The sequence below is a fragment of the Amblyraja radiata genome, chromosome 1 (assembly GCF_010909765.2).
Source record: "Amblyraja radiata isolate CabotCenter1 chromosome 1, sAmbRad1.1.pri, whole genome shotgun sequence".
Lineage (NCBI taxonomy): Eukaryota > Metazoa > Chordata > Chondrichthyes > Rajiformes > Rajidae > Amblyraja > Amblyraja radiata.
Window position 1 is genome coordinate 131,141,623 of NC_045956.1, and position 72,089 is coordinate 131,213,711.

General features: G+C 44.1%; 1 protein-coding gene across 1 annotated transcript; it reads left to right on the forward strand.

The window, feature by feature from the left end:
* Positions 1-7,649: 7,649 nt before the first annotated feature.
* On the forward strand, positions 7,650-52,064 carry emb (embigin). The gene is made up of 8 exons (XM_033030977.1): positions 7,650-7,727; positions 20,950-21,127; positions 35,773-35,861; positions 38,115-38,245; positions 41,923-42,193; positions 48,613-48,637; positions 48,725-48,793; positions 51,113-52,064. The coding sequence occupies exons 2-7, from the start codon at positions 20,982-20,984 to the stop codon at positions 48,780-48,782; spliced, it is 720 nt and encodes a 239-aa protein (XP_032886868.1). The 5' UTR covers positions 7,650-7,727; positions 20,950-20,981; the 3' UTR covers positions 48,783-48,793; positions 51,113-52,064.
* Positions 52,065-72,089: the final 20,025 nt, after the last annotated feature.

Below are 72,089 nucleotides of genomic sequence, written 5' to 3' on the forward strand. Positions count from 1 at the left end.
GATAGACTGTGAGTCCTTAGAATCGGGAATATGCTTCCTGTAGCCGTGGTAGAGTAAGAATGCATTGTGACCTTCAAGACGGAATAGGTATTCATTACCATAAGAATGTAGAGTCTGATCGGCTGACCCATCTACCTGCCATATATAATGTATGAGTAATGGTCGTGCACACAGTGTGTCTGTAAGATGACTCGATGCCACCATCTTTGCTGTATTTGGGACTCAGGCTGAATTCTTCTGTCCTAAGCTCAACTCTAAGATGTTGCTTACAAGATTTATAGGCCTCGGCACAATAAATCTTTGCAGACAATTAGTGTTCAGTCTGGACTAAGTTTCAGGGACAAGCTGTTTAAACATGCATTGAGCTCAGCAGTCCATATTGTAGCAGATGCTGAAGCCTGACATTACTCTCTCAATTTTTATTTGAAAGAAGTTGAAACTAGAAGTGCTGGTACTTTAAGTGCAACATACTCCTTCATTCACCCTCCTTACTCACTTGCTAACTTTGAAGTGTAAATTTTATATTTACATTTTAAGGGATAAATTTATAGTAAATACTAGACTAAGTGGGACCCGTTGGGTCCCATGTTCACACGGGAGGGCTGGTCCCCCGACGCAATATTCCACCTCTCCACCAATTCCAATATTGGTGGCCAGTGGTGGGCTTTCTGGAGTGCTGGTATGGGTCCTTGGGGTGGCAGCTCAGTCCCTCAAGCCTGATCTGCTGGCAGCTCACTCATGGCTGGTGAGCTGGCAGTTGACTCATGACTATTCCTTGAAATTCCATTTCAAACAGGGTGCAAGTCCACCAAATTCAAATCCATGTTCCTACCATTTCAAGCAGGGTTCAAGGCCACCAAATTCAAGTGCAGTTTCTTACCACTATGAGCAGGGTGCAAGGCCACCGAATTCAAGTGCAGTTTCATACCACTTCAAGCTGGATTCAAGGCCACCAAATACAAGTGCAGTTTCATACCACTTTCAGCAGGGTGCAAGGCCACCAAATACAAGTGCAGTTTCATACCACTTTCAGCAGGGTGCAAGGCCACCAAATTTAGTGCAGTTTTATTCCACTTCAAGCAGGGTCCAAGGCCACCAAATTCAAATGCAGCTTCATACCATTTCATGCAGGGTGAAACCACCATAAAACCACACAAAACACCAAATTCAAAGTTCAGTAGACATTCAGTGTGTTCAGTTGATTCACAGCTCAGACAGAGTCATGACCTCTCCCTCCCCCATCATGCAGAGACTGAGCCACACCCATACTTCCGGTTTTATAACCCCTCCCCCTCCCACCAGAAAAGGTGTGGCTTTCAGGGCGTGATTGACAGGAGAGAGATTCTCAACATTTTTTAAACACTAATAACACTTTTATTTTTCATTGATTGGAAGAATTCTCTGCACCTGCTCAGCGGAGGGGGGACTGAGTAAGATGGCCAAAAATCACAGCCGTAAGTGTAGCATTTTATCTAAAATCAATATACAGTGCAAATAGGAAGTAAGTGCATTTGCATTAGTGCCTTTTAACTTCAAGCCAAAGCACCCAAGCCGCCATTTGCAGTAAGTAGTGCCTTTCAACCTCAAGCCAAAGCACCCAAGCCACCATTTGCAGTAAGAAGTGCCTTTCAACTTCAAGCCAAATCACCCGCCACCATTTGCAGTAAATAGTGCCTTTCAACTTCAAGCCAAAGCACCCAAGCCACCATGTGCAGTAAGTAGTGCCTTTCAACTTCAAGCAAAACACCCAAGCCACCATTTGCAGTTAGTGCCTTTCAACTTCAAGCCAAAGCTCCCAAGCCACCATTTGCAGTAAGTAGTGCCTTTCAACTTCAAGCCAAAACACTCAAAACAACCATTTTCAGGCAGTGCCTTTTTACTTTAAAAAAAACATATTTTCATTTTCAAACCACATTAAGGGTACTCACAGTTGTGTAGACATTTGTTCAGTGTCATTCGGAGCTCAGAGAGACATGACCCTTGGCTTCATCCATCTTGTAGAGAGTGAGTGAGGCACACCACTTCCTGGTTTTATAGTCCCTCCCCCTCCCTCCAGCAGGTGCAGCAGAGAGAATGGTGATTGTTTTAAACTTCAAGCCTAAGCTCCCAAGCCACCATTTGCAGTAAGTAGTGCATTTTGAACTTTAAACCAAAGCTCCCAAGCCACCATTTGCAGTAAATAGTGCATTTCAACTTCAAGCCAAAGCACCCAAGCCACCATTTGCAGTAAGTAGTGCCTTTCAACGTCATGCCACCATTTGCAGTAAGTAGTGCCTTTCAACTTAAAGCCAAAGCATCCAAACAACCATTTGCAGGCAGTGCCTTTTTACTTCAAATAAACCATATTTTCATTTTCAAACCACATTAAGGGTACTCACAGTTGTGTAGACATTTGTTCAGTGTTATTCAGAGCTGAGAGATGTGACCCTTGGCTTCATCCATCTTGCAGAGAGTGAGTGAGGCACACCACTTCCTGGTTTTATAGTCCCTCCCCCTCCCTCCAGCAGGGGCAGCAGAGAGAATGGTGATTTAAAAAAAAACATTAATATCTCTCTAATTTGTCATCGATGGGAAAAATCCTCCACACCCGTAAGGTGGAGGGGGGCTCTGGGCGAGGTGGCCAAAAATGATGGCCGTAGGTGGCGGCGTTCTGTCGGAAATCGCAGCACAGTAGGCCAAAAGCGGTCAAGATCAGAGATTTAGTAATATAGATTATTTTCCTACTGGCTTTTAAGTTGAATTGAAAGTGCAATCATTGTTTTCGCACGAACAAGAATCAGTGAATAGAATATCAGCATAGCAAAAATGTACATAATTTAAATCAAGCAGTAACTCATATGTAAATTCTAGATGTTCATTAAGTCTTAATCTAAAAAGTGATCTTTTGTGGTGGAACTGCCTCCTCTTTTAAAGATTGGCTCGTTGGAACCTCCATAAATAATCTGAAGAGTATCTCATTGGAATGTCACCCTTGATGATAAATCTATTAATTTTCCTGATTAATAATCAGCATTGATAGTACATGTTGAAAGTTCTGCCTATTCTTCATTAACCTCCTCTTTTAAACCCCTTAACTGGGATATCTCTTATCTCAAAGATAGACACAAAAAGCTGAATTACTTATGAAAAGGTACATGGAACAAATTAATGAAAGATCGAAGATAGCAACGATGATCAAGGAAAGGTGGAGCCCACAATGGTCCATTGTTGGCGGTGGGGAAGGTGATATGTACCTTTTCATATCTTTTGGTTCCCTCTTCCCGACCCTCAGTCTGAAGAAGGACCTCGAACCGAAATGTCACCTATTCCTTTTCTCCAGAGATGCTGCCTGACCCGTTGAGTTACTGCAGCTTTTTGTGTCTATATTTGGTGTAAACCAGCATTTGCAGTTTCCTCTTACACATCTCATCTCAGTCTGAAGAAGGCTATCAACCCGAAACGTCACCTATCCATGTTCTCTAGATATTCTGCCTAATGTATTGAGTTACTCCAGCAGTTTGTGTCCTTTTATCTCTTACGCTCATTGCATCAGATTGAAACGCAAACCATGATATTTTTTTGCTACCCCATTTTCTGTACATCCTTCCTAGATTCCTCTCTTCTTACTTACGCATCTTACTTATTCTGTTCAAATAAGAAAACAAAATTGGGAAATATGCAAGTCATACGACTGCCTATGGCATACTATTTAATTCAGTCAAGATTAGCCGCTGGATCCTTAGTCTTTTACTACAGAAATAAATGTCCAGCTTTACTTTATTGGACATAGACCATACCATAAATGATATTAAGTGCTGGAGTAGCACAGTGGTCAGGCAGCCTCTCTGGAGAACGGATAGGTGACGTTTCGGATTAAAACCCTTCTGACTGATTGTAGGGGAGGGAAGAGAAAGCTGGAAAGGGGGAGAGGCGAAACAAAGTGTGGCAGATAATGGGTCGACACAGGCAAGGGGGATCTTTTGGCAGGTAAATGGTTGGAACAAAGGTTAGAGAAAAGAAGAATAGGTTTGAGGCATGTGTGAAGAGTTGCGGATTGTGAAACCAAACAGAGGAAAGTGTCAGGGGGAGTGGAGGAGAGAAGTAGCTGAGAGTCCATGTGGGGTACAGGGGAGAGGGAAGAAAAGAGGGGGGGTTTAGTCAGAGGTTGCCTAAAAATGGAGAATTCAATGTTCATACCATTGGGTTGTAAGCTACTCAAGTGCAATATGAAGTGCTGTTCCTCCAATTTGCATGTGGCCTCACTCTGGCAATGGTGGAGGCCCTGGACACAAAGGTCAGTGTGGGGATAGGACATTGGGAGTTAAAATGGTTAGATCCAGTAGGCCTTGGCAGACCAAGCATGTGTTCAGCTAAACAATCGGCAAGTCTACGCTTGGTCTCACCGATGTACAGGAGGCAACATGGGAAACACTGGATGCAGTAGATGAGGTAAGAGGAGGTGCACATGAACCCCTGTCTCATCTTGAACAATTGCTGAGGTCCCTGGATGGAGGCGAGGGAGGAGGTATAGGGACTCGTGTTGCATCTCCTGTGGTTGCAGGGGAAAGTACCTGTGAAAGGGGTGGTTTGGGGTGGGAAAGGACGAGGGAACCCCTAGGAGTAGCAGAGGAGCAGTCTCTGCGGAAGATGGAATGGGATGGATATGGAAAGATATGATGTGGTTGGGATCACATTGGAGGCGACGGAAATATCGGAGTATGACGTGGTGGATGTGAAGGGTGAAGGGTTGAATGTGGGGTGAAAGGTGAGGACCAGGGGAACTCTATCCTTGGTCTGTATGGGTGAAGGGGAAGCAAGTGCAGAACTATGGCACACATAGGAGACACAAGTGAGGGATCCATCTATGGCAAAAGGGGGGAAACAACTTTTACCAAAAAAGGTTCCTGGTTTTGTTTCAATTTCCAGCATCTGAAGTTATTTATTGGTTTTCATGGCTTAGTTTAGATTTTAAGGTTCCCTTTGCTGTTAACCATTGCTCGGAGAGTTGAACAACTGTCCACGTCCTGCTTAAAGGGTACTTACAAAAAATGATATACATTTAACATATTTGCACACAACTGATTATTTCACATCTTCGGTTCAGATAAGTTTCACCCATAAAGCACATTGTGTGAGTGTCACTGTATGGCCCAAGAGCTGGCTGTGAAAATTGTAGTTGAGGAATGGGCAGTGGTTAGCATTCAATATATGTAAAGAATTGCAAAAAAATGTTTACTAATCCAAAACAGGACATTGGCCAATCTAATGAATGACTCCAGGAAGTGTGGTGGAGGAAATTACCCATTATTATATTACCAGCATTAATGGTGCCCAAATGGAAAATGGTGAAAGCTTCAAGTTCCTTGGTATAAATACTACCAACTATCTGCAGTGGACCAACCACAATGATGTGAAAGCCAAGAAGGCACAGCAATGCCTCTACTTCCTTAGAAGACTGGGAAAATTGGCGCCGACCTGTAGGGGGTATGGCTGCCTAGCCTGCAGCTGTCTGTTTTTCATTTATTTTTTCTTATTTTTAGTTAGTTTAGTGTTTTGTTTTTAAGGAGTTCTAGCTTTTTTATGTGTGGGGAGGGAGGGGTGGGGGGGGAAGGGGGAAACTAATTTTCAGGGTCCCTACCTGGTCGGAGATGCAGCTTTTCTCCGGGCTGCACTTTCGACCCGTCCTCGCGGCCTACCAGCGGGCCTGGAGCGGCATTTCCTGAGAGGACCGCCCGGAGCCTCAGCATCGGCATCGGCGGCATCGGCTGCGGAGCTGTGGGTCCGAGGAGCGACGGGGCCGTCCGGAGCCTCGGCATCGGCGGCGGCATCGGCGGCGGCGGAGCTGCGGGTCTGAGGACGGCGGTGCAGCGCTGGAGCGCCATTGCGGGGCGGGCGGTGCCTTGCCTGGGACGCCGCGCTGGAACTCCGGTGAGCTGGGACCGGCGTGAAAAACATCGCGGAGCTGCGGGCGGCGGCGCTGAAACTTTACATCGGGAGCCTGGGATCTCGCGACGAGATCGCCAGTTGAGCTCCATTCGGCGCGGCCTTGTCGGCTCCGGAAGCCACGGTCTCGAGTAGGGAGGCGGCCGTTCCAGGGTTCCCAGGCCGCTGGGAGGGCTCTCCCGACGCCGGAACATCATCACCCGGCGAGGACGGCCTGGAACATCGGGCCTCCGTAGAGGCAACTGTGGAGGCCTCAATAGGCCCGACTATGGGTGGACATTGGGGATGGGACTGGACTTTGTGCCTTCCCCCATAATGGGAACCATTGTGGGGGGATGTTTTTTATGTTAAAGCTATTTATTATTGTTATGTTTGTATTCCTTTTTTAATGTGCTGAATTGGTAAAAAGAATTTCACTACATCTAGGTGTATGTGACAATAAATCAACCTTTGAACCTTTGAACCTTTGAAAATTCCAATGACATTTGCAAACTTATATGGGTGCACTTTAGAGAACATATTGCGTTGTTGCATCACAGCTTGGCTTGGGAACAGCTTTGCCCAAATTGCAGAGAGTTGTAGATGTAGCCCAGTCCATTACACAGACAGACTCCCCACATTGGCTTCATCTAGACTTCATGCTGCCTCAAAAAAGAAGGTTGAAAGCACGCATTACCAGACTCAGGAACAGCTTCCGCCCCTCTATTATCATGCTTCTGAATGTTCCTTCCATAAGCTAGGGTACTGTCCGATTCACTGCAACCCCACACTTTGCAGACATTGGACTTTGTCTCCAGAATTGGTACATACAATGGTGATAACTGTATTTTGAATATTGTTTCTTCCTCTTTGCTATAACTATTGTACTGAAGTTTGACTTAATTGATAAAACTGAACACAATACTTCAAATGCGGCATCACTAATGTCTTCTACATCCATAGCATAACAAAACCCCAACTTCTATATCAATACCCTGACTGATGTCACGCCAATGTACCAAACACCCTCTTGACCAGCATATCTACCTGTGATGCCACTTTCACAGAATATATACCTGAACTCCTAGACTCCTTTGCTCTACAATACCCCTCAGGATCCTATCATTCACTGATCACACTAATCTCTATCTGCATTAACCATTATCACTATCTGTGACACCACCCACTTTAGTGTCATCTGCAAACTTATTAATTGTGCCTTGTACATTCTCATTCAAATCATTGATATAAACCACAAACAACACTGAGCGCATCACTGATGCCTGAGGCACACCACTAGTCACAGGACTCCAGTCCAAAAAACAACTTTCCACCATCACCCTCTGCTTCCTTCCATGAAGCCAATACTTTATCCAGTCAACTAGCTCTTCCTGTGATCTAACGTTCCAGAGCAGCCTACAATACAAAATATTATTAAATGCCTTGCTGGTCCATTTAGACAATGTCTATAGCTTTGTGCTCTTCAACATTTTTGGTTACTTCAAAATCTCAGTCAAATTTGTAAGACACGATCTTCCACGTATAAACACATGCTGACTATTCCTTATCAGCCCGGCTATCCAAACGCATATATATCTTATTCCTCATAATTTTTTTCAGTAACTTACAGATGTTAGGCTCACTGGTCTACAGTTTCCAGACTTTTCCTTTGTTTTGATATTTTCTACCGGATCATAATACCAGGATCAGTTTATTGAATATTAAATGTTTTACCTTTCCAGGTAATTCTCATCACGCAACCCCAGCACCAGTGTCTAGGGGTGATGAAGACCGTTTATCTGTGGTGGAGATTTTTCTTCTTTTAGGTAATTTCAACATCTTATTTCTTTCACAATGTAATACATACTGTTCAAGCGTGTTTTATTTTGATTTACTTTGTAATACATGGGTTGTCATTACTATGAGCATGAGCTTCTTCAGCTGAATATAGATTCTCAAAATGCCATGTGTATTTTTAAAATATATATCTTCTGGAATCTGATAAGGTTTTGCAACACTTCACAATTCCATAATATGTTCCGTATTTGATGCTACATGTTCTTTTTGAAAGGTCCATTGTAGATCAGTGTCACTCATGTTATGAGTCATACAGTGGCTCCGCCCATTGGTTTAACAGAAAGCCTTTTTACCTTTCTTCCCCAGTCTTGAGTTATGTGTTAAGATGAAGTTACCTATGCTGTATTGCTAATAAAAGTCTTTGGATCTTAATCACTGTATTTGAGTTAATTCCAACATGAAGTCAGAAGTGGGATGATTCCAGCAGAATCTGCCAGAATGAACTCTTGGCATCTAGTACTGTGAATACAGTCGCTTCAGCCAGCCACGCTGCATTCTCGTCCACAGTGCGCATGGGATATTGAGGTCATTTAATGGCTGTGTTTAAGTCCTTGGGATTGATACAAATCCGTATTTCGTCCTTATTCTTCTTTGTTGCCACAACCATGGTCGAGCCCCAATCCGAGGGGACAGCGATGGGGGGCAATTACTCCTAAAGACACCATTCTGTTGAGTTCAGTTTGAACATAGTCCTGCATAGCATGGGGAATCTTGTGTGCTGGATGGACAACTGGAAGTACCTCAGGTTTAATCGTAATTGTGTACTTAACAGGCAACCTACCCAGCTTGTCATCAAACAGAGGTTTGTATTGTGTCAGGATTTGTTGAGTAAAGTCACAGGTTGTAGACAGATGACAAACCGAAGCACTGAAAGAGACAAGCCCCAGGTCGTGACAAGCCTTGACACCCAGCAGGGATGGTACATTCTCACGAACGACATAGAAATTTAGGTTGTGGACACGTGAGTTAAGACAGCAGTGTAACTCAACAGGACCGATAGGGTGCACTGGACCTCCTGCAAATGGGAGAATGGAGGCAGCCATAGGAGTTTTTTAATTCAGATAAACACTTAACGTTACATCGCGCTCCAGTATCAACTTTCAGAAAAAAATTCTTGCCATTAACTAGCAAAGCGACCTTGAGATCTTGATGTTTATGAGGTAAATCCGGCAGGGACTGAACATCCAAATCAAAATCTTTGTTAGCAGCCTGCAAATTCATGGGAGCTGGTTGAGGTGTCCCAAGAGCAGGTTCTCATGGTCGAGTGAATTGACAGATTGTCTTGTTTGAACTCTGTTGCTACGCGAGCAGCAGTATTTGAAGAAGTGGTTATTTTTCTTACAGAAATGACAAAATATTCCATAAACAGGGCAACGGTCATGAGCTGCAACATGCAAACCCCCACAGTTAAAACAATTGCCTATGAGCTTAACGATAGAGCTGTCGGGCACTTGAGGAGAACGGCGAGAGGTTTGATAAAATGTGCCGGCAACATTAATATCATGAGCAGAGTGGGGGCCATGTCCCAAAACTTTTGCATGAGCATCAGCCATTTCAGCACTGTGCCAGCAGTTTTCAGCAGTCTCTAGAGTAAGTTCAGTATTGCGCAGTAATTTGTCCCGTAATTTATCATTGTGGACACCATAAACCAGACGGTCACGGACAAAACTGTCACATAAATCACCAAAAGCGCACCGACTGACAATGTGTTTCAAAGCACTAACATACGTTTCAACAGATTCGCCATTTCTCTGGCTTCATGACAAAAATAAGTGTCTCTCCATAACTAAATTAGTTTGTAACTCACATAACTGTTGGAATTTGTGTAGCAAGCAGTCTGGGTCCCGGATAGATTCAGCGGGAGCAATCTGGACACCAGCCTGGTCAAACCTAGCTGGTTCATAATGAAATCTTCTGGCATGCCGAGCAGCTTCTGTGCCAGGTAGGTAAAGGAGAATTGAGGCACGAACACCTGGAGCAGCAGCCGGGTGAGTCGCGTCTATGTAAATGGTGAAATCTTCTTCAAATACACAGCCATTAAATTACCTCACTATCCCTTGTGCACTGTGGATGAGATTGCAGCGGGGCTGATATTTCTCTGAAGTTCGGAATAAATAACCAGTGCCATCAACGAGCTACCAGCACCCACAGACGTGCTCAGTCTGCAGAGATTCCTTGGCATGGCTAACTACCTGAGTAAATTTATTCCGAACTTCAGTGAAATATCAGCCCCGCTGCCTTCCCGTGGTCTACCGTGGCAACTGACATATTTGAGTGGCATGGCAAGCAGTACCTGGTACTTGTTGACTCGTATTCCGGCTGGTTTGACATCGATTTTCTTAGCAGCCCCACTTCTAACGGGGTAGTTCTAAAACTCGCTCGCCATTTTGCAGACCACGGAGCTCCAGAAGTGGCGGCGCTGTTGAACGGCTGTCGCTCGCCTGCAGTCCGTCTGTCTTTACTTTTTTTTGTTTTTTTGTCTTGTTTTAGTTGGGGGGGGGGGGGCTGAAACATGGTTTCTGTCTCTCTCTTCGGGGGAATGCGACTCTTCTGTCCTATCCCTCCTTCTCTGCCTCCGTCTGCGCTGAGGCCTAATGGCGGAGCTGGCGGCCTCCAACTGTGACCGACCTCGAGGCTCCAGAGGCAGAGCCAGCCAGGACTCACCAACGGGAGGCTGGACGAATTCGGAGCTGTGGCGGCGTTCCGGCGCTCCGGTGGCAGCGACACGACTCGGAGCAGGGACGGTGCTCCGGTGAGGGCTGCCCGGCTCGGGGCTGGGACGGTGCTCCAGTGAGGGCGGCCCGGCTCAGTGCTGAGATGGCGCTCCGGTGAGGGCTGCCCGACTCGGGGCTGGGACGGTGCTCCGGTGGTGACGGCCCGGCTCAGAGACGGTTCTCCGGTGGCTGAGGCGGCGTTCCGGCGGCGGCGACCTGAATCCGGGGCTCGGCCGCGGGCCAGTGGACGACATCGTCGGGAGCTTGCATGTCACAGGTTGGGGCCTGTTTTCCGGAGCTCCCGCGGCAACAGTTGCGTCCGCTGGACTGGGGGGCGGCATCTTCGACCACCCCGGGCCACGGAGCTGAACCGGCCCGTTTGCGGTGCTCGGTTGAGCCGCGGGACTGTCTACCATCGCCCGGTGGGGTAACAACATATCGTCTCAGCGCAGAGGGAGAATGAGGAGGGAAGAGACAGTAACTTTAAGACTTTTGCCTCCATCACAGTGAGGAGGTGCCTGGTGAACTCACTGTGGTGGATGTTGATTTGTGTTTATTGTGTGTTTTGTTGTTTATTATTATATGTATGGCTGCAGGCAACGACATTTCGTTCAGACCAAAAGGTCTGAATGACAAATAAAGGATCTAATCTAATCTAATCTAATCTAATCCTTGCATACTGCTATCTGATAATGGCAGTCAGTTTACCAGCCAGAATTCAATGTGTTTGCTGCACTCTGGGGTGTTTGCCATATTACCAACAGCCCTGAATATCCACAGTCGAATGGACTGGCTGAACAGGCTGTCAAAAGAGTCAAACAGCTCATGGAACTGCCTCTGAGCCATGCTCATATTTGGTCAGTGCTGATGGCGGCACATACAGACGTAACAGACAATATATACTGCCTTTGAATGTGCTGGCTCTACCTCCGTATTATCCGGACCGTACAAGTGTACTTCCATCCACATCCAGCGGCATCTGTCCACCTGTACCAGCAAAACAACCACCTTCTGAAACGGCTACTCTGCCGATGGCAACGCCTCCTCTGCCTTGCCAAAGTTCCCTGTTTCACCACCGGGAATGCTGTTTCAATCTCTGCCACCAGTCATACCACTGACTGTTTGGTTTATATCGCACACATGCTGGTCCTGTTTGCAAGCCCACCGTGAAGCACCCGGGCTATATTTGACTTTCCATATCAATTGCTATGCTTGCCTTATTTAGTCAATGGTTTTGTACTGACATTTAATTCCTTAAAAGGGAGGATGTAGATCAGTGTCACTCATGTTATGATTCATACTGTGGCTCCGCCCACTAGTTTAATAGAAAGCCTTCTTTCCCTTTCTTCCCCAGTCTTGAGTTATGTGTTAAGATGAAGTTACCTATGCTGTACTGCCAATAAAAGTCTTTGAATCTTAATCACTGTAGATGAGTTAATTCCAACACATTCCTACAATTTTTAAGCATGGATTAAGCAGCCAACAGTAACTGTAGATGTCAACACAATCTGGACTCCAGAAACAAATCCAAATATGCTGGGAACATCACAGCTGTTGTAGACAACTCATCATATGTAAAAGCCTGGAAGTAATTTGGAGAGACCTCTGGACATCGCAATGCAGAACTCTATGGGAAGTGTAATACAGCGGACATGAGCTGGACTGTCATCATATCATTTGTACTGGTGTTAAAATTGCGTTGGTGAATTGGAGGTAAGTATGCTTACTCTATTCATCTGAAAGCAATCCAGGTTTGAGCATCTACTCACGTGCTTATAAATTGAATGACATGTTTCCTTCAGCCAGTGTTAATATTTTGTCAATTAGATTCAGTGTATGTAGAATTTGGTACTTGTTCCTGTTAATATATATGAATGTTACTGGAAGCCTGGAGTGTCTAAAGTGTAATTCATGTGTCCATCATATCAACTGCAGCTTCTATAGGATCTGTGGCCATTAGGAACTCAGTAGGCCAGACAGCATCTGAGGGGGCAGAGGAAAGGTGACGTTGCAGTCAATAATATACAATAACTTAAGAACGACCAGTTAAACATGAAGCTGCTACTTTGCTTCTAAAATCCTTCCCAGATTTAATATAGGATACACGAAGACTAACATTACATGTAATGTGAACTATCCATACCTAAGTCTCACACTATCCCACTGATGGATTCTTAGTGTATTATTATGGAATAAATATTAGTCTTTGAAGAGAGTCCTGTTGATTTAGCAGAACTACTGATCTGCTTTCCATCTCCGACAATTTATTTCCACTTATCTTTACTTAAGAAGGCATATGGTTTTCCTCACCCTCATTGCTTATGGCATTGAGTATGACAGTCAATAAGTCTTAATGCAGTTCTATAAGACTTTGGTTAGGCTACATTTGGAGTATTGTATGCAATTCTGGTTGCCTAATTACAGGAAGGAAATGGAGGCTATGGTGAGGGTTCAGTGGAGGTTTACCAATAATGGGATGAGAGTGGATGGTGATGCAGAAGTAACATTTTGCAGGATGAATACATGTGTGTGTGTGTGTGTGTGTGTGTGTGTGTGTGTGTGTGTGTGTGTGTGTGTGTGTGTGTGTGTGTGTGTGTGTGTGTGTATTATTGTAATCATAAAGCAGCAACAGTTATACTGATGCAGTCCCCTTCATATCTACCGTAATGAGGTTCCTTTTTTTGCATGGCTTGATAATTTAAGGGTTATTCTGCTATCAACACAACTTCAGCCATCTATTCCAGGCCCTCGTCCCCTGACACAAGAACCTCCTTCCCGAGCTCTGTGAAGCACCAGGAACCTCCTGGATGACACTGGGTGAAATGTGAAGCTCTTTCCCTCCTTCTCTGTAAACTGACATCCCTCAAAAGCTGCTTTTTAGAAGCCATAGGCAATACACCTATTATACCCTGTTGACCTTCTGACATGAGGGTATCACACAGCATTGGGGAGGTTTGCCAAATGGGCTAATCTTGTCAGTAAATGTGCAGTTCCTTAGTTTGTTTCTGAGTGTAAAACACCTTGTTTTTTCATAATTTTGTTAGGTTTATCATGATTTTCTGCTGGCAAACTGAATAGTTGATAGTTCTAAACACAGTGCTGGTTTGGTGCAACAAAAAGAAAATATGAAATCCAACTTCTAGACAAGTGTTCTTCGTACAGTAGATTGCAAATTAAATTCCCAACAAATCTTTGTAGCTTTCTGGTACTTGGCCACAAGATGTCAGACTTTGCATCACTCACTGTGCAATGTTGGGGACTTCGGTTCTGGACAAACATCCTTTGGTTCTGGGAACAGAAGAACGAGGAAAAAAGCATTTGAAAGTTCCAGTGAGCTGTTTATGTCAGACTCTGTGCATTTCTATTAATTGAATTTCCCATATCCTGTAGTGATGGCTAATCCTCTCAATTCAATTGGGTTTAAATGTTGAAATTTGTAATCTGTGTGTAACATTCACCCTGTTACTGCTGCACAGTGCAAGATTATTCAATCGAGTATTGGCTCATAACAGGTTTAATTATTAATACCAGGGTTAGTACATTTAATGACACATATTAAGAGATGCTGTAGCTGCTGTTAAATTATTTGCATGAAAAATAGTGGATTAGTGTTCTTTTTTGGAAGATCCTGTCTCAATCCCCAGAGAGTTTTCTGCAGCATATTATATAAATTGTGTTCATTACAGCCCCAGGGAAACTAGTAGATGAAGAGTGGTGGATGAAGTGCCAACCAAGTACTTGCTTTTTCTTGCTGCTGTTAGAACTTCTTAAAGCTTAATTAGAATGGTAGAAGGACTGCGTGGACGTGGGTATTGAGTAACTCTTTACAATGCCCAGCCTTTCTCCTGAACTTGTAGCCATAGTCTGCGACTTGTGTGGCAAAATTTGTTACATACCAGCTCTTACCTGAATGATGCCTTCTTTTTGCTCCATATTAACACAGAAGGTTCCATTATCCGATGAGGCCTGGGTCCTCCAGGTAAAACCAGTGGTGGTTATTGGAAAGTGCCATTCGTTTGCACTTTTATTTTTGATCACTTTGATGATTTTAAAAGACTGATAATGTGGTAATTGGCTGGGTTGCATTTGCCTAACATCTCTTGGATGGAACACACCTAATAGATTTAAAAATGAAAAGCAGAGAAGCCTAAATTTCCTCTGTAATATTAATACAATGATACAATTTTGAGTAGGAAGAACTGCAGATGCTGGTTTAAATCGAAGGTAGACACAAAATGCTGGAGTAACTCAGGCAGCATCTCTAGAGAGAAGGAATGGGTGATGTTCCGCAGTGTATCCGGAGGAGGCGCTGTCCTGAACGGCTGCCTGTCCCGCAGCTGTCCGTTTTTTTCCCTTCTTTTTTATTATTTTTAGTACGTTGAGTGTATAGTCAGGGGGCCTAATCTTTTTATGTGTGGGGGGTGGTGGGGGGGAAGGGGGAAACTGCTTTTCGAGTCCCTACCTGGTCGGAGGGGTTGCCTTCCTCCGAGCAGCGACTTCGACCTGTCCTTGCGGCCTACCAGCGGGTCCTGGAGCGACGTTTCCCTGAGGGGACCTGGCCAGAACATCGGCTTTGGCGGCGGCGCAGAACATCGGCTTTGGCGGCGGCGCAGCGCTGGAGCGCTATTGCGGAGCGGGCGATGCCTTTCCTGGGTCGCCGCGCTGGAACTCCAGTATGCTGGGACCACCGATAAGAACATTGTGGAGCCGCGGTTCTGCGGAGCGGCCAGCTGCGACGCTGAACGTTACATCCCGGAGCCTGGGATCTCTTGCTGAAATCGCCAGTGTGCGGAGCTCCGTCCGGCGCGGTCTGTTGGCTTGGAAGCCACGGTCTCCGGTGGGAAGGCGGCCGTTCCTGGCACCCCAAGCCGCTGGGGGTTCTCCCGACGCCGAAGCACCATCACCCGGCGAGAACATCGGGCGCCGTGGCGGCGACTGTGGAGGCCTCAATAGGCCCGACTTTGGGTGGACAAGAGGATGGGGACTGGACTTTGTGCCTTCCCCCACAGTGGGAATCACTGTGGGGGGATGTTTTTGTGTTGAACTTCTTTTTGAATCTATGTTGTATTTTTATTAGTGTGCTGCAAGGACATCAGAATTTCCCCTGAATAAGGGGATTAATAAAGTTTAATCTAATCTAATCTAATCTAATGTTTTGAGAATAGCATGTGTAAAGACTATCCTGCAGGCAATCAAAGTGTGCTGTTACAATAATAAGCTGAATGTTGCTGCCTTCACAAATTATAGCATAGATAAAACCAAGCACTGATGCAGGTCAGGAAAAGGCAGAACATTTGGCCTCTCACATAAAGCCATGGACAGGGTTTGTAGCCAGAAACACTGGGGTCTTCTGACTGATGGAAAAGACCTTGAACTTCATTGTTGTCCTGCAACTTCTGAAGAAATACACCCATCCAGTGAGTGGCTCAGTGTGCTACACTTCACTTGCTAATTCATCATTAAAGTAATGGCCAAGAAAGCCGACCACTGTCTCTGGATCCTCAGAAAACGAAGGAAATTGGAAATGTCTCCAGCGACTCTTACCAATCTCTATAGATGCACTGTAAAACGTTGCACTATTGCAATGTATCGTAGCGTAATTTGACAACAGCACTAAGACCACAAGAAATTGCAGAGAAGAGTGGATGTAGACCAGATCATCACTCAAATCAGCCTCCGCCCCATCAACTCCATCTACATTTCATGCAATCTTGGGAAAGCAGCCAAAGCTTTCAAGGACCTTTTTACATCACAGTAGATCATTCCATCGTCTTCCCGACAAGCACATACCACCACTTCACGAATAGCTTCTTTCTCGCTGTTATCAGGATTTTGAATGATCCCCCATAAACTAGGGCATAGTCCCAATCTCCAAAACCTAACTTTTTGAGAAACATTGTGCTATTTTCAATTTACACTTTCACTGTAACTGCAACATTTCCGCATTCTGGTATTTTTCTCTTTACATCTATCTATCTATCTACCTACCTACCTACCTACCTACCTACCTACCTACCTACCTACCTACCTACCTACCTACCTACCTACCTACCTACCTACCTACCTACCCACCTACCCACCTACCCACCTACCCACCTACCCACCTACCCACCTACCCACCTACCCACCTACCCATCTATCTATCTATCTATCTATCTATCTATCTATCTATCTATCTATCTATCTATCTATCTATCTATCTATCTATCTATCTATCTATCTATCTATCTATCTATCTATCTATCTATCTATCTATCTATCTATCTATCTATCTATCTATCTATCTAGCGCCATCGAGTATGGCTGCCCTGCCAGCAGCTGTTAGTCTTTTTACCTTTTTAAACAATTTTAGTGAGTGCTTGTTTTGGAGGTCTTTTAGTCTTTTTATGTGGGGGGTGGGGGGTGGGGGGGGAGGGGAAACTATTTTTCTCAGTCCCTACCTGGTCGGAGATGCGGCTTTTCTCCGAGCTGTGTTTTTGCCCCTTCCTCGCGGCATACCGGCAGTCTGGAGCGGCGTTTCCTGCCGGGACTTCAGCTTCAGCGGTGGCACAGTGCTGGGGCGCCATCGTGGAGCGGGTGATGCCTTGCCCGGGTCGCCGTGCGGTGGGCTCCGGAGTGCTGAGACCGCCGACTCCAACATCGCGGAGCTGCGGTCTGCGGAGCTTCCAGCCGTGGATGGTGCCGAGCTTTGAACATCGCGAAGCCTGGGATCTCACGCCAAGGTCACCAGAGTCGGAGCTCCATGGACTTCGGGAGCCGCGGTCTCCGGGGAGGAGGCGGCCGCTCCAGACATTCCAAGCCGCTGAGGAGTGTTCACCCGACGCCAGAGCTTCATCATCCGGCGAGAGGGCCTGAAGCATTGGGCTGCTGGAGCGTCGACTGCGGAGACCTCAAGAGACCCGACTATGGGTGAACAGGGGACGGGACTTGACTTTTGATGGCTTCCCCCACAGTGGGAACCAATGTGGGGGGATGTTTTTATGTTTACTGTTAAATGTTTTGATGTTGTGTCTGATCTTTATTTGTGTGCTGCAATGGCAAGTCAAATGTCACTACACCATTTGGTGTATGTGATAATAAATGTCCTTTGTCCTTTGTACATCTATCTATATCTATCTGTCTATACATTAAAATTCTGTGTGTGTGTTTGTAGGTGTCAGATTCGGCCTTTGATTCCTTGTTACTCCAAAACAACTCCGAAATTCTCCCAGATTTTTCCCATTTCGCTAGCGATTTCACTTTTACATTCAATCATTTGGACATTTTTATGTACACGTTTTTTAATAAAATCCTCCCCCCCCCCCCCACACTCACTCATTTTAAAATCTAAAACGAGCTAAAACGAGCTGCTGATGTTACAATCCAACATGTCGACCAATCCAGGCACACCTGCCTCCAAGTACGCTCGCACCATGGCTCGCACTGCTGGACTCCAGCCCGCCCGCCTCTCTCCCCCATCCTCTCCTTCCTCCACCCCTCCTCTCCCCCCCCTTCACCCCCACTTCGCCCCCACTCCGCCTTCTCCCCCCCTCCCCGTACTCGGGGTCTGAAGCGCCGAGGATGCAAGCCCATGGAGCTGAGGCTCACTCTGAGGTCGGCGGCTGCTGGGCGGCCGTACCCCTCTCCTCCCTCCCTTCTCCTCCCCCCCCTCCCCCTCCCCCACTTTCTCTCGATCAGCCGGCCCTCGGCTGCTTTTGACCAAAGATCTTTGCTTTTCACCGTCCACACGCCCCACGCCCTGCCCGCTAGCAGCAGCAGGCGGGCCCTGTTCTCGCTCTCCTTTTCTCTCTCTCTCTCCCCCACTGCAGCAGGAGGGAGGAGGTGGGGGAGGCTGCAGGCTTCTGTGGAGCCGCATACAGGAGCGTTCGGACGACCCCTTCCCCCCACCCCCACTGCCCGATCACTTCCTCCTCTCCCCCTCCTCCTAATCTACACACCCCTTCTCCTCGCCCCCCCCCCCCCCCAACCCCTGACCTCACCCCACCCACTCGTGGCCTGAATCCTGCAGCCTGCAGGCTGGAGCCTCTCCCTCCCTCCTGCTGCCAGTCGCGTCGCTCGCAAGGCCTTTGAAAAAAACACGCAGCCACGAGAGAGCGAGTGATTATTGCGTTCAAGAACCAGCCCTCACCTCTGACGATGCGCACCCCCACCCCCACGCCTCAAATTCTCCCCACCACCTTTCCCCCATCCACTCCCTCTCCACCCTCACGCTCCCTCTCCTCCCTTACTCTCCCCATCCTCTCCCCCCTTCCTCTCCCCCCTTCCTCTCCCCCCTCCTCCCACCCTTCCTCTCCCCCTCCTCCCACCTTTCCTCTCCCCCTCACCCCCCTCCTCTCCCATCCCTTCCCCCCTCTCTCTCCACCCACTCCCCCTCTACACCTCTCTCCCGCCTACCCCTCACCCCCCCTCCCTCCCTCCCCACTCTCTTCCCCTACCCCACCATCCCTCCCCATTGTTCCCCCCTTTCTCCCCTCTCTCCCCCTCTCTCCCCCCTCCCCCCTCCCCCCTCCCCCCTCCCCCATCGCCCTCTCTCTCCCCCTCCCCTCCTCTCTCCCCCTACCTCCTCTCCGGGGAAGCCCAATCATCTGTCCCCAACCGGCCCGGCATGGCTCTGTCACGTTGGCGGAAGCCAAGGTTGGCTGGTCCCCCCACTGCTTTTCACCATCCTCTGATCGCTCCGTGCCTCGCTCGGGCTGCCGCCCCGCCTCTCACCTCTCTCTCTCTCTCCTCCCCCTCTCTCTCCCCCCCCCTTTCCCTGCGAGTTGGGGGCTATACGTCAGTGGATAGGGTGGTCATGGGGTAAAAGGAGCAAATTAATAATATTAATATAATATCAAGGGGTGTAGTTAGCGTGTGTGTGTGGCGCCGCCTGCCCCCTCCCCTCGCCCCCCCCCCCCTGCAAACGCGCGTTGGGGGAACAGACCCAACAGGTCTGCACTTGGTCTGTCTAGTATACTTATAAACCTCTGATCTTGGGTGTGGATGTATTTGTGTGTGGATTTATGTGTGGATTTATTTGTGTGTATGTGATTCACATCTTCTCGAAAACACGACGCGCAAACGGTGAAATTTTTACATATTCCGATAGTGACTTACCTCATGATCTCGAAAATCGCTTCATCTGAAAATTTGATTCATTATTTTACGAGTTTTTTATTAAAATTATTCACAAATCTGAGATATTTTTTTAAAGTTAACGAGCTGATGATGTCACAATGGATCTACTGCTCGTGGTCAGCTGCACACACTTTTCAAAATGCAGCCTGCTGGGCACTGCTTTTGCCAGTCAGCGCTGCGTGGATTGGTCGCTTCTCCTGTCACTTCCCGAGATGGTCTGCCCCTTCCTGTGCCATTGCATCTTTACTGGAGCTGCGGGTGGCCGGCGGAAGTCTCCAACCGGACACAATTTTAGGAGAGACTGGAAGTGGCCCAGCCGCCGAAACAACCCCGAGATCCTGCGGAAGGAGAGTGGGGGAGGAGGGGGGATAGAGGGAGAGGATGGGGGGAGTGGAGGAGGGGGAGTGGGGGAGGTAGGGAGTGAGGAGTAGAAGGCAGTGGGGGAGGTGAGGATGGGTAGGGGAGGTGAGGAGTGAGGGATAGTGATGGGAGGGGGTAGGGAGGGGAGTGGTGGGAGGGAGGGAGTGACTGAGGGTAGGGGAAAGGAGAGGGAAAGAGAAGTGAGGGAGGAATTTGGGGAGAGGAGGAGGGGAAAGAAGAGTAAGGGTGAAAAGGAGGGGGAGACAGTGCTAGGGATGAGGGGAGATGAGCTGCACCTGTGCAGATGGGGGCTATGGATGAGTGGTGGAATATTGTGGTGGGGGACCAAGCCTGATGTGTGACAGGGACCCAAAGGGTCCCACTTAGTCTAGTTACCTATTGTACGTGTATGTCATGATTGTACTCTTGTAGAGCATAATTTGACGATAGCATGCAATGTTTTTTTGCTGCACACATGATAATAATAAACCAATACTAGTTATAATTCCTCATGGCCACTGCTGGATGTGGAGTCAGGGATACACTTCTTCTGCCTTATTTTTTGCGAAGGGTATCACAATTGATGAAATGTGAAATAAATCAGGAAGCCTCTTACCTTTCAAATCATAATTCATTTTATGTGGATTGGAAGGAGATGTTGGAGTCATACACCTGTTGCTATTCATCTGTAGTCCAAAAGCACAGAGTAAATCGGAAACATATTCGCTTGTTTGAATTTTTCAAGATATTGCAGTAAATTGCCATTAAAATATGAATGAAGTTGCATTAATAAAATTAATAATCATCCAAGCAGTCATGGTTCTGAATGAGCATGGGTCTGTATTCACTTCAATATCTATTTAAATTAGCGACCATTTTATTGCTTCCAGTCATAGAAATCTACCTCCGTGACCTTATTGATTAAGTGGATACTTTGCTCTTGGATTTTAGGTTTTTGAATTGAGATTTAAAATTTTATTTTTTAATTACACTTTTTCAGGATTCAATGAAACAAAGAAGGTGAATATAACAATGGCCACAAAGATCAGACTGTCCTGCAATTTGACAATTCTAACAACAAAAGAATCTCCAACAATTGGAACTTGGAAAAAAGATGGCAATGAGATTGGTAAAGAGGAAGTTGTGTCAGGGCAGAAAGAGGCTTCCTTATCTCACGAGTAAGTAGACAAGCTGATAGGAAACCAAAGACGTAGTTAAATTAAAAGTTGTCATTATTTTTTGGAGGAGGTACCGTCATCTGTAATGTTACTGTACTGGTTTAATAATTGATTTGTTCATTTGAATGGGTCACACCTCAGTGAGGGAATTAAAAGCGGAGACTTTGCCATTGTGTTATAGTGCAGCTTATGTTACGAGACACAGTAATTTAATGGGTTCTAGAGCTATTGGGTTACTGCCACCACTTTGATCCTGTTGCCATTTATAAGGGCATCCAACATACGGCAGACATAAAGAACGCAAAGAGTAAAACAGAATATATATTTTTAATTGAATATAATTCAATTTATTCACTGCACAAAAAAATACTTGAAATGGAATGGAGTTTAGAAGCGGCTGAAATATTCCAAATATAAAAATTATCGTTAATTATTTAAGCTAACGTGCAATTTTACAATGTTCTTCAGTGGAACTAAGATCAACAATTGAAAAATTCGTTTATTTGGGGTCAATGAGGCAGTTGAGCGATAATTATAATGTTCCACAAATCCAATATTACATAGTCAAAGGATTAAATGGTACAGAAATAGGTCTTTCAGCCCAACATGTCCATGCTGACTATGTAACCAACCGATCCGGTGAGCCGCGGGCTGGGCCACTCCCTCCGAGTAGGCCCTATTTGCCCTCTGCGGCCTACGGAGGAGCCAGCGCAAGCTAGATTGTCAAAGTGAGATGGGTCGGGACGGAGCCTCACGTTCGGGATGGAGCCACGTGGTCGGGTCGGAGTCACGAACAGAGTCAGGCCGAGGATGGAGTCGAGCTGAGGACAGATCCTTGGATGTCAAGACGGGCCAAGGACGTGGATGGGCCAAGGTAGAGAGGCTGCGTCGCCGAGAACCAAGAGGAACCTGACATGGTGGGAACGAAGAAGGAATTAGTACCTTTTGTAACTTTGTCGGTGCTCTTGTGGCGACTCTACAGTTTACTTTGTATGTAAAAACAAATAATTTAATTGCACTTAGTTAGGTACAAGTGACAATAAAGTATCATCATCATCATCATTGATACAAATACATCGATAGATGCTCCTGAACACATCATCAGTGATGTAACCTGGGGTCATTGGGTGTTTCGGGTCTTTCAACATCAGACACCCACACCCTGGCGACCCAGCCGTGGTTGATCAGACCACGACTTGTGTTCAGGTGGCATTCGCTCCTCCCCATGGACCTCCTCTCCTGATCCAGAGCCATCTCGAGGCCTTCTCCGCTGCCTCTGTGGTGTTCTTGAAGGCTCTTCTCCTCGCCACTCCGTTGATGCCCAGTGCACTCAAGGCTTTGTAGAGCGATTGCCCTGCAAAACCTCTGACACCAACCTCGATGGGCATACACCTTGCCTTCCAGCCCTGCTTGCGGCAGTCTATGACCAGTTCTTCATATTTGGCCATCTTCCTCTCGTGGGCCTCCTCCAGATGGTCCTCCCACGGCACTGTCAGTTCCAACAAGACGATGGTTTTGGTCGCCTCTGAGACCAGGAGGATGTCTGGCCTCAGGGTGGTCGTGGCAATGTGCTGTGGGAACTTCAGCTGTTTCACCAGGTCTACAGAAAGCTGCCAGTCCTGCGCAGTCGCCAGGATTCCTGATGGATTCCTGGCTGCTGTGGTTCTTGGCAGCTGCACTCCGGCCTTCACGAAGGTGATCATCTGGATGGTGGGGCGTTCTCGTCTGCAGCTGCTGATTCCCATGCTGATGGCTTCTGCAATGGGTTTGAGAACCTGGTCGTGACGCCATGTGTACCAGCCCTGCCCAAGTGTACTTTGTATGTAAAAACAAATAATTTAATTGCACCTAGTTAGGTACAAGTGACAATAAAGTATCATCATCATCATCATCATAGTCCCATTTGGTTGGATTTGGTCCATATCCTTCTAAACCTTCAGTATTCAAGTGCCTTTCTAAATGTCTTCTAAGCATTGTAATGGCATGCGGCTCCACTACTACCACAGGAGCCTGTTCTATATATTCACCATTGATGCTGTTTTTGGTAACAAAAATGAGCATGTATGCATATGACAGCTCATGCAATAGTATTCACTGCAGTACATCAAGCTACTTTTTAACTCTTTATAGGTGCAAGTACCAACAAAAGAAAAGCATTGTCTACCACCCTTAGTGCGCCTCAAAAGGTCATAAGGTCATAAGTGATAGGAGTAGAATTAGGCCATCAAGTTTATCTGCCATTCAATCATGGCTGATATATCTCTTTCCCCAATCCCATTCTCCTGCCTTCGCCCCATAACCTCTGATATCTGTAGTAATCAAGATAATCAAAAATATCCACAGACTTGAACGCCACAGCAAATAATTCCACTGATTCACCACCCTCTGACTAAATACATTTCTCCTCAACTCCTTCCTAAAAGAACGTTTTATTTTCTGAGGCTGTGACCTCTCCCACTAGTAAAAACATCCTCTCCACATCTGCTCTATCCAAGCCTTTCACTATTCTGTATGTTTCAATGAGGTTCCCCCTCATTCTTCTAAGCTCCAGCGAGTGCAGGCCCAGTGTCATCAAAGGCTCATCATAGGTTAACTTACTCATTCTTGGTTAAATTTTGGGAATCCTGCACCAGCACTCCCAAGTCCCTTTGATTTCTGGATTATCTTCCCATTTATAAAATAGTCTACGCCTTTATTCCTACTACCAAAATGCATGACTCCACATTTGCTACACTATATTCCATCTGCCACTTCTCTGCCCACTCTCCCAACCTGTCCAAGTCCTTCTGCAGAGTCCATGTTTTCTCTACACTACCTGCCCTTCCACCTATTATTGTATCATCAGGGCCCCTTTAAATCGTTCCCCTCTTATCTTAAACCAATGTCCTTTAGTTAGTCTCCCCTACCCTGGGAAAAAGACTATGTCTAATCAATGTATGTATCTTTATAAGGTCACCTCTCAGACTCCTATGTTCCAGGAATCACGAGGGACCCGGTGTGTGTGTGGGTGGGGGGGGGGTGGGGCACCAAGAACAAAGAGGGAGCATTGGGGACTGTAATTAATATTTTGTAACCTTGTCCGCGCCCTATATATGGCAACTCTTTGCATACTTTGTGTATAGTATGTAAAACAAAGATTTTCACTGTGATAATAAAGTATCAATAAATCAATCAACTTGTGCAGACGAAGATAGACACAAAAAGCTGGAGTAACTCAGCGGGCCAGGCAGCATCTCTAGAGAGAAGGAATGGGTGACGTTTCGGGTCGAGACCCTTCTTCATTCCCCAGTCAGAAGGTTCTCGACACTAGAGGTGGGATGCGCGACTCGCGTCGCAGCGGCCTCTGCAGTCCGTCTATCTTTTTGTTGTTTTTTGTCTCGTTTGAATGTAGTTTTTATTATTTTTTTTGTGTATGTGTGTGGGTATGTGTGTGGGGGGCGGGGGAAACTTTTAAAATCTATCCCCTGCACGGAGAACCCGACCTTTTCTTTGTCGGGTCTCCGTTGTCGTTGGGGCCTAGCACCGTGGAGCGGCCTCCAAAAGGAACGACCTGGGGCTCCAGTCACGGAGCTGTGGACCTACTCACCATCGCGGAGCTGGCCGAGTTCGGAGCGGGAGGAGCGGTGGTGGCGCGCTGCTGCGACCTGACCCCGGAGATTCGGAGGCTTACCGCAGGTCTGGTGGACAGTGACATCGGGAGCCTGCGGGTCCCTGCTGGGAGACCGCTTTTCGGGGCTTCCGCAACGGCGACTTCACCCGCCCGAGTTGCGGGGTTGAAGAGTACCCGGAGCGGGGCCTTACATCATCGCCTCGCGTGGCTTGGAATGGCTGCGGGACTTTGCTAGCGCCCGCCGGGGGCTCCAACAACAAGACCCAGAGCGTGGCCTTGCATCACCCGGCGCGGCATTAATGGCCGCGGGACAATTGCCATCGCCCGCCGGGGGCTTTGACTCTGACATCGGGAGGGGAATGGGAAGTGCAGGGGAGAGATAAGTCTTTGCCTTCCATCACAGCGAGGAAGAGATGCGCTGTGATGGATGTCTGTGTAAATTGTGTTGTGTCTTGGTTCTTTCTTGTGTGTATGACTGCAGAAACAACATTTTGTTTGAACCTCAATGGGGTTCAAATGACAAATAAATTGTATTGTATTGTATTGTATTGTATTGTATTGTATTGACACAAAACATCTGGAGTCTAGAACCAGGGGTCACAGTTTAAGAATAAGAGGTAGGCCATATAGGACTGAGATGAGGAAAAACTTTTTTAGCCAGAGAGTTGTGAATCTGTGGAATTCTCTGCCACAGAAGGCAATGGAGGCCGATTCACTGGATGTATATAGCTCTTAGGGCTAACGTAATCAAGGGGTATGGGGAGAAAGCAAGAACAGGGTACTGATTCTGGATGATTAGCTATGATCATATTGAATGGCGGTGCTGGCTCGAAGGGCTGAGTGGCCTATTCCTGCACATATTTTTTATGTTTCTATGTTTCTATAGTCGAAACAGTGAGTATTGAAAAAATGACGGCAGGCAAAAAGCTGGAGAAACTTAACGGGTGAGGCAGCATCTATGGAGCGAAGGAATAGGGAGCGTTTCAGGTCGAGACCCTTCTTCAGATTGATGTCGGGGGGGGGCGGGAAAAAGAAAGGAAGAGATGGAGACAGTAGGCTGAGGGAAAGCTGGGAAGGGGAGGGGAAGGAGGGAGAAAGCAGGTGAGGCAGAGGTTCACCTGCACCTCCTCCAGCTTCATCTATTTCATCCGCTGTTCCAGGTGTCAACTGCTCTACATCAGTGCGACGGGACCAAGCACAGGCTTGGCGATTGCTTCACCCAACACCTCCGCTCACATCGCAATAACCAACCTGATTTCCCAGTGGCTCAGCACTTCGACTCCCCCTCCCATTTCGAATCCGACCTTTCTGTCCTGGGCCTCCTCCATGGCCAGAGTGAGCCCCACTGCAAATTGGAGGAGCATCACCTCATATTTTGCTTGGGTAATTTACACCCCAGTGGTATGAACATTGACTTCTCCAATTTCAGGTAGTCCTTGCTTTCTCCCTCTTTCCCCTCCCCTTCCCAGCTCTCCCTCAGCCTACTGTCTCCGCCTCTTCCTTCCTTTTTCCTGCACCCCACCGATATCAGTCTGAAGAAGGGTCTCAACCCGAAATATCGCCTATTCCTTTCGCTCCATAAAATGCTGCCTCACCAGCTGAATTTCTCCAGCTTTTTTGTCTGCTTTTGATTTTGCCAGTATCTGCAGTTCTTTCTTAAACATTGGAAAATGACAGTCGTTACTGCCAGGACCTCCACTCCATTTGGGGCATGTTAAGTATTTATACAGTAATATTACTATATTTACTCTCAAGTTCACATGCATATATCCACTGATATTTACTAATATAATAAAATTACAGTGCCACAATGAATGCTTCTAAAAATTGTGGAACGACACAAAATTAAGACACATGAAAAAATGTTAGTTTAAATACTGTGATGAAATTCCTAGCTATTGCTATAGAATCATTTATGGTAAATAATCTTAAAGGTTGTAAGGCTTGATAAGTAATGATCACCTGCACTAGCAGAATGCCAGTCTTTTAAAAAATATATTTTTATTAGAAGCAGTGTACAATAGTATAAACCGCGGCATATGACATAGTACATTTATTGTACATCTTCCATTTTAATTTTAACAAAAATGAAATAGAAAAAGAGAGAAAGAGCAAGAAAGAAAGAAAGTGAAAGAGAGAGTGAATGTGTAAAAATAGAACCCCTAAACTACCAAAGAGTGTAGTCACAGAGTTAGTACGTAAAAACTAAAAAAAAATAAAAGACAAAAAAAAAATAATTCAAAAAAAAAAATGTGTTGATATACCTGCTTCATTTCTCACCACACCCATCACCATGTCCGTAAATCGGTTTAATTCCGAAGTTGTGTTGCACCATACTATCCTTGTAATGGATCAATGAAAGGAGACCATATCTTAGAAAATTGCTCTGATTTTCCTGCTAAGACAAGTCTCATATCTTCAAGATGTAGCGTCTCAGACATGCTTGCAATCCACATTTTAAGAGTTGGGGTAGATGCATTTTTCCAAAATGTAAGTATACATTTTTTTGGCATTATCAGGCCATAGTTAAGGAAACGTCTTTGAAATATTGATAGCTCAGAGCAAGCTCCTGCTATTCTGAAAATAATCAATTCTGTATGGGGGTCCAGTTTTGTTTTTAATAATTTTGAGAACATTTCAAAGATTCCTTTCCAAAATGTATGGAGTTTTATGCAAGAGGCAATGGAGTGTGTTATAGTTGCTTCTTGAGAGAGACATTTGTCGCAAATAGGAGATACATTTGAAAAAATCTTATTCAGTTTAGTTTTTGAGTAATATAGTCAGTGGAGTATTTTGAATTGGATTAAAATGTGTCTAACGTTAATCGAACAATTATGTATATATAGGAGATATTTTTCCCATCTGTCTTTGGAGATTTTTAGGCCTAATTCCTCTTCCCATTCTCTTCTAATTGTGTCTGACGATGGAATTTCTATATTTAGAAGGATATTGTACAAGTATGATATTAGATTGTTTGACTGAGTTTCTATTCATACCTTCGTCTAATATATCTGGCAACAGAGTTTGATAATCGTGGGTATATGTTTTCAAATAATCTCGATTTGAAGATATCTAAAATATTGATTACCTTTCAGACTGTATTTCGACTGTAATTTCTGGAATGATAGGAGGTTTCCCATTTCGTACAAATCTCCAACCTTTTTAATTCCTAGTCTTTCCCAATAAATAAACGTTTTATCTATAATAACGGGCTATTAGCTATTGGTGAAAGAAGAGATAGATTTCTTAATTTAAAAGTCTGTGCTACATTCAATATCTCAATAAAATGTTTGTGTTTACAACAATTCTTGTTGTGTTTTTTTTCGTGTACTAATTCATCATATGTTAACATGACTGGCAAGGTCTGCAGTTATTTTACTTCGGAGTCACGTGAGTGACTACGTGAAGAACCCCGCTAGGACGCATGCGTGTCATATCGCTACACGCATTGCAATGAGTCACAGCAGGGGGAAGGACGTAACCCTTTAGCGGCAGAATTTAAAAGCCGGGAACAGCAGGTAAGGAGACTCTGCGTTTTCCCACTTACCTTGCAGGTGGAAAGATGAACAGATCCACGAGACAGAAGGCTGCGAAAAAGCTGGCGGGGGAGAACCGCGGAGTTGCGGACAGCCAGTAGCAACAGCAGCAGCCGACGGCACGCCAATCTCCCGAAATGGGAACAGCTGTGCCAGACTTTGCTCCCGCACCGGTGAAGCGAAGCAAAAAACGGACCGAATGCCAGACTCCGATGAGTCTGACTTTGAGCAGCCGCGAGCGGCCAGTGCCCGTGAGCACCGGGGCCGGTTGGAGCGGCTGCAGGATGACGAGCAGCCGTGAGCGGCCAGTGCCCGTGAGCACCGGGGCCGGTTGGAGCGGCTGCAGGATGACGAGCAGCCGCGAGCAGCCAGTGCCCGTGAGCACCGGGGCCAGTTGGAGCGGCTGCAGGATGGGGAGCAGCCTCGAGCGGCCAGTGCCCATGAGCATTGGAGCCGGTTGGAGCGGCTGCAGGATCAGGAGCAGCCGCGAATGGCCTATGCCCGAGAGCATAAGAGCCAGTTGGAGCGGCTGCTGGAGGAAATACTCCAAAGTGGCAGGCTCCGGGAGATGGAGGCTAGCCACAGTGGGCAATTAGTAAGCCCCACAACAGTACCCCTTGTGGGGCTGCACAGTGTCTCTCCCTTATCAGAGGAGAGCACGGAGGATCCATTCTGGGCTGACCCTGAAGAGGGCAGTGCACATACCCCCAGTATGCCTGGGGTGACAGAAAACATGCTGGACATGGTGTCCCAGTTTATCCAACCAGACCAAACTGGCCAAGACCTGGAGCAGAAAATAGCGGCAAGCATTGACTATATGTCATTTAACCAACTGCAGGCACAGGCACTGTCAGACACCATGGCACGACATTTACCTCCAGGGAACTGCAAGTCGCTAAATGTTCCCAGTGTAAACCAGTGCATCTGGAAACATGTGGGGACATCAATTAGAACCAGGGACTTGAAAATTCAGAAAGTCCTAAAAGTCCTAACGGCAGGAATTACAGCTTTTGCCTGCGCATTGAAGGAGCAAAACATGACCCAAGACCACCAAGATGCACTGGCTTTACTCTGCAACTCACAATATGAGTTGAACAACATCAGGAAAAGTGCTATCCAACCAGCTTTAGACCCCAAATTTGCCGGCCTCTGTAAACCTGGAACCTCCAAACCGCCAATACTACTATTTGGAGGGGATTTACCAAAACAAGTCAAAGAACTTGATGAAGAGGCAAAAACACTGGGGCTCATAAAACCAGCAACCAAAAGCTACTACGGCCAAAAATATCACCCCTACGGACCCCCCAGTCGGCCAATACTAACCGGAGCTAGCGCAAAAATCAGGAACACCCAACATCGGCATTTTTTAGGCCATGGCCCAGAACGACCGTCCTGGAAAATGCGCAAACCTTCAATACAAACCCAACAACAGACCCAGACAACGGCGCCTCAACGTCCACGGAGGATGCCGAAGAAATAACACACCTACCACTGGTAACCATGGAGGTAGGTGGGTCTGGTTCCTTAAGAATTAAAGGGTGCATGAAAGTTGGTGGGAGATTACGATATTATTTGGATGCATGGAATAAGATAACTACCGACACTTACATTCTAAGCAGTATCCAGGGTTATACCATAGAATTTATACAAAAACATAACCCTCCAGTACAGCATGTACTGAACCGAATGTTCGTGCTCACAGGTATAGAAAAATCTAAAGCACATGCTGAACTACAGCGGCTATATAAAAAAGGAGTAATTGAACACACCCAACACGAATCACAGGAATTCGTGTCCAATATCTTTATAAAAAACAAGAAAGATGGTGGTTGCCACATCATCATCGATTTGACTACTTTAAATACCTTTGTACAATATATTCATTTCAAGATGGAAACCTTTGTTACTGCTAAGCAATTGATTTCCGAAGGCTACTACATGACAAGCATCGATCTAAAAGATGCTTACTATACAGTACCCATAAGAGGTGACCACAGATGTTATTTAAAATTCAACTGGATGGGTCAGCGCTGGCAATACAGGGCACTACCTAATGGACTGACATCAGCCCCCAGGTTATTCACAAAAAGTTCAAACCAGCCCTAGCGTTACTGCGAAAACAAAAACACTTGGTAATGGCATATCTAGATGACATATTTATTGTTGGCAAAACTTTGGAATTGACTGAACAAGCAGTAACAGCCACAAAACAATTGTTTGAAGAACTGGGCTTTATCATCCATCCAGTTAAGTCTAAATTAACGCCTTCAACAAAACTGGATTATCTGGGGTTCACCATTAACTCAGTTCTCATGTCAGTGACTTTGCCGAAAGAAAAGGTAACAGCCTTAAAAGAGGCTTGCAGCGAAATCATTGACATCACCAAACCATCCATTAGACTGGTAGCTAGAATAATTGGGAAAATAGTGGCTGCATTTCCAGCCACACAATTTGGACCTTTACACTATCGAAATTTACAGAGAGCAAAAATAAGAGCACTCAAAATTAATGGTGGCCATTTTGACAGACCAATGAAGCTACCAACAGAGGCCATAATGGAACTAAAATGGTGGGAACACAACATCAAGTATTGTTCCAATCCACTAATTATCAGCAACCCGTCTATGGTACTACAAACTGATGCCAGTGCACTTGGTTGGGGAGCTACCAATTCCATCTCCAGCTGTGGAGGGAGATGGAATGCACAGGAGGCATCATTATTAAAAACACTGGGCATAAACTACCTGGAAATGTTAAGTGCATTCCATGGCCTTAAGTCATATTGTTCTGGGTTAAATCACCAACATGTTAGACTACAAATTGACAACACCACCGTGGTAGCATATATCAACCATATGGGTGGAAATAAATCGACATCATGTGACAATCTAGCCAACACAATTTGGCAATGGTGTATCCAGAGAAATATTTGGATATCAGCTACCTACTTACCAGGTAAACTAAATTTAGTGGCAGACACAAGGTCACGCAAATTCAATGAAAACACGGAATGGATGTTGGATAAAAATGTATTTGCTGAAATTACAGCACGGTATGGAACACCAGATATCGATCTTTTCGCATCCAGGCTCAATCACCAGTTATCAAATTATGTTTCATGGGAACCAGACCCTGGGGCAGCAGCAACAGATGCATTTTCGCTGCATTGGGGGAAATTGTTTATTTATGCATTCCCTCCTTTCTGCCTCATCAGTCAGGTATTAAGGAAAATACAACAAGACTCTGCGTCTGGTATTTTGATAGTACCCGATTGGCCTATTCAACCATGGTTGCCGGTGATACTAGACATGGTATTAGAACCCTGCATCACCATCCATCATAGACCAAGTTTACTGGTCCATCCGGTAACACAGGAAAGTCACCCCTGTCATAAACATACAAACCTATTAATTTGTAGAATTTGAAAGTGCCACTACAACACCTGGGACTGACGGACCGAACAATGGATATGATTGCATCGGCCCACAGACAGTCCACCAAAAAACAGTACTTGGTGCACATCAAGAAATGGGGGAAGTACTGTCACGACAACAACCTCAACCACAGATCAAACAACATTCCGTCTGTTCTGGAATTTCTGGCAAGCCTCCACTATGATGAGGGCCTCAGCTATAGTGCCATCAACTGCGCCAGAAGTGCTCTGTCAAACTACCTGTGGCAAGGAACAGAGCGGCATTCTGTAGGGACACACCCCCTGGTAACCAAACTCATGAGGGGCATTTTCAATACTAATTCCCCAAGAACCAGGTACACCCAAACTTGGGATGTGAGCATTGTATTGACCATGTTGAGGAACTGGTCTCCACCTACAGCTCTGTCCCTACAGACACTAACGATGAAAACGGTCATGCTGATGGCTATGGTCACGGCACAAAGGGTCCAGTCACTACAAAAACTAAGGCTGGACAACTTGACTATTTCATCTGGGAATTTGACTTTTCATATCCATGAATTAATTAAACAGAACAGACAGGGATCAGCAGGGCAAAAAATAGAGTTCCGTGCCTACCCGACGGATGATCGTCTCTGCATAGTAACTCACTTACTATTATATATGGAACATACAAGAATCATCAGAGGCAAAGAAATGGCACTGTTAATCAGCCACAAACAGCCACACAAAAAAGTGACAGTCCAGACCATCTCAAGATGGCTAAAACAGGTCCTAAAAAAGACGGGAGTAGATACTAACATTTTTAAATCTCACTCCACCAGGGCTGCAGCTACATCAGCAGCAATAGAGTTGGATGTTCCTATGGACCAAATCCTCAAGACTGCAGGATGGTCAACGGAAAGAACGTTCCAACGATTTTATAGTAAACCAGTTATTGAACCTGGAACATGTGCAGAAACACTTTTAAGTTCTGTAATATGATTTTACCCCATAAATAGGGGCTATGATTGGTGTTAATAAAATTTTGTTATTTTAATATCATATTGATATCTAATGATGTTAACACTATTCTCCCCATAATCAAGGCAGATGTGATGCATGGACTCGTTTCCACGGCATGAAATCACAGAGCTTTAAAATCTTCACGTAGTCACTCACGTGACTCCGAAGTAAAATAGTAAGATTAAACGAGAACTTACCAGTTTGAAGTTTGATCTTTATTTTATGAGGAGTTACGTTGAGGGAATACGTGCCTTCCGCTCCCACCCTTGATCATATACTCAACTGGTATCTCTTCTCTAATCTTACTATGTTTAGTCATTACAGTTATCTGTGATTTCACACCGCTGCTTTGAAGAATGACACGCATGCGTCCTAGCGGGGTTCTTCACGTATTCCCTCAACGTTACTCCTCATAAAATAAAGATCAAACTTCAAACTGGCAAGTTCTCGTTTAATCTTACTATTTCTAACTATACCTGTTTCATGAACTGAAGGATGTTCTGGGCCACTTCCAAGGACAGTTCTTCTTCTTATCGAGGCCACACACAAGATTAGAAGTTGTTCAGCCAGAGCTGAACACACTTCTCGGCATCTGCATACAATGGTGTCTGTCTTGTCACTTCTTGTGCTCTTGTGCGTGGTGGTGGATAGATTGGTGGAAACAGGTCCGTGACGTGAACGCTCTTTCCCAAGGGCAGTTGAAAGGCAACCACATTGGTGGATCTGGAGTTGATCAAAGACAAGAGCAGATTTCAGATTTCTTTCCCTGAGGGGCATTTATGAAGTAAATTATTCTTTTTGTGAAAATGTAGTCACATTTAGAGATGGCCAATCATGATAATCATTTTTTAATTCCAGGTTTGTCTGATAAATTGAACAAAATTCTTCAACTTGGGTGATATGATTTGAACCATCTAATGGTATAAAGTTCTGAGCAACAGATCTATATTCAAATCATTTACTAATGTGGCCATTAATTTTATTTTAACTTGTATTAAAACCAAAGCTTAATTGGCATGCAAACAATTTTACATTTAATGATAGGATTTTGAAATTCTGGGAAATAAGTCAGAATGGGAAAAAGACTGACTTCTTTTATTTTGCACAATTATTATGTATATCAGCTTTATTTAATTCTACCATCTGCCAAAGATGAAGCAATTCCCTTTGTATCTTTCCCTATCTGTTCCACAAGGTGGCACCTCCTCCCCGCACTTCATTCACAGTTATTATTGTTTCTCTTTTCTAGCTACCATGCACGTCATGGTTATACTTGAAGAGTACTCTTAAGTTTTGAAGAAAATGATTCAAATGGATTTACCCATGGTATTGTAAAAATCATCAGTGCAAATGTACATGTTATTTACAATGCCATGGCATTACAAGTTTGATACTGCTAATTGAAGGTTCATTTCTAGGTATTTTTAACATTTTATTTTATGCAACATTGCAACTACCTGCTTGTCCAACCCTTCTAGCATGACCTGCCCTACCTGTGTCAAAATCTTACATTGCCTCATCTTGATCCTGGAGGACTACTGAAGAAGAGGAAACATAACTTGTGTTTAAAATTAACAGTTTTGATAGATTCAGCAGAAATGCACAATTTAAGCTGCATAAGAAAAACATGGAACATATCTCACTGACCTCCTCTCCCCCTACCAACCCTCACGGTCCCTCAGATCCACATCAGCCGGTCTCCTCTCCATCCACAAGTCCAACCTCCGCAGTTTTGGGGACAGAGCCTTCTCCAGGGCAGCTCCCAGGCTCTGGAACTCCCTCCCCCAACTGATCCGCAATTCCGTGTCCCTCACCATCTTCCAGTCCCGCCTCAAGACCCATCTCTTCACATCTGCCTATCCTTAGCCCCACGTCCCCCTCCCTTTTCATCTGTGCATTAATTGCCTCATATTGTGTTTTGTTTTGAATTCTGTCTTTACTTTGTGTACTAGTCATGTCTCTACTATTTATTTCATTCCCCTTACATGTTTTTCCTCTACCTGCTAAATTTTTGTAAGGTGTCCTTGAGACTCTTGAAAGGCGCCCATAAATAAAATGTATTATTATTATTATTATTATGGAATGTTTGGAAATTTATGTCTTTGAAACAATGTATTCAACTGATGCAAAAAAGGATAGTTTTGCTAAATGTGAATATTTATATGTCATACAGCCAATCATACCTAGATTGGATATCCCTCGGTAAATTGTACACTTATAGTATCGGCATATTAATTTTTAATATTATGGCATGGAAATAAAAAAATCGTCCCAACAGCTTGTGCCACATAAGCATCTTTCAAATTCACTTATGTATTATTATGGAGGACAAACGCAGACCACATTTATGGAAAAGCCCAGCAAAGACTTTTCCATCTTCGGCAGCTTAGGAAGTTCAGAGTAAGGCCTCATCTGATGCTCTGCTTCTATACAGCCATTATTGAAAGCATCCTCACTTCATCTATCACAGTTTGGTTCGGCAGCCTCGACTCACTCTCCCGGAAGAAACTACAACGCATTATAAACAGAGCTTCCAAAATTATTGGCTTACCCCTTCCATCACTTGAATCACTCTACCATAAACGGACACTTCACAAAGCCCGCAAGATCATCACTGACCCCACTCACCCTGCACACTATGCCTTTCAGCTACTGCCCTCTGGGAGGCGTTACAGGTCAATTGCCTCCAAAACAACCCGTTTCAAAAACAGTTTCATTCCTACCGCAATTAACTTTTTAAACTCCGTACGGTGAGGAAATACGAATAAGCATGGCCCTTATGTATTATGAAATGTGTCTGTTTGTATGTATATCTACGTTACGAGTTGAATGTTTGATGAAATGTTGGAACCTGTATCGAGCTGTACTGAGAACAAATTCCACCAGCCTGGCTGTGTGGTCATTAAAAAATACAATACAATACAATACAATACAATACAATACAATATCAAGCCACCATTTCCTTGCATTTCTTTTTTGCTCATACACTTAACTATCATATTGTGAGAGTAGGAGAAATATCTTGTGCGTAATAATAATTAGGGGGTTTAATTTAAGTAACTGTCATGGTTTGTGATTGCAGGTTTGATTTTCAGAATGGCAGTGATGCTGGAAACTATTCTTGTATCTTTGACACACACCCAAAATTGGAAGGCAGGTTTGAAGTTCAAAGTGAGTTTTATATCTGTCATAAAAGAGAGCTTCCCAATATTCACAAATGCTTGCTCTTAAACTGGGTTTTCCAAGCTTTTGCCTTCTTAGCTCTATTTATTGCATATTTTTTAGTTTAAATAAATATTTTGATATATCTGCATCGATTACAAGTTGCAATGGTGTAATAAGCTTTTTTCAGTTCTCAGTTCAGTTCTCAGTTACACAATGATGGATCTTACTGCAAGTCCTGGTTAAGACCGGGTTAAGACTTTGTGGTACAGTCAGCTTCGATTAACTTACTTAACTTTTTTGCCTGACCTAGCAGTGCCTTAGGACTCACCAGGTCACAATGCTACAGATTGTTTTCTCTGGACGCCGGTGGTCGACGGGAGATGATAAAAGTATATAACATTTTGAGAGGCATAGATAAAATAAACGGTCAGAACCTTTTTCCCAGGGTGGAAATGTTCATCATTTGAGGCCATACCTATAAGGTGAGAGGGGGAATGTTTAATGGAGAGTGTGATGGGGGCCTGGAGACCCTTGCCAGGGATGGTGGTGGTTGAGGCATATATGATAAGAGGCTTTAGATAAGCACAAGTGCAGGGAATATAGAGGTATGAATTATGTGCAAGCAGATGACATCATGTTGAGCACAATCACTGTGTGCCGATGGGCCCATTTCAGTCCTGTACTGTCCTATGTTCTATGTTTTATGAGAGAACAAGTATGAAATATGAAGCCAGTGGAAGGAATATAGGTGGAAGGGAAGGAAGGAATGGGAAAGGGAGAAATGGATATGGGTGTTTCCGTAAATACAGCATTCACTACTGAAGTTCTCCAAACTACCAGGCTTTCCTGTTTTATATGTAATATTCCCATTTTTTTCATTTTTTGTATTTTATGTAGTATAGATCATGGTGTATAGCCAATATAATGAGATGAAGCAAAAATAAATAAATCTGTTTTTACAAAGAAAAACATCTCCTGTGTTTTCTTGCCTTTTTTTATTACATTTTTTCGAGCAGGATTTCATCAAATTCTTAGGCTAATTTATACCAGAAAGATTACATTAATTTTGCAATTAAATAACTCTACATAAGCCAAATTCTGATTATGCTTATGATTTTTATCATTTATCACCTGATTAGGTGGTTTTCTGATGCCCCAAGTTTTTGCAGCAGAACGTGAGTAGCAGTATCAATTTGGTCCCGTGGTAAATGTGTGAATTAAAAGCAGAGTAACCGTTTTTATATTTATTGTTTCTTTTCTTATTGTTTATATTTTGTGTTTGAGCTTTCCATTGAAATACTTAATAATGAATAGAACTTAAAATCATGAAATAAAAATCTAATTTTCTCACCTATTTTTGCGATATCTCATTCTGTTGTCCTTTAGTATCATCAGTGCTATTTATAGCGCTATAACAGGTTTTTTTTTTTGCACTTGTCGCGATTGCAAAAAATTCAAACAAGGCAATTATGATGTCTCTGACGTGAACTACAGGCCTCGTGGTGGGTTAGGTGCCGACATTTTGTAAGGGAGCTTCAAAATCAGTAAGTGTCCCATATGTCTTATAAATAATTTTATTTTCTCCTTTTTTTTTCAAATCTTGAAAGCATTAAATTTTGTTCAAATGTTGGTCGATTTAGATCACAAATTAGCTCAACAGGATCACAAGTAGGCCCATTTTTAATCATGCAGTATTTCATTATGATTTAATAACTTTCAAATTTGACCACCAATGTCACAGGTTAACCATATAACCATATAACAATTACAGCACGGAAACAGGCCATCTCGACCCTTCTAGTCCGTGCCGAACACGTATTCTCCCCTAGTCCCATAGTTGGTTGGTACCCTTATTTATGGAAACACCCATAAGCATCATGTGGGGCACAGGGAAGAGAGGGGGGAAAAGAGGTGGGGGAGTTTTGGAGTTGCTTCAGCACTTTGTGTTCTACACAGGATTCCAGCATCAACAGTTGGATTGTTTTTTTCTAGGTTTTGGTATAACATTGTGCATGTTATACCTGTTGCATTCATACATTTCCAAATGGATTATGTTGAAGAAAAGAAGAATTGATCGACTGCAAAACATTTTGGGAGGTATCAAGTTTGTGAGGCACTAATCTATTTGCTATTAAAATAAGACCACAAGGCCCTTCATGAACTGCTGGGCAAATCATCTTCAAGAGTGACTAATTCAGTGTGTTGCTTTAGTCCAGGTCTTATAATAACCTACGTACTGGTTTGTTTGTTTCTCCTCAGTTCCTCCTATTTGGGCCACAAGTGTGAGTCTAACACGTTCAACTGGCGACCAAGTTAATTTAACTTGCGGAAGTGGTCAGTATGCTCCACTCAACTGGGTTTGGTCGAAGGAAGCCCAGAGCAGCAAAGTGGTAAGGAAAACCTCAATTGATTATTAATAGAATGTAGAATGGAATTCAATATGAGGGCAAGAAATATTACATTTAAATTGTAAGATCATAAGTGATAGGAGCAGAATTAGACCATTCGGCCCATCAAGTCTACTCCGCCATTCAATCATGGCTGATCTATCTCCCCCTCCTGACCCCATTTCCCTGCCTTCTCCCCATAACTCAATTAATCTATGAATAAATTCTTGGTCTGCAAAGTAAATGACTAAGACTAGCAATTGTCATAGAGTTACAAAGTCATTGATTGACACAGCATTGGAACAGGCCTGTTGGCCCACAGTTCGACACTGACCATCCAAAATCCATTAACTCTCATTCTATATTAATCCCCTTTTTAATTTCCCATGTACATTCTCATCAACTTCCCCCAGATACTAGTACTCACTTGCACACTCGGGACAACCCTCACTGGCAAATAACCTGCATGCATTTGGGATGTGGGAGGAAACCGCAGCACCCAAAGGAAGCCCACATGGTCCAAATCTGCCAGAGGTCAGGATCGAACTTGGGGCGCTGCTACTAATCTGCAAATGTTACTGTGTTTTTGATGTTAAAAGTATTTTAAATTATTTTATTTATATTGAATTATGAAGTATCCAGTTGCATGTTTGATTTTTATTATGTAGAATTATAGGAATGGCATCTGGATTTTTTTTCCACTGGATGTAGAAATATGGACAGATAGTGTTGTCTATCAGTGTTTTATGTCTGAAAGTCATTGATTTTTCTGAAATGCAAGGCGAATGTGTTGTTCCTGGATTTTTGGTCAGTTACAATCCACGCTCGTGCTTCTGGTGTAATATTAGCATAAGACGCATGGCAAAAGATGCCATTGCTCATGGAATGTTTCCTTGAACTATTGTGAGGAGAATTAGTGTGTTGGGGTCTAAGGAGTGTCATCGCTGGCTACTCCCAGGGCAAGCAAGATTAAATAATGCCTCTTTAGATGAGACTTCCTAGACTTACTTTCTCACCTCAGCCAATGCTGACTGTCAGCTCCCACTTCTACTGTGCTTCCATTCACACTCCACTCCCACTCTCCACCACTCTTTAGTTCCAACTGTTCTTCATGAAGTCTGCAGCACAGGGCTCATGCCAAATGATCAATGCTGCATTTGTTGGAGGATATATCAAATTCAGGACATTTAATTGTCCTTGTTTGTGGAAAATGATCTTCATTCTACCGCGTGCACCTGCTCTGATTAAAATGTTAGTTTAGTTCTTAGTTTTGAGATACAGCGCAGAAACAGGCCCTTTGGCCCACCGAGTACAAGTCAACTGGCGATCCCCACACACTAACACTATCCTACACACACTTGGGACAATTTACAATCTTTACCGAAGCCGATTAACCTACGTCGATTTTGTGCACATCTTTGGAGTGTGGGAGGAAACCGGAGCACCCGGAAAAAACCCACGCAGGTCACGGGGAGAACGTGCAAACTCCGCACAGACAGCACCCATGGTCTAGATCAAACCCGGCGTTGTGAGGCAGCAACTCTACCACTGCACCACCGTGCTGGCCTAAAATGCTTTTGGTTATTTCTGTAATTCTAAGGATATCCATATTTTAAAATGGTTCCAAGAAGTCACACTGTCCTTTTGCAGGGCAACCAAGGAAGGATGTTTAATGACAACAAGGTAAAAATCCTATACTTGAATTTAAAATGGTAAATAGATTAATTTCTTGTAACAGGATGTGAGTAAGGAGTTATTCTATCTGTGTTTACCAGTTACTTTAATGTTACAAACACCATGCATAGATTGATGAGGGTAGTAGTGGAAGGTTCCTTTTCAGATTGGATGTCTGTGACCAGTAGTGTACCACAGGGATCGGTGCTGTGTCCAATTAGTGTGCCACAGGGATCAGTGCTTCTGTTTGTCTTATACATTAATGATTTGGATGAAAATGTTGTTAACATGCTTAGTAAGTTTGTGGAGGTTCACTAAAATTGGTACTGCAGCAATGAATGTTAGCTAACATTACCACAGATCAACTGGGGATTTGGGCCAAAGAATGGTAGATGGAAATGAATTCAAACAATATGAGGTGTTGCATTTTGGTAAGTTTAAACAGGCCAGGACTTAGGCAGTTCAATGTTTCAATGGTGCTTTATATATTCCATATGCAACTGCACAGTGAAATGCATTTTGCACATATTACACCTGCTGGCGCCGCCATTTTTGGTCCCCTATTCAAAGTCCAAAGTCCAGTCGTCCAACACCCTCAATGTACTTGAGCAATTCCCGTGGACCTACATCCCTTTCCTCAACTTGCCCGACTACATTTGTGTCCCGGGGGCACCACACTGCTGTGGAAAAGAGAGATGTAGGAGTACAGGTACATGGTTCCTTGAAGAAAGTACAGGAGTTGGGACATCATGTTGCAACTGTACAATTCTTAGTTGAGACCATACTTGGAGTATTGTGTGCAGTCCTGGTCATACAGCTTTACAAAAAATGCTGGAAAAGTTGCAGACAAGATTAATGAAGATGTTACTGGATAGGGCTTGAGATATAAGAGAGACTGGAATGTTTTTTCCTGGAGAGTAGGTGACCAAGAGGTGACATCAGTGTCTCTCTGAGGATCCTTCAGTGCTTCTACTCTGGGGCTGTAGAAAGCAACCTGTCCGGCAACATCTCAATCTGGTTTGGGAACAGCTTGGTTTTGGCCGAATGCACTATGGGAACAAGTCACCCCTCTGCAGGACCTATACGCCAGGAGGTGCAGATCCAGAGCCAGCAACATAATGAGGGACCCCTACCACCCCAGTAACGGACTGTTCCAGCTGCCACGGTCAGGCAAACGCCTCCGCTGTCACACTGTGAAAACAGAGAGGATGAGAAGGAGTTTCGTCCCACAGGCCATCAGGACTGTAAACTCATATCTCACCAGGGACTAATTTAGTAATTTACTGTTGTGTTGTGTCTTTTTTTGATTTTTTTTTCTAAAATGTAAATACTGGTTCTGTTCTATTCTGTTCTGTTGTTCTGTTGTTTTTGCGCAATCCGCAGGCATTGCCACTTTCATTTCGCTGCACATCTTGTATGTGTATGTGACAAATAAACTTGACTTGACCTGACTTTATAGAGGTAAAATCACAAGGGTGCAGATGAGGTGGATGGTCACAGTCTTTTTCCCAGGGTGCGAGAGTCTAAGTAGAGGACATATATTTGATGTGTAGGAAAGCATCTCTGGAGAGAAGGAATGGGTGACGTTTCGGGTCTGAAGAAAGATCTCGATCCGAAACGCCACCCATTCCTTCTCTCCAGAGATGCTGCCTGTCCCGCTGAATTACTTCAGCATTTTGTGTCTATCTTGGACAGATTCAAGATGAAGATGAAGATTTGTGGACAGATAAAGATTTCAAAGGGACCTCACGGAGAGGGTGGTGGGAATATAGAATAAGTCGCTAGAGAGCGCTATAGAGGCAGGTACAATTACCATGATTAAAATAACTTGGACAGATACATGAGTTAAAAATGTTTAGAGGGTTATGTTCCAAATAGAGTCATTCAGATTGTGCATGGATGGTCATCTCTGTCAGTATAGACGAGCTGGGCTGAAGAACCTGCTGCCATGCTATATGATATTATGACATACAAATGCTTAAAATGGTTTTTTTTTATCCATCCAGATACTAAGTAATGAAACGGAAGACTTTTACATCCATAGTAATGTCAACAAATCAACACTTTCAATAAAAAGTATCATAATGGATGACACAGCTTACTACCGCTGCAGTGCACACTATGCAGTGGGGGACAGTACACTGCGGATCTACCTGAAGGTCCACGGCCTAACTGCAGCTATTATCCCTTTCCTGTGTATTGTTGCTGAGGTACTTGTGTTAGTTGTTGTCATTCTGGCTTGTGAAAGAAAGATGAAGCACAAGGAAGAACCCATCGGTGAGAATTTAACCTTTTCTTTGCATTTTAACTTTTATTCAAAACTGACAGAGCTATAATTTCCAGTTAACACTTCAAACTTAGTATCTGTAAACCTGTGGAATATGAAAGATTTCTTTTATCAGCTATTTAGAAGATTGAGGCGGGATCTTATAGAAACGTACAAAATTCTTAAGGGGTTGGACAGGCTAGATGCAGGAAGATTGTTCCTGATGTTGGGGAAGTCCAGAACAAGGGGTCACAGTTTAAGGATAAGGGGGAAATCTTTTAGGACCGAGATGAGAAAAACATTTTTCACACAGAGAGTGGTGAATCTGTGGAATTCTCTGCCACAGAAGGTAGTTGAGGCCAGTTCATTGGCTATATTTAAGAGGGAGTTATATGTGGCCCTTGTGGCAAAAGGGATCAGGGGTATGGAAAAAAGGCAGGTATAATATACCGAGTTGGATAATCAGCCATGATCATATTGAATGGCGTTGCAGGCTCGAAGGGCCGAATGGCCTACTCCTGCACCTATTTTCTATGTTTCTATGTTTCAAGATGGTCTCAAAATGCTCAAAGCACTTTGCAGTTAATGTATTCACAGTTGTAATGTAGTAAACACTACAACCAATTTAAGAACAGCAAGCTTCCATAAATTGTAACGTGATAACATCGAGATAACTGTTTTCTTACGTCGATTGATGGAGAATATTAGCCAGGACACCAGGCAATAAATAACTCTCCTGTTCTTAAGCAATGATTTTGTTGAATCCATTTGGGAACATTTTTATTTGATATACCATCTGAAAAATGCACCACAAAAATAGGACAGATGACCACAGCTCCACAATTGTTCTCACCAAGGCCCTGAACGGATGCATTCTCAATCTCCAATTGTACCCCCTATACACTTGCAATGGTACAGCCAAATTTGGCTCTAACTCCACATATAAGTTTACAGATGACTGTCGTGGGCTGAACCACATCAATGATGAGACAGAGTACGGTGAGGAGATAGAGAGCTTAGTGACATGGTGTCAGGCCAATAATCTCTCTCTCAATGGCACCAATATGAAAGAGCTGATTGTCGACTTCAGGAAGCAAGATGGACCACATGTCCCAATCAGCATCAATGGTGAGGAAGTGGAAATGGCATGTCTCTAATAAGTCTTTCGAATGTCTACAGATGCACCATAGAAAGCGTACCGTTGGGTTGCGTCAGAGGTTGGTTTGGGAACAACTCTGCCCAAGACTGCAAGAAATTACAGAGAGTTGTAGATGCAGCCAAGTCCATCACACAAGTCTTGTCACCGTGGAATCCATCTAAACTTAACACTGCCTCAGAAAATACTCAGGAACAGCTTCTTCCCTTCTGTTATCAGGCTTCTGAACAGCCCTTCCATAGGCTAGTGTACTGTTGGATTCACTACTGCCCCATTGTGGATATTGGACTTTGTCTATGGGACTGATGCGCTACAATGCTAAGAACAGAATTCTGCACTTTGTATCTTCCCCTTTGCCCCATCTATTGTACTTGAGGTGAACGATAATATTTATGTATGATATAGATGACCTGTTTGGATAGCTGGCAAAATGACACTTTTCACTGTACCGAGGTAGAGTGACAATAATGAACCTAAACCACCAACAATATTACTGAAATACCTTACTGAACTTAGGCAAGAGTAGGTGTTTGTTCAGTTGGTACTTCAGTAAGACCTCTTCACAATACCACATGAAGTTCGTGGAATTGAATTTTAGAAAAAACTAGACTAAGTGGGACCCATTGGGTGCCAGCCACACGGGAGGCCTGGTCCCCCAATGCAATATTCCACCACTCACCTGTTCCTCCAACGCAACGGTGGGAGCGTTCTGTGGCCAGGGGACGGGGACGGCTTCAGGCGGGGCCTGTCAGGGAGGATGTGTGGGGGGAGGGGGGTGTGTGTAGGGAGAGGGGGAGGGAGAAGTGGGTGGGTTGGGGAGGATGGTGGAGGTAGGGGGATGGTGGGGGTGGGGGGGAAGGAGAAAGTAGCGGGGGAGGTGGGGGTGGGGAGGGATAATGGGGGCAGGGGGGGTTGAGGGGTGGGGGGGTTCTGCGGGTAGGGGGTGTGTGTGCTAGGGGAGAGGAGCGTGTGTGGTAGGGGGAGTGTGGGGTAGTGTGGAGGGGGGGTGGGTGAGGGGGGGTTGTAGGGGAGGGGAATGTGTGGGGGAGGGGGTGAGTGTGGGGGAGGGGGTTGTGGAGGAGGGGCGTGGGTAGGGGATTTGTGGGGATAGGGGAGGTAGTGTATGTGGGAGGGGGAGGGGTGGTGTGGTGGCGGGGTGTTGTTGGGGGGAGGGGGTGGTGTGGGGGAGAGGGGGTGGTGTGGAGTGGGGGGAAGGGGGAGTGGGTGGTGGGTGATATGGGGAGTAGGGTGGGGGGGTGGGGGGTGGTTATGTGGGCTCAGTGGCTCCTGGCCCTGGCTCCGACCGCACTCACCGGCTCCAGGACCCGGCTGCAGACATCAGCTTCCGGCTCGTTGTGGTGGTCCCCGCCCCGCTCGCAGAACACAGACCCCGCTCGCACTTTGCTCACTAAGCTCCTTCAACTTTATTCTCGCGGCCTGTGATTGATGGCGGGTGCTGGAAGGGGCGTCGCCATACTGACGAATAACAGACCAATAACTTTTCTAATATTTCACCAATCGGAACAAAACTTGGTGCGCTTGAAGCAGAGGAGAACGGAGAGTAAGGTGGGTTAAAAATCCTAGCGATATAGGGTACTGTTTTTGCGCTATTTAAAATCAACGCAGACTGGAAGTGGTCAAGATGAGAGTTTTAGTAATTGTATAGAAGATACATGTTCACAGATTTATCACATCTCAGATTTAGAAGAGGAAAAATTTGAGTGGGACATCTAACTTAACAAGACATCCTCTGTGGTAATTTGGACAAATGTTCAGTTGGAATCTGCCAATTAAAACACAGATTGTTTTTGGTTTATTATTGTCACATGTACCGACATACAATGAAAAATGTACAGGCGATCGAGTCAAATCATATCATACATGAATACAATCAAACTATCCACATGTATAACAGGTAGCACATGGAGAAAAAATACCAGAGCGCAGAATATTGTTTACGGCATTATAGGGTGACAACTACGGAGAAAATGCAGATTCATAAGTGCAAGGGTCGCAATGAGGTAGGTTGAGAAGTCAGGACTACATGCTTAGTTTATGGGAGGACTGTTCAGAATCTGACAATGATGGAATAGATCCTCACAATTGATCATGGGGAACAAGGACAGAATTGATCATGGGGAACAAGGACAGAATTGATCATGGGGAACAAGGTCATGGCAGACCAATTGAATAACTACTTTGGTTCCATCTTCACTAAGGAAGACATAAAGAATCTGCCGGAAATAGCAGGGGACCGCGGGTCAAATGAGATGGAGGAACTGAGTGAAATCCAGGTTAGCCGAGAAGTGGGGTTAGGTAAATTGAATGGATTAAAGGCCGATAAATCCCCAGGGCCAGATAGGCTGCATCCCAGAGTACTTAAGGAAGTAGCCCCAGAAATAGTGGATGCATTAGTGATAATTTTTCAAAACTCTTTAGATTCTGGAGTAGTTCCTGAGGATTGGAGGGTAGCTAATGTAACCCCACTTTTTAAAAAGGGAGGGAGAGAGAAAATGGGGAATTACAGACCACTTAGTCTAACATCGGTAGTGGGGAAACTGCTAGAGTCAGTTATTAAAGGTGGGATAGCAGCACATTTGGAAAGTGGTGAAATCATTGGACAAAGTCAGCATGGATTTACGAAAGGTAAATCATGTCTGGCGAATCTTATAGAATTTTTCGAGGATGTAACTAGTAGAGTGGATAAGGGAGAACCAGTGGATGTGTTATATCTGGACTTTCAGAAGGCTTTCGACAAGGTCCCACATAAGGATTAGTATACAAACTTAAAGCACACAGTATTGGGGTTCAGTATTGATGTGGATAGAGAACTGGCTGGCAAACAGGAAGCAAAGAGTACGAGTAAACGGGTCCTTTTCAGAATGGCAGACAGTGACTAGTGGGGTACCGCAAGGCTCAGTGCTGGGACCCCAGCTATTTACAATATATATTAATGATTTGGACGAGGGAATTGAATGCAACATTTCCACGTTTGCAGATGACACGAAGCTGGGGGGCAGTGTTAGCTGTGAGGAGGATGCTAGGAGGCTGCAAGGTGACTTGGATAGGCTGGGTGAGTGGGCAAATGCATGGCAGATGCAGTATAATGTGGATAAATGTGAGGTTATCCACTTTGGTGGCAAAAACAGGAAAGTAGACTATTATCTAAATGGTGGCCGATTAGGAAAAGGGGAGATGCAACGAGACCTGGGTGTCATGGTACACTAGTCATTGAAAGTAGGCATGCAGGTGCAGCAGGCAGTGAAGAAAGCGAATGGTATGTTAGCATTCATAGCAAAAGGATTTGAGTATAGGAGCAGGGAGGTTCTACTGCAGTTGTACAGGGTATTGGTGATACCACACCTGGAGTATTGCGTACAGTTTTGGTCTCCAAATCTGAGGAAAGACATTCTTGCCATAGAGGGAGTACAGAGAAGGTTCACCAGACTGATTCCTGGGAAGTCAGGACTTTCATATGAAGAAAGACTTGATAGATTCGGCTTGTACTCGCTAGAATTTAGAAGATTGAGGGGGGATCTTATAGAAACTTACACAATTCTTAAGGGGTTGGACAGGTTAGATGCAGGAAGATTGTTCCCGATGTTCGGGAAGTCCAGGACAAGGGGTCACAGTTTAAGGATAAAGGAGAAATCCTTTACGACCGAGATGAGAAAAACATTTTTCACACAGAGAGTGGTGAATCTCTGGAACTCTCTGCCACAGAAGGTAGTTGAGGTCAGTTCATTGGCTATATTTAAGAGGGAGTTAGATGTGGCGCTTGCAAACGTTAGGGACAATTTACACATACACTAAGCTAATTAACCTACATACCTGTACGTCTTTAGAGTGTGGGAGGAAACCGAAGTTCTTGGAGAAAACCCACGCAGTCACGGGGAGAACATACAAACTCCATACAGATAGCACCCATAGTCGGGATCGAACCTAGGTCTCTTGCACTGCAAGCACTGTAAGGCAACAACTCGACCACTGCGCCACCGTGCCGCCCAATAGCTTTTAAGATAAATGATAGAGCACAATCTCAATAAATAACAAATCTAGCAGAAGCAAGAATGATCTACCCCTCCTACGTGTTTTTTGTAATTTTAATTTAGTTTGCAAGATTCCCCTCCCTAAGTTAGGTGTTGTACACTAACAAGTCTAATGACTTCCATGGCCTTTTTTCACTGTAACATAGATTCATATCCTTGCGTTTATATTTCATATTTTCACACTCACGATGCTTCACAGAGGCATATTTATAACTATAGTATACTAAAGTAAGGAAGGACATGTTAGGAAGGGGAATTAAGTTGATTGAAAGATGAATGATCTGGGTGAAGGAAGTCCAATGTGTGTGACCTAGTCTGCAGACAATAGTGGAGAACAGGTTCACAGAGATAAAAACTTCTGTTGGAGTAGAAGTATTAGAGAGGTCCATGATGAAGACTTCTAAATCCAATGGTAACCATAGTTACGAGGCACTGAGACCTTGAACATGACAATAAATGATGCAGAGTAGAAAATGGGTGGTAGTTCTGGGGGAGCTGTTGTTTAATGAGGCCAAGCACCTCATCCGAATAGTCTTAAGCAAAATAATGCAGACTGTGGAAATCTAAATGAAGTAGAAAATAATTGACTAGATGTTAGACAAAAATGCTGGAGAAACTCAGAGGTTGAGGTAGCATCTATGGAGCGAAGGAATAGGCGACGTTTTGGGTCGACACCCTTCTTCAGACTGGTGACTAGATAGTTGACTAGATAGTTAGTCGGTCAACCGCTGTGAAGAGAGAACTTGAGTTAACATTTCAGGTGAATAACCTTCGGACAAAATATTAACTTACCTTCTGTCTCCAGGAGTGCAGCTAGACTTGCTGACTGGCGCCAGCATGGTATTGATTTTGTTTTTATTTGAATAGTTTATTCTGGAGGTACCAAAGGCACAATGAGAAATTTTGGGGCGGGTGGTTTAGAGTGGGACAGAAGCAGGTAGCATGAACTCCAATGACTTCACTAAATCTTTTGTCTCTTGACTCCCAATGAGAATTACAGAACTGAAAGTATATTTTTCTCATCCTTATAACACGCTGTGGCAGTGCAGAATAGCTGGTCTATTTTATTAGGAAGTTGTGCAATCTTTGTTAAAATCTTTTTTCATACGTGTAGCCTTGCCATATTTTATTTTTGGATCATTGCTCAAGGTAATTTGCTGTATGTAACTCTATTTTATTATTTTCTCTCTCATGTAAACATCCTGACAAATGAATATTGACACAGAAGATGTAATCTTTCCAAACAACTTGTAAGTACATTTTTTTTGGCAGATATGTTATTATTAAGTTTGACCAGTAATCCTTTCCATTCCAATTACCTCTCAATTATTCTGCAGGACCACAGAAGATCTGCTTGAATCCACTGAAAATGGAGCCCGGCATAGAAATGTTTAACCTAGTTCCATGTAAGTAAGTGGGAATAATTCATTTAGACTAGTGATCTAAACATCCATAAGATCATGTGATAAGAGCAGAAGTCTACTCTGCCATTCAATCATGGCTGATCTATCTCTCCCTCCTAGCCCCATTCTCCTTACTTCTCCCCATAACATCTGACACCCATACTAATCAAGAATCTATCTATCTCTGCCTTAAATATATCCACTGATTTGGCCTCCACAGCCTTCTGTGGCAAATAATTCCACAGATTCACCACCTTCTGACTAAAGAAGGTGATGCCCGACTGAAGAAGGTGATCCATGATGGAAAGTCAACCAACAGCCAAGTCATTGGTGAGAGATGAGGCATACCCTTGGAATTTCTCATCTTACTCCATCGTGCTTTGCTTGAGTGATGGAGTTGAAATTAGAACCTAGCTCACTGAAACCTTCTTGACCTGATCAAAATCATAAAACATTGTTCATCAAGATTAAACTGACCCATCACAACTGAAGTGTAGTGAGACTGCATTAGAAATGTGGCAAATTCAAAGGTTCCCGAGTGCCTCATAATAACAGATTGGTTAATCTTGCTCCGACAGCCAGGTCTAAACTCTTGTATCCATAAAATAACATTATTCAGAAGATCACACTTCTGAATCTCTTGATTGATGGCTTTTTTAAAAATTGATTCCCAAAGAAAGTTACATTATCTTTTCCAGTTTGACTTTTAAAGGCTGCACCTTTCGAAATGTTTCAAGGTGTTTCTAAAAATGCTTGCGTAAAATGAACACAACATGTAGAGCATATGGTTCACGGGGGATGAATTTATAAAGAACCTAATTCCTATTTCAGGCAAATGCTTTGGAAATCTTAGGGTTTATAAGTGATAGGAACAGAATAAGGCCATTCGACCATCGAGTCTACTGTGCCTTTCGATCTATCTTTCCCTCTCAATCCCATTCTCCTGCCTTCTCCCCATAGCCACTACTGAAGAATCACGGGGTGTAGAGTTACCCAATACCCAGAGTACTCCCTCCATGGCCTGAGCATCACATACTATCTGCTGAAGACACTTTGCTGATTGTTTCATAGATTTTAAATGATAGCATTTTTTTTAGCCAATTACTTCCAAGCTATTGTTTCAGTTCTGTTCTGTGCTTATAGAGTCATATAGTGATGACACAAGCCCTTCAGCCCCTCATCTATACTGAACAAGATACCCCATCTAAGCTAGTTCCAGTTTCCTGTGGATGGCTAATATCTCTCTAAAACTTTCCTATCCATCCACCTATCCAAATTACTTTTTGAACATAGAACAGAGAACGTGGAAAAGTACAGTGCAGGAACAGATTCTTCAGTCCACAATGTCTGTTCCAAACATGATGCCAAGCTAAACTAATCTCAACTACTTGTGTGATCCATACCCTTCCGATCAATGTACATACATGTGCCTATCCAGAAGTCTCTTTTAAGCCACTATTGTATCTGTTTCCACCACCACCAACCCCAGCAACTCTTTGCAGGCAACTACCAAAATCTATGTAAAAAAACAGCCCCCCATATATTCTTTAAACTTTACCCCTTCCACCTTAAAGCTATGTCCTCTAGTCTTTGACATTTCCACCCTGAGGAAAAGGTTTAGACAGTCAACCCTATCTATGTCGTTCATAAATGTTAAATGTTGTTATTGTAGCTGCGTCAACAACTTCCTCTGGCAGATCATTCCATATGCCCACCATCTACCAGGTGAAACCCCCTCATCTTAAATCTATGGCACCTAGTTCCTGATTGTCCTACACTTGGAAATGTGTGTGTGCATTCACCCCGTCTATGCCCCTCATGATTTTATACACTTCTGCAAGATCACTTCAGAGTCTCATCTACTCCAAGGAATAAAATCCTAGCCTGCCTAACCTCCTTCTGTAGCTCAGGCCCTCGAGTCCGGGCAACATCCTCATAAATCTTCGCTGCATGCTTTCCAGCTTGTACTGGATGTGTTGTGCATGAAGCTGGTATTGATTCCATTCCACAAAGGGGTTGCTCAGCAGCACCTTAGTACATATGCCACAAAGGTTTACCTGCTTTCAATGATCGCCTTTTGCAATGCTGCTAAAATGCCTCTAGCACTGGCCTATTGTCATAATGAAAGCATTGCAAAGAATAATGCAGGCCCCTGAAAATCACCATGTCACCTTTGTTGTTGGTTTTGAGCTCTGTCTTCCATTGGCAATTAATCTGCTGACATTTTCCATATATTTAAATGACTGTGCATATTTCTTAGCTCTTTTGCATTTTGATACTTTCTGAATTAGAATTGATGTGAATATTTTTACTCCTATGCAGAAAACATGGAAGAAAGCGAAAGTATGTTGGAGCATCTATATTTTGATTAACACTATCATGGCTCAAAGGCAACCTGAATCATTACAGAATGAAATTAGGGATATCAGCAACTAATGCTTGCTCTTCATCTCCATTAGAAATAGAATTCCAATCTTGCTATTATCCATACAACTACAGTTATTGTAATCTTCTTGGATTGTGATCACTGGATTGTTTAATTTGAAGCCAGCAGGTGTCTGGAAGAATTGGCAGTAAAATTATTAGATGGACAACAAATGCAAGCTTAGTACCAGAAACCCTCCACACCAATTATTAACCGTCATTACCAAATTACATGTCATCAGAATCTGATGCAACTTATTAAAAATTGAGAACTGACTGGAATTCAATACTGGGCTACTGTAATCTCTATGGCTAGATTGCTGTGACTTACTGTACCCTCTGTAAATCACAGGACTTGAATATCATCTAGTAACTGTAGTGTAGACATACCTAATCACTGAAAGGCAACTTGATCCCCATATTAATTCCTAGCATTCCCATGCCCGCTAATAACTACTAAGCTTTTTTTGCTAACAACTGTTGGATTGTGATATTCCAGTCACAAATACTGGAGTTCAAGTCCTATTAGAGAGCACACTTTTTAAATAAATAAGGTACACAAAAAAGCTGGAGAAACTCAGCGGGTGCAGCAGCACTATGGAGCGAAGGAAATAGGCAACGTTTCGGGCCGAAACCCTTCTTCAGACTTATTTATTTAAATAAATATGAACTGGTACCCTTTAGTAACTGCAGGGAGATTTTATTCTCTAATAACTATCATTCTCTTTAAGAATCCACTGGTCAAAATTAAATCCAAAAGAAAATCTGCTTTTCAAATAACAGCCAAATACTGATTCTGTGATAGACAACAATGCTGGAGGAACTCAGCGGATGAGGCAGCATCTATGGAGCGAAGGAAATAGGCAACAGTTCGGGCCGAAGCCCTTCGCATCTATGGAGCGAAGGAAATAGGCAACGTTTCGGGCCGAAGCCCTTCGCATCTATGGAGCGAAGGAAATAGGCAACATTTCAGACCAAAACCCTTCTTCACCATTCTGTGATGTTGTTCAATTGGCCTGTAAAGTGTTCCAATTGATCGGTATATTTAAAAAATAAATTCTAGGTACAGGATGCCGTTCCAATTAATTAAAATCGATTGAATAAGACTGATGCCAAGGCTTTTAAATTTTTTTAATTAAAAACCTTCAAATTAGAGGGACGCCTGACTGGAATCTAGATTTCCCAACTGTTTGGTGCACTAAACATGTGCTGGTTACATCCAGTTGGGATCTTCATGAAAATATGAAATGGGCCAGAAATATATTAGAAACTACATTATGGCAATTTACATCCAGAATCATACCTCTAGCAGATCCAATGTAACTCTTGACCTAGTCAAATGCAGTTTCCAACAATTTGAGAACGTTGTCAGATCTTAAGAGCACTCTTCCCATGACAACCACATGCAATTCAACAATGTCCTTGATGATGTTGATCTCAGTGTCCCACATTTTTGCTCTCACCCCTTGATTTCTTTCAAATCTATAAATCAAATGCTCTCTATCTTGAATGAAATCAGTGATTGAGCCTCTGTCATTATTCTGGGTAAAGGCATCAAGATATTTGACAGGCATTTGCTGTAGCCACTTGGAAGGATCTTGTGGTGAGGAGGTTGAATCAACCTCCCAGCTGATAACAGTATTGAGCATGACCTCTGGACTTTTCACAGCATTTCACGTATCACAACTATGAAAGGCTTGAACAACCTGAGCATGTGTATTGTTCCTATAAAGAAGTCCATGTGGGATGTATTGTCTCTGAATGCTGGGATAAGGCTCACCCCCGATGAACACGTCTTTGCTTTCTGCCCTGAGATCTCCTTCCCACCTCATTTGGTTCGTAATTGTTATAGCAATAGAAACATAAGAAAATTGGTGCCATTCGGCCCTTCGATATGATCATGGCTGATCATCCAATATCGGTACCCTGTTCCTGCTTTGTCCCCATATCCCTTGATCCATTTAGCACTAAGTGCTAAATCTAACTCTCTCTTGAAAACATCCAGTGAATTGGCCTCCACTGCCTTCTGTGACAGAGAATTACACAGATTCAGAACTCTCTGGGTGAAGAAGTTTTTCCCTATCTCAGTCCTAAATGGCCTACCCCTTATTTTTAAACTGAGCCCTGGTTCTGGACTCCCGCAACAGGCACATTTTTCCTGCATCTAGCCTGTCCAATCCTTTAAGAATGTTTTATGTTTCTATGAGAATCCCTCTCATCCTTCTAAACTCCAGTGAATACAAGCTCAGTCGACCCATTCTTTCATCATATGTCAGTCCCGCCATCCCGGGAATTAACGTGGTGAACCTACGCTGCACTTCCTCAATGGCAATAATGTCCTTCCTCAAATTAGGAGACCAAAATTGTACACAGTACTCCAGATGCAGTCTCACTAGGGCCCTGTACAACTGCTGTAGGACCTCCTTGCTCCTAAACTCAAATCCTCTCGCAATGGCCAACATGCTTACAAAATTCTTAAGGGGTTGGACAGGCTAGATGCAGGAAGATTGTTCCCGATGTTGGGGAAGTCCAGAACAAGGGGTCACAGTTTAAGGATAAAGGGGAAATCATTTAGGACTGAGATGAGAAAAACATTTTTTACACAGAGAGTGGTGAATCTCTGGAATTCTCTGCCACAGAATGTAGTTGAGGCCAGTTCATTGGCTATATTTAAGAGGGTTAGATGTATCCCTTGTGGCTAAAGGGATCAGGGGGTATGGAGAGAAAGCAGGTACAGGATACTGAGTTGGATGATCAGCCATGATCATATTGAATGGCGGTGCAGGCTCGAAGGGCCGAATGGCCTACTCCTGCACCTATTTTCTATGTTTGTATGTTTCTATGCCATTAGCTTTCTTCACTGCCCGCTCTACTTGTATGCTTACTTTCAGTAACTTCGCTAAAGATCTTTCAAGACACCCACTCAATATTGGCTAGAGAGACCACTTAGTACAGTTAGTTTAACCTCTCTGAACTATGGAAGATGTTTGAGCAGACTGCGGTTAGTTCTGATGCTCTAATAATGATTTGGTCTGCCAGTGTCAGGAACAAGATGCTACTTAACCTAACATCTATCATTGGAAAAATGCTTGGTTCCTTTATTAAGAAGGTAATGGCAGGACATATGGAGAATTATAATCAAGCAGAGTCAATATGGTTTTATGAAAATGAAATTATTTTGACAAATTTTCTAGAGTCTTTTGATAGTGAAACAAAAAGAGTTGATAAGGGGGAAACAGAAGTGTTTTGACAAGATACAACATAACAGTTATTTCACGGGATAAGGGCAAACAGGATTTGGCATGGATAGGAACAACTAACTAACAACATTTACGGAGTCAAGATAGAGGGGTCATTTCCCATTGGTAATTATTAACTGGTTGGATTAAGGGGGTAGAGAATATGCTGTGTGACTTGTGATATCATTAGATGTGGGACAGATATTGGCAATCCATCGGAAACACAGATGTGAATGGCTCAAGGAAGGGAATTGACAATTTTTTGCTGTGTGCAATTTGACCCACATCTGGTTGTCAGACGATTTGAGGGGTGTTAATAGATTCATTTGCATTTTGAGGTTGGAGAGAGAAAATAAGAATCATATGTTTCTGATTTGACCACATTAGTCTAAAATTTAAAAAAAAAACTGTGAACAGTGAGACGAAAACAAAGGCAAAAAATGTTGTAAATGCTCAGCAAATCAGGCTGGATTGTGCCCACTCCTGCATTCACTCCCCACAGTGCCCTGTAATTGCACATTTGGAAGCCCTGTGGTCTATTAGTCTGGGAGTTTTGTTATTGTCGTAATTCCATAACATGGAGACCATGTGCCCCATCCCCAGATCAGCCAATGGTCTTTTAGCAGCTCACTACTTTGATGGGAATTTGTGTCTCTAATGATCAGAGATATTTAATAAACAATTCAAAAGGGTTTAAATAATTTTTAAAATAAAAAAGAATTCTTGAGAAACTGTATTTTTAAACATACTTAAATATTATAAATTAATTAAAAAAACATTAAAATTAAGTTAAATTAAAAAAAAACTAGACATTATCTGCACTTAACTTTACAATCAATGGGCGGTGTGCCCTACAATCTCTGGCATGAAGCTGAGGGGCCAGATGTGCAGTACTCCATCACTGAGTTCAGCAGAGCACTGGGAGGTCAGATGAGCATGCATTTGTTCTCTGGCATATCACAGCATTCCACATCACGTTCCATAGACATGCAATGCAGAAACAAGCTGACCTGTGCAATGAATCTAGCTGATGGTTCACTTTACTGATCACCTAATGAGTGCTGGAATGGCTGCAATTCTCTTAGTGGCCAGATCGTTCTGATCCCTGATATAGCGGACGGCCTGTTCTTGAGTCATGCTGTTCATTAACCTTTAAACCAACTTAAATAGCCAAAAGGATTTGCATTCTCATTTCCTCGCACCTAATTTCTCCCATTCATTTTAATGGGCACTGCTGTACTTAGCAAAGAGCTGTAAATCTGTGGAAGTTGGCAGCAGAAGGTTAGTCCAATTACAAGCTCATCTACTGGAAGCTCCGAGTGGAACGTGGTTGAAGGTTTTCCTCAACATTGTTCAATGAAGCATTCTGATCCTAATAGTCTTCCAGCTGCTCGGAACAAAGCAAATGAGTTTTGCTACTGCTTGAATTGCCTGTCCAAAAATATGACATTTTAATAACAGCAAGAACATTAGCTTTGGCCAATCTTTGGCGCAGGCTACACATCTAAGCTTGCATGTGTGCACATTTCATTGTGTAGTACACATGTAACAATAAAGCACCATATAACAATAATAGATGGAAGATATATGACATTGTAAACAATTGGCGATGTATCTATCTGTCTTGTTAAAAGGTTTGTTTCATTTGTGAAGATTTTTTGCTGTGTGAGGTGTATCATGCAAATAAACCTATTGTGTTATCAACTCCATGGAACCAATGTTGTTATGTACAATTTTAATCCTGCTTAGATTTCACTAATCCACTTTCACTGAACGGTATAAGGGTTTGGGATTTTGAAACCTGGTAGCTGCCTGTGATTGTTATCAATTATTTGCACATATTTGAACTGTTCTTTTTGAGTGACTGTTGTGTGTGTGTGTGTGCGTGTGTGTGTGTGTGTGTGTGCATGCATGTGTGTGTGCGCATGCATGTGTGTGTGCGCATGCACATGCACGTGTGCCTGCAGATTTTCAAGAAAACAGTCTTTCTTAATGACCGTGTGTTATCACCAGCAGTGTTCCATGTAAATCAAAAAACTTCAGATATTGGGAATGTAAAACAAAACCAGAAAATGCTGGAAATACACTTCACATTATGCCTCATCAACGGGAATACGATTCAGTGAAATCATCTCTCATTCTTCTACACTCTCAATGCTATTAATATCTCTTCATATGACATACTCCTCTGACCAGGAAATGTTCAGGTGACCTTCAATACACTCCCTCTATTACAGATAGACTCTTCCTTATGTGCGGAGAGCAAACAGTACACAATATTCTAGTGCGGTCACATCAGGTCCTATATCATTGGCGCAAAACACGTTTCCAGTAGTGGGAGAATCGAGGACTAGAGAGCACAGCCTCAGAATAAAAGGACGCTCTTTTAGAACGAAGATGGGGAATTTCTTTGGCCAGAGTATCAATATCAAATGTCAGCATAAAATACATGGTACTCTCTACCCCCTCCCCCTCCCTCTCAACCCCCTCCCCTCCCTTTCTACCTCCTCCCCCCCTCTCTCTACCCCCTTAACCTCTCCCTCTCTACCCCCTCCTCCTCCCTCTCTCCCCCCTCCCCTCTCTAGCCGCGCCTGTGCAGTTGGGGGCTATGTGTGTGGATAGAGCGGGGGAAATTAAAGGATATAATTAGTTAGTTACCTAATTGTAGCTAATTACAAAATTCAATTACTAGATCTAAACATCTATCCATTTCTTAAGAAAAGGTTAATATTTTTAAATAGCCCAAGTGTCCAAATACCATTCACACAAGAATTCACAATATAACATGATTTTTAAATCTCATTGTCATGAATTTATAAGCCAAATGGAAGGAATTTAATGTTTAATTCCAGTAATGGGCATTTTAATCATCTTGCAAGTGGGTTTTTGTGGAACGCGATCGATTAGAACGTTGCATTTGCAGTGAATTTGAACCCAATATCAGCAGGAAAAACACTGCCGGTTCGTATGGGGCCAAAATCACATTTTCGCCAAAGAAATTTTGATTAAAGTCATCCTAAGAAGCAAGTTTATATGTAAAATAGACAACTCACATTTTGTTTTGCCCCCTACGTGAGATCCGTCCCATTGTAGGCGTTGACGGCGTTAGAAGTAGCTTTTTATTTTACTCCAGCGATTAAATTGTCCCGTGATTTAAAAAAAAACTTCCGAGAACGGAAGTCGGAACGATTTTTCTGCAGCAGCTTGACAGCCTGAGGAAGTTCGCCTCCGCCCCCCCCCCCCCCTCAAAGGCGCCAAAGTCGCATACACGGCCATTGGCAAAAGTGCAGCGCCGCAGAAGGTAAGTATTGTAACATCGCTAATATTAGTTTCATTCCAAAAATGACCTTGATAGCAACCTGTAGGGCAACATTTTCACTCAGAGGGTAGTGAGTATATGGAACAAGCTGCAACAAGAGGTAGTTGAGGCAGGTACTATGATAACATTTAAATTACACTTGGACAGATACATGGATGGGAAAGGTCAGAGGGATATGGGCCAAATGCAGGCAAATGGGTCTGGCTTAGATGAGGCATTTTGGTTGGCATGGTCAAGTTGGGCTGAACAGCCTGGAGAAATGGCTCTATGACTGATATGGACTGAGAGATCAAGTTACCTGTAGTTGTAGACTTGGTCCACAAGTTACATTTGCCCATATGGAAGATGAGATTTTAAAACCCTTCCTATCCAGCATGAATGCTGGGACTAATCCATTGATAACTTTGGATTCCACCATAAAACATTGAATGATGGTTGGTGCCTCTTCTTCAGTAGCATCACAAGAACAAAAGCCCATCAATGCCTATTTCCTTGGAAGACTGAGGCGGTTTGGTACGTCGATGCACACGTTCTTGAACCTCCACAGGTGTACAGAGAATATTGACTGGTTGCATCATGGCTTGGTTTGGAAAATCCAACACCCAGGAATGCAGGAGATTGTAAAGAGTGATAAACACTACAAAGTCCATCATGAGTACTGATCTCCCCACCATCGAAGAGATCTACCAGTCGCTGCCTCAAAAAGGCAGCCAGCATCATCAAAACCCACACCTTCTTGGCAACACTTTCATTTCACTTCTGCCATTGGGATGAAGTTATAGGAGCCTAAAATCTGTAACATCCAGGTTCAGGATAGAGTGGTTTGGATAGAGTAGATGTAGACAGGATGTTTCCACTAGTGGGAGAGTCTAGGACCAGAGGTCATAGCCTCAGAATTAAAGGAAGTTCCTTTAAGAAGGAGATGAGGAGGAATTTCTTTAGTCAGAGGGTGGCAAATCTTTCTACAGAAGGCTGTGGAGGCCATCAATAGATATGTTTAAGGTTGATTAGGTTCTTAATTAGTATGGGTGTCAGAGGTTATGGGGAGAAGGCTGGAGATTGGAGTGAGGAAGGAGAGATAGATCAGCCATGATTGAATGGCGGAGTAGACTTGATGGGCTGACTGGCCTAATTCTGCTCCTATTGTTTATGACCTTATGACCTGATGGGGAGCATCTTCCCAATAATCATCAGGCTATAAAACACCACAACATCCATGTAAGCTCTGAACTACGTAGACCCGGGTGCATTGTTATGTGTACACACACACACACACACACACACACACACACACACACACACACACACACACACACACACACACACACACACACACACACACACACACACACACACACACACACACACACACACACACACACATATATATATATAGTCTATCTATCTATCTATCTATCTATCTATCTGTCTGTCTGTCTGTCTGTCTGTCTGTCTGTCTGTCTGTCTGTCTGTCTGTCTGTCTGTCTGTCTGTCTGTCTGTCTATCTATCTATCTATCTATCTATCTATCTATCTATCTGTCTGTCTGTCTGTCTGTCTGTCTGTCTATCTATCTATCTGTCTATCTATCTATCTATCATATCTTCCGGTTTGCGTGGTTTTTCTATTTGCGCAAAAACGGTGCGCAATAGCATTACGATTTTTTGCCAGGTTACTCACCGTTCTCCTGTGCTGTGAGTGCAACAAGTTTCGTTCCGATCGGTGGTATCTGGTAAAAGTTATTGAGGTTTAAAAATCTTTTAAAATGCGCGTGCGCAGATTCCTTCAGTCAGCGCTACGCAGATTGGTCACTTCCATTAGTAAATGGCACGGCCCTTCCTGCCCCACTGGCAGCGGCCTGTCCCGCCTCACTCACAAACTCCTCTCTCCCCTCCTCACAGTAACTTGTCTAGCGTCTCCTCCACCACCGGCGGCAGCTGCAGGGAGGGGGGGGGGGGAAGGGGGTTCAGTGGAGGCCCAGTGGAGGCCCAGGTCCCGTCTCTCTCTCCCTCATCACTCACCCCTCTCCACCGCCTGCCCTCTGTGACAATTGCGGTCCGTCTCCTCCGCCGCCGCCACCGTTGCTGTAACTCACCCTAACGGCCTTCTCGGAGGACATCTTCCACACCAGCTCATCGAAATTTGTGGTTCCCACCGTGATGACCACCAACTTCATTGCCCCCCCCCCCCCCCCCGCCCCACCTCGCGGCCCGGCAGCGGCAGCGAGGAGGCAGGCAGGTAGGCGGGGACGGGCCGAGCGGCAGCAGCGGGCTGTCGGACAGGAAGGGGACGGGCCGGACGGCGGCTGAGCCGGAGTAGGCAGAAGGAGGAAGAGTCAGGTTGCAGGGTGGCCAAGCAGTTTGTGCGACGTTTGAGCAACTCACACACAAACAATACAAACTGGACCATTCATCGTCAACTGGATCAAAGCCTCAGCTAACAATGAATGACCTGTGGAGGAAGGAACTGCAGATGCTGATTTTTATGAAGGGAGGGAGGGAGAGAGGGAGTGACTGAGGGTAGGGGAAAAAAGAGGGAGGGATTGGGGGAGGGGAGGAGAAGAGGGAAAGATCCTGGTGAGGTGAGGAGGGAGATTGGGAGGGTTGAGGGAGGGAAAGGGGGAAAGTGGGGGGGTGAGGAGAGTGGGACGGGAGGAGGGGGAATAGAGGGAGACAAGGGCAATGGGGGAACTCAGGAGGGATAGTGGGGGGGGGGTGGAGGTGAGGAGTGGGGGATAGAGGGATAGGAGGGGGTAGGGATGGGAAAGGAGTTATGTGGGGAGGGAGGGAGTGACTGAGGGTAGGGAAAAGGTGAGGGAGGGAGAAATGAGGGAGGGATTGGGGAGGGGAGGAGAGGGGAAAGAAGAGGGAAGGTGAAGAGGAGGGTGGGGGACTGCTAGGGGATGAGGGGAAATGAGCCATGCCTGCGCAGCTCGGGGCTATGCGTGAGTGGTGCAATATTGCGTTGGCTGGACGGGTTGCATTGGGGGGAATGGGGTGAGTGGTGGAATATTGCGTTGGGGAACGGGTCGCGTTGGCAGACCAGGCCACCCATGTGACAGGGACTCAATGGGTCCCACTTAGTGTAGTATATCTATATTACTAAATCTCTGATCTTGACCGCTTTTGGCCTACTGTGCTGCGATTTCCGACAGAACGCCGCCACCTACAGCCGTCATTTTTGGCCATCTCGCCCAGAGCCCCCCTCCGCCTTACGGGTGTGGAGGATTTTTCCCATCGATGACAAATCAGAGATATCTTAATGTTTTTTAAAAAATCACCATTCTCCCTGCTTCCCCTGCTGGAGGGAGGGGGAGGGACTATAAAACCAGGAAGTGGTGTGCCTCACTCACTCTCTGCAAGATGGATGAAGCCAAGGGTCACGTCTCTCTGAGCTCTGAATAACACTGAACAAATGTCTACACAACTGTGAGTACCCTTAATGTGGTTTGAAAATGAAAATATGGTGTGTTTGAAGTAAAAAGGCACAGACTGCAAATGGTTGTTTGGATGCTTTGGCTTGAAGTTGAAAGGCACTACTTACTGCAAATGGTGGCATGAAGTTGAAAGGCACTACTTACTGCAAATGGTGGCTTGGGTACTTTGGCTTGAAGTTGAGAGGCACTACTTACTGCAAATGGTGGCTTGGGAGCTTTGGTTTAAAGTTGAAAGGCACTACTTACTGCAAATGGTGGCTTGGGTGTGGATTGAAGTTGAAAGGCACTACTTGCTGCAAATGGTGGCTTAGGTGTTTTGCTTGAAGTTGAAAGGCACTACTTGCTGCAAATGGTGGCTAGGATGCTTTGGCTTGAAATTGAAAGGCATTACTTACTGCAAATGGTGGCTTGGGTGCTTGGCTTGAAGTTGAAAGGCACTACTTACTGCAAATGGTGGCTTGGGTGCTTTGGCTTGAGGTTGAAAGGCATTACTTACTGCAAATTGTGGCTTGGGTGCTTGGCTTGAAATTGAAAGGCAGTACTTACTGCAAATGGTGGCTTGAGTGCTTTGGCTTGAAGTTGAAAGGCACTACTTACTGCAAATGGTGGCGGTGGATTTGGCTTGAAGTTGAAAGGCACTTCTTACTGCAAATGGTGGCTTGGGTGCTTTGGCTTGAGGTTGAAAGGCACTACGTACTGCAACTGGTGGCATGAAGTTGAAAGGCACTACTTACTACAAATGGTGGCTTGGGTGCTTTGGCTTGAAGTTGAAAGGCACTACTTACTGCAAATGCTGGCTTGGGTGTTGCGGCTTGAAGTTGAAAGTCACTACTTACTGCAAATGGTGGCTTGGGTGCTTTGCTTGAAGTTGAAAGGCACTACTTACTGCAAATGGTGGCTTGGGTGCTTTGGCTTGTAGTTGAAAGGAACTACTTACTGCAAATGGTGGCTTGGGAGCTTTGGCTTGAAGTTGAAAGGCACTATTTACTGCAAATGGTGGCTTGGGAGCTTTGGTTTAAAGTTGTAAGGAACTACTTACTGCAAATGAAGTTTAAAAAAATCACCATTCTCTCTGCTGCCCCTGCTGGAGGGAGGGGGAGGGACTATAAAACCAGGAAGTGGTGTGCCTCACTCACTCTCTGCAAGATGGATGAAGCCAAGGGTCTCGTCTCTCTGAGCTCTGAATAACACTGAACAAATGTCTACACAACTGTGAGTACCCTTAATGTGGTTTGAAAATGAAAATATGGTTTGTTTGAAGTAAAAAGGCACTGCCTGCAAATGGTTGTTTGGGTGCTTTGGCTTGAAGTTGAAAGGCATTACTTACTGCAAATGGTGGCTTGGGTGCTTTGGCTTGAAGTTAAAAGGCACTAATGCAAATGCACTTACTTCCTGTTTGCACTGTATATTGATTTTAGATAAAACACTACACTTACGGCTGTGATTTTTGGCCATCTTATTCAGTCCCCCCTCTGCTGAGCAGGTGCAGAGAATTCTACCAATCAATGAAAAATAAAAGTGTTATTAGTGTTTAAAAAATGTTGAGAATCTCTCTCCTGTCAATCACGCCATGAAAGCCACACCTTTTCCGGTGGGAGGGGGAGGGGTTATAAAACCCGGAAGTGTGGGTGTGGCTCAGTCTCTGCATGATAGGGGAGGGAGAGGTCATGACTCTGCCTGAGCTGTGAATCAACTGAACACACTGAATGTCTACTGAACTGTGAGTTTGGTGTTATGTGTGATTTTATGGTGGTTTCACCCTGCATGAAATGGTATGAAGCTGCATTTGAATTTGGTGGCCTTGGACCCTGCTTGAAGTGGAATAAAACTGCACTGAATTTGGTGGCCTTGCACCCTGCTGAAAGTGGTATGAAACTGCTCTTGTATTTGGTGACCTTGGATCCAGCTTGAAGTGGTATGAAACTGCACTTGAATTCGGTGGCCTTGCACCCTGCTCATAATGGTAAGAAACTGCACTTGAATTTGATGGCTTTGAACCCTGCTTGAAATGGTAGGAACATGGATTTGAATTTGGTGGACTTGCACCCTGCTTGAAATGGTAGGAACATGGATTTGAATTTGGTGGACTTGCACCCTGCTTGAAATGGAATTTCAAGGAATAGTCATGAGTCAACTGCCAGCCCACCAGCCGTGAGTGAGCTGCCAGCAGATCAGGCTTGAGGGACTGAGCTGCCACCCCAAGAACCCATACCAGCACTCCAGAAAGCCCCCCCACTGGCCACCAATATTTGGAATTGGTGGAGAGTGGAATATTGCGTCGGGGGACCAGCCCTCCCGTGTGAACATGGGACCCAACGGGTCCCACTTAGTCTAGTATATATATATATATTTAGATTCTGAAGTATCTGTTATGCTGCTGCAAGTAAGAATTACATTGTTTCTTTTCGGGTCTTACCGGTGAAACACTCTTGATTATTGAATAACTCATATCTGGAAGGAAGATGAGATGTTGCTCAATGTAACCACAGGAACTTCAGTTTTTCATGCACTTATTCCTTCTTCCGGATGACAGAAGGGAAATGAGAATATGGCCAGGATGGTGTCATAAGTTTATAAAGTCATAAGTAATAGGAGTAGCATTCAGCCCATCAAGTCTACTCCGCCAATCATAACTGATCTATCACTCCCTCCTAACCCCATTCTCCTGCCTTCTCCCCATAACCTCTGGTACCTACACTAATCAAAAATATATCTATCTCTGCCATAAAAATATCTACTGATGGCCTCTACAACCTTCTGTGGCAAAGAATTCCACAGATTCACCACCCTCTGACAAAGGACATTCCTCCTCATCTCCTTTGCTAAAATGTGTGGATCTCTGATGATGCTGGCCAGGGAAAAATAGGACAGATTTAGAGTGGAATGAGGGAATGAGGGATATCCTCTGTGCCCATGCATATTTTTGTGGTTGTCAAATTTAATTCAGGGTCACATTCTTTGGTCATTGGACAGACACTTAAATAGACAAGGGTTAAAAGAATATGATTCTAATGCGGCAAATGGGATTGCTGTCGATAGGCAAAATGGTCGGCATGGATGTGGTGGCCAACGGTCCTGTTTCTCTGCTGTACCACTCGATCACAACAACTCTAATGCAACAGCACTTTAGTGCAGTTGTTCAATTTCTACCCACAAGATGGCATCAAATTACTATTTATCATACAACTAGAACCTGATTTACAGATATTTAACACACAAAATAATTATTTTATCAGGAGCAGAGCACACTGGGAAATATTTCAAGTTAAACTCACACCCATCACAGAATTGGAAGTGGTAATTTGTTGTTCCAGCTCGGAACGGCCCAGTAATGCTGTCCAGCTTCAGCCTTCCTGACATAAATTTGAGTTCATCAAAGAACAGCTGCAGTGCAGCTTGCAGAACTTTGCACTGTTGTATTAGTTCCCTCTTCATTTATGGTCACAATTAGGCAGACATTAAGGGACCTGAGTGGGCAGCTGCAGAGACAACTGCAGACTGTTCAAGCACATTCTAAGTCCAGAGTATGCTTGACTGTGGGTGCTTGCTCTGGCATTTTAGCTGCCGAGATACTCAGGCAACTGTTGCCTCAAAAGTGCTACTTCATTACTAGACGTATTGTTCAGGCAATGATTACCATTGGGTTAGTAACCACCTAAGTTGGGACAGGAGGCAGAGACTGCTCATCAGTGAAGAACCTACTCCCATAGGAATTCTCGAGTCAACCATCACACCTATAATATTCCAATGCAAATATTTTTGACGACTTGGGTGTTTTCAAGTTTCTCGTCACTGAAGGTAGGCTGAGGTCTGTGATCTGTCAGTGGTGATCTCTTGCTTGGACTGCTGTCTCTATGTAGGTGAAGGACACTTTGAACCTTAATTCCCCCCCCCCCCACCACAAGTGGCTGAAGCCGATCTAGCCATGTCCCCAATTTGCTGCTCACCATAGCATCAGAGAGATCAGTGGGGCACTGTTCATGGCAAAATACTTCCCAATTCTTTGAATTCAGTCGTGAAATGGTGGGATCTGGGATACTGAAATATGTCAGCATTGTAGGCTTGTCATCTGTGTAAGCTGCCATTAACTGCATCATGTGCCTGTAAAGGTTGGTGTAATATACCTGACCCCTTTGTCAATGGTGAAGATGTCCACTTACTCTATTTGCAAGTAGATGTTCATTATAAGAAGAATTGCTGCCGTACAGCGTCAGAGACCCGGTTTCGATCCTGACCACAGGTGCTGTCTGTGCCGAGTTGGTACGTTCTTCCTGTGACTGTGTGGGTTTTCTCCAGATGTTCCAGTTTCCTCCCACATTCCAAAGGCGTGCAGGTTTATAGGTTAATTATCTTCTGTAAATTGTCCCTAGAGTGTAGGATGGAACTAATGTATAGGTTATCACTTGTGGGCATGAACTCAGTGGGCTGTAGTTCATCTTTCCTCACTATATCTCTAAACTAAACTAAACTAAATTCTATCTAGCAAGCACAACTAATGCTTTCATCAATGGGAAGATGACATTGACAGTGATATTTTCAGTACTGTTCACGTCGCCCAAAAGGATAAACCCAGGGGGACAAAGAATAATTCCATTTCTGTGGCAGTCCATGCCAGTCTGATCTCCAAGAATCAAGAGCCAAGAGTTTTCAATTGACAAACGTATGGATAACTTCAACAACAAATTTCCTATTTGCCACAGCATAATAGGCAACAAGATACAATGTACATTGTAAAATATATAATTTTAAAAAACTCTATGGCAGTCAAACAGTCGAAAACTTCTAGCACATTCAAAACAGTGACAGCCACACAAAAAGCAGAATCAAAAGCCATTAGTCTTTTAGGAAAATAGACACAAACTGGTGGAGTAACTCAACGGGTCAGGCAGCCTTCCTGGAGAACATGGAAGTGACATTTTGGATCAGGGTATTTCTTCAGACCTTACTTCTGCTTCTTCCTTTTCTTTTTCTTTTTCTACTTCATGTCTTTCAGAATGAAGTTTAAGGGCCTGTCCCACTTGGGCGACATTTGCGTGTCATTTACGCGACATCATTTACGCATCACGACACACGATGCGCGCGTATGGCGTGCATAACGCGAGCATGGCGCGTGGTGGCATAGGCAGTGACGTGTGGTAGCGTGCAGTGCCCCAGGATTTTGGCATTCTCAAAATCCTTGCATGCCACCTGCGTGACGCGCAAATGATGCCCAAGTGGGACAGGCCCTTTAGATACCTGCATCTGTTTGGAGAGCCTTCAAATCCCCAGCAACTGTGGAGCATTTGCCAAGTGCTGCCTGACAATTGTAATTTTGAAGAAGAGCAGCTTCAGAGCGAGTTGTATGAGATGCTGGTTGGAGAACAGCAGGAGAAGAAGAACTACGGAACGTTCTTGCTCAGTATCCACTGTTCATTCTCCCAACTGAGTGGAGGAGGTAGACAATGGTGGCATCAATTACACTAGGATCTTTGAGAATGAGATAGATTTAGTTTAGTTTTGTTTAAAGACACAACATGGAAACAGGCCCTTTGGCTCATCGAGTCCATGCCGACCATCGATCATCCTTACACACTAGTTTGATGTTATCCCACATTCTCATCCACTCCCTACACATTAGGGACAATTTTCTAGAGGTAACCTACAAACCCGCACGTCTTTGGCACATTGAAGGAAACCAGAGCACCCGAAGTAAAGTATGCGGAAGAATGTGCAAACTCCACACAGACAGCACCGGAGGTCATGATTGAACCCAGGTCTCTGGCGCTGTGAGGAGGCAGGTCTACCAGCTGCTCCACGATGCTGCGTTTCCTTAAGGTACATGCAAAATATGGTCCCAAAGTAAATCAAGTGACTTTCTCCCAACTCCAGTGGTTGCCATGAAAATAGTGGCCCAGGAGTTTTATCACTGGTTGTACCAAAGCAATTTCCAATGGCTAATTAAATTTAAAAATCTGCACTCCGAACGCCTGATGAAAATGCTTTCTGCTATTGCCCAACTTCATTATAATCAATGGAATGAGTCTGGCACAATCAACAAACATTTTAAATTTGATCTTTAGAGAGCAGTCAATGTGTTCGTTTGTACTCAACAGAGTCTTCTGATATAATATAACCCTCAAGCTTCTTATTCTCAATTCTAACCTTAGACTGGAGGGAAAAGCAGATTAATTTCAAAAAGATACTTGTATTGTTTGCCCTCCTGTATTGGTCGCCTTCATTAAGTTCCCATGTCAATAAGGAAGGAAAATCAATTAATTGAGGTAGAATGGTACCAGGATATCATTCATGAGATACTGGATCATGTTTCCCGTAAGTAAATCAAGGAATTGATGTTATTAAATAAAATTGTTGGGAAGCACAGTCCGTAAGCTGCGCCAAGCCTGATACTGATAATAATTCAGGATATTTTGACAAGTTTTCTTTTGGGAAATTATGAAATGACAAGATAACAATACCTGTGCTTGCTTCTTCTCGATCGAGTGCACAAGATGCAAAGGTCATTGCCTCTTGAGCTTTTCATTCTGCCACTTAGGATGGATGGTCTCTGACAAAGCAATACTAATTTGGAATTGTTGTAGATCAGTACGTTACATGATTATTCTGCCAAATATCATGTTTTATTATTATTAGCTTGCAGCCCACACTTAGTACATTTTGTATCTATGCGCTCACTTAAACAGGTCATGATTGTTTGATAACCCAGTAAATGGAAATGCAAACATTTCACTGATTTCTTTTGCAATGATTCTGGAATAATTTTAAATTATTATTGTTGGTCCAACAAAGCTGCTTGGATTGTGGAACAATGGACATTTGGTGCCATCAATATTATTTTCTTGTTCCCAACAAAATGCAAATTTTCATATATAATTTTTAGTATTTATGTATTGAATATAAAGCCATTTCCACATTCAACGTGATCCCGAATCATATCTTCCCATACCAGCTCTTTCTGCTTTCCACATACACTGTTCTCTTTACAACCTCTTGATTTACTTATCCCTTCCCACAAAAAAAAAACCCCGCCTGCACTCCCAGCTATTTTTCCTGCAACTGCAGATGTAACACAGGTCCCAATTACTCCACCCTCGTATCCATCCAGGGACTTGAGCAGCCCTCCCAGAAATTCACATGCATCTCCTCTAACCTCATTTACTACATTTGTTCTTCCCAATGTGGCCTCCTTTACATCAGTGAGACCAAATGAAGACTTGGTGACCATTTCACAAAATACTTATGTTCGGTTCACCAATACCTAGGATCTCCTAGGATTCCAATACTGAAGTGACTTACAACCCAACAGTATGAACATTGAATTCTCGAATTTTAGGTAACTAACCAACGAGAACCCTTTCCCCTGTTCGCTTCCTCCTTCATCCCAGATCTGGCCTTTGTCCTCCTATCTGCCAATGAAACCCTCCCCTCACCTGTATCCATTTATCACTTACAAAACGTTGTCCCACCTGTCTTCCAGCTTTCTTCCCCTCTATAATCAGTCTGAAGAAGGGTCCCAACTGGAAATGATCTCCAGAGATGCGAATCCAGAACCAGGGGCCACAGTCTTAGAATAAAGGGGAGGCCATTTAAGACAGATGTGAGAAAAAACTTTTTCACCCAGAGAGTTGTGAATTTGTGGAATTCCCTGCCACAGAGGGCAATGGAGGCCAAATCTCTGGATGGATTTAAGTGAGAGTTAGATAGAGCTCTAAAGGCTAGTGGAATCAAGGGATACGGGGAGAAGACAGGCACGAGTTATTAATTTGGGACGATCAGCCATGATCACAATGAATAGTGGTGTTGACCCGAAGGGCCAAATGGCCTCCTCCTGCACCTATTTTCTATGTTTCTATGTTTCCAGATGCTAAGTGAGGCAGCATCTATGGAGAAAAGTAGGCGATGTTTCGGGTCGAGACCCTTCTTCAGACTGATGTCGGGGGGGGGGGGGGGGGGGGGGGGGGTAATAGAAAGGAAGAGGTGAAGACAGTAGGCTATGTGGAAGAGGTGGGAATGGGGAGGGGAAGGAGGGATAAAGCAAGGACTAACTGAAATTAGAGGTCAATGTTCATACCGTTGGGGTGTAAACTACCCAAGCGAAATTCGTCCCTCCCCCCCCCCCCCCTCCCCCCCCCCCCTCCCCCCCCCCCCCCCCCCCCCCCCCCCCGACATCAGTCTGAAGAAGGGTCTCGACCCGAAACATAGCCTACTTTTCTCCATAGATGCTGCCTCACCTAGCATCAGTCTGGGGAGGGGGTGGGAAGGGTGGAAAGGAACGAATTGACCAGGGAGTTAAGGAGGGAACAGTCTCTACGGAAAGCAGAAAGGGAAGGAGATGGGAAGATGTGGCCTGTGGTAGGATCTCGCTGGAGGTGACGAAAATGTTGGAGGATTATATGTTGTATGTGCCGGCTGATAGGGTGGAAGGTGAGGAAAAGGGGGACTCTGTCCTTGTTATGAGTAGGGGGATGGGGAGTAAGAGCAGAGCTGCGGGATATAGGCGAGACCTTGGTGAGAGCCTCATCTATAATAGAAGAGGGGAACCCACATTTCCTAAAGAATGAGGACATCTCCGATGCCCTGGTCTGGAACACCTCATCCTGGGTGCAGATGCGGCGTAGACGGAGGAATTGGGAGTAGGGGATAGAGTCCTTACAGGAAGCAGGGTGGGAAGAAGTATAGTCAAGATAGCTGTGGGAGTCAGTGGGTTTGTATTAGATTAAATTATTCCAGTACATTGTATCTCTTCATTTCCCAGTAATTGATCTCACTGTTCCAAGGCAGAAAATTGTTTGGAATATTGGAATATTGTCCAGCTATCAGAAGGATGTGATCTGAGCCAGTCCCATTTGCTCATATTTGGCCCATATCTCCCTAAACCTTTCCTATTCATGTACCTGTCCAAATGTATCTACCCTATCTACCTTTGGCACCACTGTCGGAGAACGATGTACATGGACTTCTAGATGCCTCTGCTCTACAATACTTCCCAGGGCCTCATCACTGTGAAGATCCTGCTCTATACTGCCTCCCAAAATGCAACACCTCACATTCATCTTCATGAAACACCATAAGTCGTTCCTCAGGCCAGCTAATCAAACATGTTGTTGTGATATTTAATAACCATTTTCATTGTCTATGACACTACCTGCTTTATTGTTATGTGGATAGTGAGTGGCGAAAGGAAAGTTGATGGAGTGGTGCGGTAGAAGGAAAACATGATTCCCTTGATAGTCCTATCACATGCGAATGGAAATCAACAGATATGGCTAGATTGGCCATGAGACACATTACATACCAGAGCCAAGAACATAGGTAGACACAAAATGCTGGAGTAAATCAGCGGGATAGGCAGCATCTTTGAAGAGAAAGAATGGGTGATGTTTCAAGTCGAGACCCTTCTTCAGTCTGAAGAAGTCTCGACCTGAAACATCACCCATTCCTTCTCTCCAAAGATGCTGCCTGTTACTCCAGCATTTTGCGCCCACCTTCGATTTAAACCAGCATCTGCAGTTCTTTCCTATAGAGAAGAACAGGACAGGATAAATAAATCTGCAATCAAGTGTACATGCATTAATACTGGAAATAAGATGCCAAAACAGAAAAACTAGAGCATTATGATGCAGTGAAAATATTAGAAACGTGACAAAATCCAGAGAATGAAAATTACTGTGAAATCAGAGACAGCCAGCTGTTTAAAACAGATAGATTGGAAAGCAAAGCATGTCCTACACAAAGGGTATTTGGGAGCCAAAGGAATATGATTCAATAGGTGGGGAAATTGTACATAGTAAAGCACTTTGACTGAACATCTTTGAAGCAGAAATATATTAGTTAACAGTAGTATGGCAAAACCACTAAGTTGGCAATAAAAATGTGAAGATAATTAGTGGTATTTGCAGATATGAAGTGTATGTTGAAACCAGGAGAGTTACTTTAATGAGAGACTTCACTCGATCAAATATAAACAGAGAAAACAAAAGTGGTTGCGAGTCAGAATTGTAATGTACTCCAGTTCCATAAACCAATGCATTAAGGGAGCCCCAGCATGTCCTATATTTGCCAGTAACAACAACAAAACAATGAAGAAACAGAGGTCTCAGGATCCCTAGTGTACAAAGGTGATAAAGTGAATAAAGTAAGAAGCATCAAATAAAGCATACGGATTGGCAATGCCTAGCAAAACCTTATCAATAGAATAGGGAGACACTTTGAAAAGGATAACTTAGAGATTGCAGTCAAACCCTCGTGAACCTACGCTGCACTCCCTCAATAGCAAAAATGTCCTTCCTCAAATTAGGAGACCAAAATTGCACACAATACTCCAGGTGCGGTCTCACCAGGGCCCTGTACAACTACAGTAGGACCTCCTTGTCCTAAACACAAATCCTCTCCCAATGAAGGACAACATGCCATTAGCTTTCTTCACTTCCTGCTGCTTTTATATTCTGCGCAAGCTTTCTTTCATGCTCTCCCCCCCCCCCCCCCCCCCCCTCTTAACTAAGCCCTTTGTCCTCTGTTGAGTTCTAAATTTCTCCTAGTCCTCCAGTGTGCTGCTTCCTCTGGCCAATTTATATGCCTTTTCCTTGGATTTAATATTATCCTTGATTTCCCTCGTTAGCCATGGTTTAGGAGCAAGGAGGTCCTACTGCAGTTGTACATGATGAATAAATGTGTTAATATTTTGTCAAATACAAGTAGGTTTCTGAAACGCCCTAGTTATCACTCTCATTTGACAAGTGCCTACTGTTCTTTGACATTAGCCTCTAAATTCATGTGATTGGGATTGCAGATCATTTAAAAGCCTGAAGAAGGGTCTCAACCCGAAACGTCACCTATTCCTTCTCTCCATAGATGCTGCCTCACCCGCTGAGTTCCTCCAGCATTT

Bases quoted from the DNA above. Each gene is read 5' to 3' on its own strand.
- emb (XM_033030977.1), top strand. From the start codon at position 20,982: ATGGCCACAAAGATCAGACTGTCCTGCAATTTGACAATTCTAACAACA. The intron at 35,862-38,114 runs GTGAGTTTTATA...GTTTCTCCTCAG, and splicing joins AGGCAGGTTTGAAGTTCAAA to TTCCTCCTATTTGGGCCACA. The intron at 48,638-48,724 runs GTAAGTACATTT...ATTATTCTGCAG, and splicing joins GTAATCTTTCCAAACAACTT to GACCACAGAAGATCTGCTTG.